Source organism: Petaurus breviceps, unplaced genomic scaffold (genome assembly GCF_028583685.1).
Source record: "Petaurus breviceps papuanus isolate PSGF00001 unplaced genomic scaffold, PetGlider_PUasm1.0 91133, whole genome shotgun sequence".
Classification (NCBI taxonomy): Eukaryota; Metazoa; Chordata; class Mammalia; order Diprotodontia; family Petauridae; genus Petaurus; species Petaurus breviceps.
This window is the reverse complement of record NW_027187419.1, coordinates 4,314,564-4,386,652: the sequence shown is the minus strand read 5'-3', so window position 1 is coordinate 4,386,652 and position 72,089 is coordinate 4,314,564. Positions and strand designations below refer to the sequence as shown.

The window sequence follows — 72,089 nt, the reverse complement described above, 5'->3', positions numbered from 1 at the left end:
AATCCGGGATGAATCTAAGGAAGATTGTGCATCGAAATAAATCAGCATGCTGGATGTGGAGTCAGAGGATCTAGGTTTGTACCTTGGTTTTGCCACTTATTACATGGATGACTTTAGACAAGTTAAATTTAGGAGTCAGTTTCCTCATCTGTAGGAGAAAGGTATTGGTTTAGATGACCTCAAAGGGCCTTTCTAACTCTTAATTTAGGATCCTATGATCCTGTGGTAAGGAGCCAATTGAAATCAGAGAGCATGGATGTATGATAGACTTGAGTTTGCAGTTTCATATTTCCTTCCGTCAGAATTTATATACTTGAGCAAAAGATCTGTTGGTGCTCCATAGTAGAGAAATTGGGTGTAAGAAGTAACCCCAGAGTGGAGATCAGCAAGGCAGAAGTAGATGACTATGAAGGTGTATGTGCAAACCATTTATATATGTGATTATTAGAAGGTGTAAAAAAACTCTACTGAGGTCATGAGGTAAAATTACAGTATAAAAGAATGAAGTAGGGGCAGCTAGGTGGTGCAGTGAGTAAGAGCACCGGCCCTGGAGTTGGGAGGACCCAGGATCGGTTCTGGCCTCAGATACTTGATACACACACACACACACACACACACACACACACACACACACAAACTGGCGTGTAACATTGAGCAAGTTACTTAACCCCAATTGCTTAAAAAAAAATAATTAAGTAACAATGGGTAGAAATTTTGACAACATAGCAAGTTACAAAGGGAGGGATATAAGATCCAGAGACCTCTCAAGGCCCCAGGCTCTATGACTCTATAAAGAAATCTAGTAGGGATAATCAATCAATCAACATGTGTTTATTTAGCACCTCCAATGTGACAGGTACTGTATAAGCCTCTGGGAATGCAAAGACAAAACTGAAATAACCCCTGCTCTTGAGAAACTGACTTTTTCTCTTTTTTTCTTTTGATTTTTTTTTTTTGAAGGGGAGAGGGTAGAGCAGTTGTGGTTAAGTGACTTGCCCAAGGTCACATGGCTAGTTTTTGTGTTAAGTGTCTGAGGCCAGATTTGAACTCAGGTCCTCCTGACTCTAGGGCCAGTGCTCGATTCACTGTTCCACCTAGCCACCCCAAACTGATTTTTTCTCAGGGAAGCAACATATACATAAAAATATTTACAAAATAAATACAAAGTAAGCCAGTCAAATCAGAATTTGTAGACCTTCCTTAATCATTAATTCAATGATTCTGTGGTCCTTTGAGTTTAGATGGACTGTGCTGAGATGACCATGAAAGCCAGAGCCATTACTGGGGATACTGCTGATTGGGACAATCATTAGCTTGTATTTAAGTACTGATTAGGAGCTTTAACTTGAACCCCAAAATTACTTTCCTTAAATTAATATAAAAAACAGGTAGATAGTTGTTGTTGAGTAGTTTCAGTCCTGTCCAACTCTTCTTGACCCCATTTGGGGTTTTCTTAGCAAATAGTGCAGTGGTTTGCATTTTTCTTCTTTAGATTATTTTACAGATGAGAAAACTGAGGCAAACTGGGTTAAGTGACTTGCCAAGGGTCACACAGCTAGTAAGTGTCTGAAGCCAGATTTGATCTCCAGAAGATGATTCTTCCTGATTGCAGACCCAGTTCTCTATTCACTGTGCCATCTAGCTGCCTCTCTAATTCAGTACCCTTCTTTTTCTGAAGAGAGTAAAGTGGCCAGGGTCTGGCCGTAACCTCTGGCTTTCCCTCTTGGCTGGAATCAGTGTCTCCCTTAGAGAAGGGTAGGGAAGAGATGCTAAATGTCTGTCTTCTTGCCTCCCTATGATCCTTCTCTACATAGGCCCAATGTGCACATACTTAATCAACATGGGCAAACACAAAACAAAACTCACACACCACCCTTCACATATATCATCATTTGTTCAACCATTTCTTTTTCAGTTTAGTTCTTTGTGAAGTTTTTATGCCCTTCTAGATGACAGTCAGGATTAAAAAAAAAGCTTCAATAGGCTAAAATGTGGAAATTTAATAGAGATAAATCTAAAGTCATATTTGGATTCACCAGTCAATCAACAGTCAATTAAATACCTGTTACATGGTGACCACTGTGCTAATCACCAAGGATACAAAGAAAGCCAATAAATAGTCCCTGATCTTAAGGAGCTCACAGTCTGAGATTAATTTTTCATGAATAAGGTGGACTAGATAGGAGTTTGTTTAGAAAAGATCTGGGTGGTTTTATAGAACACACATACACACACATACATATATGTCTTGACAACTCCCAATAAGATCCAAAGCCTGAACTAATCAATCAGACTGCTTTTCTTTGCTCTAAAAATGCCCTTTTCTATACCAAAGACCAGATGAGGCTAAATAGTGGGACTTCTTTTATCTTTTCTAGAGGATTGTACTGTGGGGGGGAGACTTGGGTATCCTGGGATCCTGACAGTACTTTGTCAATTGTCTTGTCAATCTGTATTTACAACTAAGAAACTTCCTCTCTCATGGTATGGATAAAAAAACATATGGAGACCAAAAATTTGAGGGACACAGATATCCTGGAATTGTCCTAAAATATATAAAAGAACTTTGTCATTCTTGTATCAGGCAGTCAGAACTTAGGTTATGACTCCTTGTATGTAAAGCTTGCTAGCTTTGTCTAGTTTTAATGATATTTAATAATATTTAATAACATAAATGTATATCACCCAGCCTGTTTGTCTCCTTTAACCAAACTTTCAGGTCAACAGTTAATATGTATTTATACATAATATGTATATATGTGTGTATGTATGTTTGTGTACGTATACACACATTCCATACATTCTAAATTCAATATGACTCAACAGTATGATATGACAGAATAACCACAACCAAAATCGAATGCGATGTTACGCTTCACTGAGAGTATCCATGAAGGTGATTGTCTTGCTATTCTCTGGCCTGGTCAGACCATATCTAGAGTGTTGAGCTCAATGTTACAAAAGCTCTTAGTAACTAGCAAAGATTCCACAGGAGATGGTAACCAGAATAGTAAAGGGCTTCAATACTGTGTCACATAAGGCTTGTTTGAAGGAAATGGGGATGTTTGGTCTGGAAAAGAGAAGATTCAGGGGAAATATGCTGGTCTTCATCAAGTATTTGAAGGATGGCTATATGAAGAGAGCCACTAGGTGGTTCAGTGGATGGAAAACTATGCCTGGAGTGAGGAAGACCTGAGTTCAAATCCAGTCTCAAGTAATAGCTGTGTGACCTTAGGCAAGTCACTTAACCCTGTTTGCCTCAATTTCTTCATCTATAAAATGACCTGGAGAAGGAAAAGGCAAATCACTCCGGTATTTTTTGCCAAGAAAACCCCAAATGATGTCACAAAAAGTCAGATATGACTGAAATGACTGACCAACAACACAAGAAGAGGGATTAGATATCTTCTGCTTATTCTCAGATCCCAAAACTAGGAGCATTGGGTAGAAATTAGGGGAGACAAATGTCAAGTTGATTTATGAAAACAAACAAAAAAACCCCAAACCAACCCCAATTTCCTAAGGTGCAGTCAGCTACATTGGGAGAATTCCCCCTCCCTGGAGGTCTTGCAGCCTAGACTGCACACTTGTACGTTAGGTATGTTGTGGAGGAGATTCTTGGTTAGCTTCAAGTTTGACTAATCAGCCTCTGAGATCTCTTTTGAGCTCTTAGAGCTCAAAATTATTTTGTATATACTTTGTATTTTCTTATCATGTGCACATTGTCATCTGCTGAAAACAGAAAACTCTGGAAGGGCTGTTTTATTTTTGTCTTAAATTCTCATCACTAAGTACTGCATATTATCTGGCATATAGTAGGTGCTTAATAAGTGTTTATTGATTGATTGGCACATACTATAGATTTAAATTGCATCTTGAATGAAGGGATAAATAGATACAAGAAATTGAAAAATAATACTTATTTGGAAAAAAAAAACTAATTCCAGGTCCACTGAATCAACAAAGTCAATAAATTTTATTCCTAGGTCCAGGAGAAAGACTGTGATTCTTTTCCCTTCCAAGTGAATATACAAATTTTTTTGGTAGTTGCTTTTTGGAGGGAGGAAGGCAGGGCAATTGGGGTTAAATGACTTGTCCAAGTCACATGGCTAGTAAGTGTTAAGTGTCAGAGGCCACATTTGAACTCAGGTCCTCCTGACTCCAGGGCCGGTGCTCTATTCACTGCACCACCTAGCCACCCTACAAAAAATTTTAAACCACTCCTTTGTCCAGAAATAGAAGTTTATTTATTAAATAGCTAAAACAAAATAACCTTCAGTTAAACATCATACTTTTTACTAATGCTGTAGAAGATCTTTGTAGGATAAAATGGGAATAATTTGGTACAACCATGTACCTTTCTTCACTAATTATCAAGTTTTTGTATTCTGGGCTACTTTATTTTTTACACCCTCTGCTTACTTTGCTCTTAGTAGATTCCTGCATAACTTCTCTTCATCTTTGTGTTTCTTTGTTTTTTCCTCCCTAACTATTTTTTTTCCTCCTAACTATTCTGGAAACTTCTAAACTAAGCTATCTGAAGCAGGGATTATTCGTTTTTGTCTTTGTATCTGTAGCACTTAACACTGTGATCATCAGGCACATTTTGGAATTGAATCAAATTCAAATACCTTGAACTGGTCAAGCCTTTTCAACTTTCCTCTCTAATGGGGGTAATCTGTTTCTCTCCAGCTTTCTCCTCAAGTGTTCTGTACATAAAATGCATACATTCAGCATCCCACCACTGTGAACATCAATACTCCATGTGTATCTTCTCCCAGTCTCTTTGGAAGAAAAACAAAACAAACAGCTCTTGGAGTCAGTAGACTTCTTCATTCCCATCTGCTTTCTCAGGCTGGAGCTGTTGACTTTATCATCAATAGTTCATTGGTTAAAGTCGGTTACCTGCTTTTGAAGTTCCTATAGATATGGTGTCAAATAGGAGGAAAAGGTTTCTTAAAGAGATGGAAGACCTTAGTGCTATTGAACAGAAAATCAAATAGAATTTTCACTGATTTTTCTCCCCCTGTTTTCTTTAGCAATAACTTCTTTACAGTTTCTGGTTTCTTTCGTAGCAAAAATGTCAATAGGGGTATGAACTTATTAGCTGTGGGACAGGGATCAAGAGTATGAATACATCAATAAATGTTTGTGGATTTGTTGAAAGCTCTCTGTTTCCGTATTTTGGACCATCCAATATCACCTCTGTGGTGGTAGAAGAGGCGGGACTAGTGCCATTTTATATTTTTATCTACTTTATGGTCACTGGGTGGCTAGCCACTGGTGTTGAGTTTCTGTGCTTAGTGAGGCTAGCTCTTAGGTGACAGCTGCACAATTTGGGTTCATACTCAAAAAGGGAATGGTAAGAGAGAAAACTTAAAAGGCAGGGTGGTATCAGTCTGTGGAGGGTTTTCAGTGTCATGCTGAGGACTTTGAATTTTATTTGGCATCCATGGGGAGTCGTTATTGGGGATTGAACAAAGGAAGGACATGATCAGATGTATGTTCAAGGAGAATAAATGCGGCCTAATTGTGAATAATAATAACAATAGTGATGATAATAACAACTCTAACTTATGTGGAAGAGTATAATTTATGTGAAAGGCAGTATAGCAAAATAGACAGAGAACCAGCCTCCAATCTCGAAGCCAGGAAGATTCAGGTTCAGGCTGTGCCTCTGACAGATACTGACCAGGTGGCCACAGGCAAATCACATCACCTCTCAGTGTCCCAGGCAACTCGCTAAGACTGTAGGATGAATGGATGGTGCTGACCTGGGGGAGGAGTGGGATGGTGTACATACATGGGGATTGTCACTCATGTGTTCTTTATACCAATGAAGTGACAGGCCCATTTCCTATCCCTTTTATAGTTTATAAACCACTTTCCTCTAATAACCTTGTGAGTTAGTACAGAAGTTAAACAATTTTTACAATAACTTTATAGGCGTATGGAATAAAAAGAGCCAGAGATAACCATCAATCTTTGAACTTGGTACTAAAAGATAAGCAGTTGCATGACAGAAGTGGTAAAGTTAAAAGGGTTAGCAGGTTTGGAGAAAAGAAAATTAGCTCAATTTTGGGTATATTAAATTTGATGTGCTGATGATGTCCTACAGATAACTGGAGATTGCAGAATCACAACACAAACTTAGGACTCAAAGGGACCTTAGACATCATTTAATCAGAACCCTTCAGAAGCTGCATGGCACAGTGGGTAGATAGAGTGCTGGGCCTGGAGTCGGGAAGACTCATTTTCCTGAGTTCAAATTTGGCCTCAGATATTTACTAGATGTATGACCCTGGGCAAGTCACTTGACCCTGTTTGTCTCAGTTTCCTCACCTGTAAAATGAGCTGGAGAAGAAAATGACAAGCCACTCCACTGTCTTTGCCAAGAAAACTCCAAATGGGGTCATGGAGATAACACAACTGAAACAACTAAACAACAACACCAAATAATTCATCTTCGTGATGAGATAATTGAGGATCAGAGTGTTTAAGTGACTTGCTTTTGGTCATGTAGCCAGTGAGTGACAAAAATGGGGTCTGAACTCAGGTCCTCTGATTCATCCAGCATTCTTTTCACCCAGAGGTGTATAAAGTCTTGAGAGTTTAAGAGGGTATAGTTGAAGGAGTAGTAATGAATGAGGTTGCTCAGAGAGAAGAAAAAGAGATCAGAGGATGGAGGTTTTGGAAACACCAACATTTAAGTGTTGGGCAAAGGAAGAGGAGTCAGTGAAGGGGATAGAGGATTGCTTAGAGAGGAAGAAGGAGAACCAGGAAGTTATAGCATCTCAGAAGTTATGGAAGGAGTAAGTCTACAGAAAGGGGGAGTAGACAGCAATGACAAATGCCGTGGAAAGGTTACAAAAGGCCATAGGATTTATTGATAAAGAGGTAATTTGCATCTTTCAGAAAGCAGTTTCAGTAAAGTTGTAGCTTGGAAGGGGTTGAAGAAAAACTATATGATGAGAAGGTGGAAGTTCCAGGTTTGGACAGCTTTTGCTAGAGCTGGTCATAAAAAGGAAGGAAGAGATGGGATGGTAGTTAGATAGGTGAAAAAGGTAAATTGTTAAAAAAAAAAAGGATTGGGAAGATATGAGCAGGCTTATAGGCAGTTGGTAAGGAACACGTGGAGAGGGAGAGATTGAAGTTATATGAGAAAGAATGGACACTTGCTGGAGTAAGATCTTGGACTGATCAGGATTGGATGAGATCAAGGGCTTTAGAAGAGGTATATTGACCTTGATAAGGTATAACATCTTTTCCTCTGAGACGGGAGGGAAGGAAAGAATGGGTGAAGATATTGAGATGTCTTGAGGGATAGAAAGAGGAAATTAAGATAATTCTTAGCAGATGCACACAATCTCCTCCATGAAGTAAGAAACAAGGCATGTCCTCTAAGCATCAAGTTTAGGGATGGAGGTAGTGACTTGAGAAAAGCCAAACACATTTGGAACAATTGATATAGGGAATGAGTTATCCCAAGGGACTAAATCTCTAATGGTGATATTCCTGGCAATATAACAAGCTGCTAAGGTAAATGTTTGGATGATACTGTATAAGGTCAATGCTAAGCATGTAGACCTTCACTGATGAATAGGGGCTCATACGTTGGCTTTATTGTTGTGCCTTTTTTTTAAGTGTGATTTTTACATGGCACTGGTGGGGTATATTGTTTTCTTCTGGCAGAACACATCTCTACTTTATAATGAAAGTTAATTGAATTCATTTAGCAGGAATATTCTTATAAAAAACTTTCTATTGAGAGAAGGATATAACTAACTATAGAAGAGTTTTGTGCCCTGCTTCACTTATTAAAATAAATGCTTTCGAATCACCTCAATTAAGTAAATATTTTATTAGATGTCTACCACATACAGAACACTGTACCAGATACTGAGATACAAAGATTAGGTGGAACGAGAATTAAGAGACCTCAGAAATTCTTTGAAGGAGAGAGTTTTTAATTTTTTGTACTTTTATCCCCAGAGCCTGGCTCATAGTACTTGCGTAATATATTCTTGGTGATCTATAACCTTGAAAGTTTCATTTTACAGATTCAAAAGCTGAAGCCCCAAAAGTCTAAGTGACTTGTTCCAGATCACACATTGACCTAGTGGCAGAGGCAGTACTAGACCTTAGGTCTCCTGACTCCCTGTTCAGTGCTTGGCCTATCAGGCAATGGGCTCTCAAGATTTGGGATTGATACATTGGGATCAGTGCTTTTGAAGCTACTGTGTTTCATTGACAGACCCAACCGTGCTGCTGAAAGAGAATTGTGAGTCTGGGATGAAGCCTTAACTTCCAGGTGGATATGTCTGCAGAAGAATGTGAAATCTGATATCTTGTCATTTGAATAAGTTCCAAACTGGGAAACAAGTAAATTCTTGTTTCAAGTAAAAGTTCATTTACATCATGGGAGATTCCACGACTAGAGAATGGATGGAATTCTTCATAAAGAACATCAGAAGTGAGTTTCAGTTTTGAGCTGGTCTTGGGGATATCTTTTTTTTTTTTTTTTTAGCAATTGTGGTTAAGTGACTTGCTCAAGGTTACACAGCCAGTTATTTCTGGGTGTTGTGCTAAGTATCAGAGTTTGGATTAGATCCCAGGTCATCCTGACTCTGGGGCCAGTGCTCTTACTCACTGAGCCACCTAGCTGCCCCTGGGGGATATCTTTCAAAGACTGCTTCTCCAGTTTTATTTTTGTTGTTGTTTTGTTTTGTTTTTTGTTGGAGGGGGATGGGATAGAGAGGATGAGATGAGTTGTAGAGAAAGGACAGGGAAGGGACACAGGCACTTCCTTTTCTCCCTCCTCCCTAGAATGTTCCTTAATCAAAAAACTTTAAACATTTTTTTCCTAGGGTGTAATTACCATTCCTTTGAGTCTTAACATTTCACTGCCAGAAAGAGAGCCAATGGAGGTTAAGTTGCTTGGCTTCATCCTTCACGGAGAACTTACACTTTATTATTCACACAGTGAATGCATTTAAATTAAAAATTCATGCCAAGGGCCTTGTAGTTGTGCTGGAGGGGAATATCAAAGAGTTTCTGCTTCAGTTCCCTGTCTTCTGACAGGTGACTGGGTTTGTAAACATTCCAGGAGAATGGTTCTCCATTCCTTTAAAAAAAGAAATGGTTTCCAGGAATGGAGGTGCTAGTCTCTGCTCTGGCAACCTATTCTTGTGGATAGTTTCTGTTCACACAGATGATTCTCACTTCACTATTCACACAGTGTATTCCTATTTAGAATATTTGAATTGGAGAACTCAGAGAAACCATAGAAATGAGAACTTTAGTCCAACTCCTTAATTTTACACTTGAGAAAGTGAGGCAAGGGGAAGTTCAACCATTTGCTCAATAACTAGAACCCTTCCTTAGAGATGGAAAGGACATGGAAGATCTGCTTCAACCCTTCCCTTATAGTTTCCTGACTCCCAAGTTCAGATCTCTAATTGAACTGTTATAATAGTTGGGGTGGCAGCTAGGTGGCGCCATAGTGCAGAGTGCCAGGCTTGGAGTCAGGAAGACTCATCTTCCTGAATTCAAATTTGGCCTCATACACTTAATAGCTGTGTGACCCTGGGCAAGTCACTTAACCCTTTTTGCCTCAGTTTCTTCATCTGTAAAATGATCTGGAGAAGGAAATGGCAAACCACTCTAGTATCATCTTATATTGAGCAACATAAATCCTCCTTTCTTGTAACTTTAACCCATTGCTTCAAGGGCCCAGTCATCGAGGGCTAAGTAGAATGAATCTAATTCCTTTTCAAAATGGAAGCTCTTCAAGAACTTGAAAACAGCTATCATATTTACTTTTCTACATGCTAAACTTGCACTATTTCTTTTAAGAGATTTTCATATAGTTTACTTTAAATATTATCGCCATCCTGCTTGCTCATTTCTGAATACTCTCCAATTTGTCAATGTCCTTTCTAAAATATGGCAGCCAGAATGGAAGAGAGACCACACCATAGATATGGTTTGACAAGTGCAGAACACAATGGAAAGGTAATCTCTCTTGTTCTTGAGTTATACCTCTTGTAATTGCAGTATAACATTACATTAGGCTCTTGTTTTTGTGAGGTTTTTTTTTGAGCTCCTATGTCTCATTGTTGACTCCACAGAGATTCATAATGAGTGACGTACTCACATTAGGGAAATCTTTCAGAGGTCCTAACCATACAGTCCACCTTCTCCTAACCCCAGAAACCCACGTGGATCGACAAAGTTTCCTAAAAGCAGCTATTTTATAATTACCTGCATTTCACCTACAGTCCCATAATTCAGTTCAGCTATTACTGATGCATCATTGTCTTCTACAAAACATTGATTTATCTCTCATTTATCCTTCTCTCCTGGTCAGGGTAAAGTGATTGCTTACTCTCCAGCTTGTGATTGGGCTATGATCTCTGAGCCCTATTGAAATCAATGTGCGTAGTAGTGGTCATCTTATTGAGAGGTTAGTGGTCAATGCAGAGGGACACCTATACTATGTTTTGGGAAGCAAAAGAAGAGATCTCCTTACTAGTGACCCAGGAAGCATAAATGAACTTCTCTTTGAAATCTGTTTGAGTATATTCTCATAAGGTCTATATTACTCATAAAGTGCTCTCATTTCTGATGAGTCTTATTTAACAAGACCTTTCCTGAATAAGTAAATTCATCCTCACTGAGAGGATGTCTCCAGAAGGAAGCTGATACAGCTATCATAGTCAGGATATAGATTCTACCAACCCCTAGTTAAAGACCTGGTACCTGGGGGGAATCCTTTCCTTCTCTTTGCTAAAGGAGGTAACTACAACTAAAGTAGAAGCCTTGAGTGGGCCTTGGGTAAGAAGGAGTTTCTGCTTGGTGACCCTATACCAACCTTTTGATACAGAGGATATATTGGGCTCCTATATCCAATGGGAGCCCAACCACCACCTCAGATTCACTAGGTTCTTAACCCTCTGCATGCCAAATCAGATCGGATAATCTCATGCCTCATCAGCACCTGCTTGGGAGAGATATTCTACCCTTCCTACCCTCTTGGGTGATGCTTTATATCTTATTTCCTAACCAAGAAGGAATAGATTTATAGAATTACCTGAAATCCTTGAACACATTTAATTCTTGGGTCTTTTCCCTCAGGTAGAGAGCTCCACATTACCTCAATCCCAAAGGTAAGAAACATGACAGGAGATCTTTCTTGCCAACTGTCCTACTTTAAAAAAAAAAGATAAATTTTGTTTTAACACAGTTGGAAAAAAACACACATGTCAACAAACCAAAAAATGAAGTGTACTTTCCAGTAAACAAAACAGCACGAGAATATTTATGACTTATAGTAAATGGAAGCCTGGTTTTTGCAATATACTTTTTGCTAAAAAGAATGGAATACTGTGTGCATTAATTTTAACAGCAGTAGTACCAGCTTTCTCCATCGTATTTAAATTGAGTTTTGTTGCCATACAATGTTGGCCTCATTTACAAAGGTGTAGTAAGTTCTTTCAGAGTCTTTTCTTCTCCTTTTCTTGACAAGCTTTATATGACAAATCAGAGATACTCACTTCATTTCTGATGGGCCTTATTTAATGAGATCTTACCTGAAAGCTTTTACCTGGAAGGTGCCTTTAAGCCTTGTTGAGTTAGTAGTAAGAGGCAGCATGAGGAGGCATAGATTCTGATGGCTCTGGGACCTTCACAGTTGGGGAGAGCGTGGAGTTCTGTGCCCCTAATTGTTTTGGTCCAAGATGGTCTTTGTCCCCAGCTGCTTCACTGGCTTATCACTGAACTGAATATTAAAATCTATTTCTTTAGCCCAGTCTGCAGAAGCCAAATACCTTGATAAATGATCCTTTTCCTCACTAGATCTCCATCAGCACTGCATCTTCTAATCCTGAGACTGCCCAGAACAACAACAAATTGTTCTAGGCAGTTAGCAACTAGATATCAGTAACCACCACCCTATATACCTTATATATATATATATGAAATATAACATATTTCATATGTTTATAAATTATTTATGAGAATGAGCTACACATGTATTGAGGGAATCATTGATATCCAAAAGAGAGCTAGGCAGTACAGGATAAACCACTTGGGCCTGGAGTCTAGAAGATCTGAGTTCAAATTTGGCCTCAGGAACCTACTGTACCTATGTGACCCTAGGAAAGCCACTTAACCTCTGTCTATCTCAGTTTCCTCATTTGTAAAATGGGGATAATAATAAAACCTAGGTTGTGAGGGTCAAATGAGACAGTGCCTGGCACACAGTCAAGTGAGTAACAGAAGCTTGCTACCTCTCCTCCCCCTTCTTTATGATAATACAAGAAAGGAATAGATAAATCTTTGAAAATGAGATTGTATAACAGTCCACATCTTTGTAATTTCATAAATGGCAGAGAAGTACAAAGTATATGAGATCCCATGGTGTTTAGGATTCATAATTACAAAAAGGATTTGATGCAGAAGAGCAAAATCATGCCTTAAAAACTATTTTGAATATAATGTCTCCCTTGTGTAAGTTATGATCATAGAAGATTCACGGATAGGTATAATAGCAAGATAACTTTATTCAGTGGCCCACTCTGACCTACGTCAAGCAAGAAGAAAAATGGGGGAATGTGTCACTCAAGTATTTTTCACTGCATAGAGAATGCCCGAGGCAAAATCCAAATGGAAGGATTCCCTGGAGACAGGGAGGTCCTCCAGATGCTTTTGTTGATGACATTGTGTTCATTACATCAAACTGTGTAAATGCCAGGTGTCACTGGGAATTAAATGTAGCTTAGCTATTGCTCTTTCATCAGTTAACATTTATTAAGTGCTCACTGTGTGTCAGGCACTGTACTACGCACCGGGGTTAGGAAAGAAGGCAAAAGACAGCCCCTGCTCTCAAGGAACTTATAATCTAGTGGAGGAGACAACATGCAAACAAATATATAAAAAGCAAGCTATATATATGACAAATTGGAAATTATTAACAGAGGGAAGGTGCTAGAATTAAGAGGGGTTGGGGAAGACTTCCTGTAGAAAGTGGGATTTTAGTTGGAACTTAAAGGAAGACAGGGAGGTCAGTAGTCAGAACAGAAGAGGTAGAGCATTGCAGGCATGAGGGACAACCAGAGAAAATGCCCAGAGCCAAGAGATAGAGTGCCTTGTTCATGGAACAGCCAGAAAGCCAACATCACTGCATTGAAGAGTACAAGTCAGGAGTAAGGGATAAGAGGAAAGGAAAGGCAGGAGGGAACTAAGTTATGAAGGTGTTTGAATGCCAAACAAAAGATTTTGTATTTGATTTTGCAGGTGATAGGGAATTTATTGAGTAGAGGGTGAAATGATTGGATCTGGATTTTAGGAAAAGAATTTAGTGTCTGAATGGAGGATGGATTGGAGATGGGAGAGATTTAAAGCAGGCAGACCCACTAGTAAGTTATTGCAGTAATCAGTTGTGAGGTAATGAGGGCCTACACCAGAGTAGGGGCAGTGTCAGAGGACAGAAGGGGGCATATTCAAGAGATATTGCAAAAGTGAAGTCAAGGGGCGGCTAGATGGTGCAGTGAATAGAGCACTGGTCCTGGAGTCAGGAGGACCTTGAGTTCAAATCCTGCCCCAGACACTTACACACACAAAACCTAGCTGTGTGATCTTGGGCAAGTCATTTTACCCCAATTGTCCTCCAAAAAAAAAAAAGGCAAAAAAAAAGTGATGTCAAGAGGCCTTGGCAACAGTTTGTATATGAGAGCTGAGAGATAGTGAGGCATCTAGGATGACTGTCAGGTTGTGAGTCTGAGGAACAGGGAAGATGTTGTTGCCCCCTACAGTAACAGGGGAGGTAGGATGTGGGGAGGGTTTAGGGGGAAACATAATGAGTTCTGTTTGGAGCCTGTTGAGTTTAAGATATCTATTGGACATACAGTTTGAAGTGTCTGAAAGGCAGTTGGAGATCTGAGTTGGAGGTCAGCAGAGAGACTGGGGAAGAAAAGGTAGATTTGAGAATCACCAGCAAAAGATGGTAATTAAATCCATGGGAGCTGATGAAATCACCAAGTGAGGTGGGAGATAGTGGGAGGTGAGAAGAAGACCCAGGACAGAATCCTGTGGGACACCTATGGTTAGAGGGTGTGATCTGGAGAAGGATCCAGCAAAGAAGACAAAGAAAGAGTGGTCATTTAGGTAGGAAGAGACCAGGAGAGAGTGGTGTACTGAAAACCTAGAGAGAAGAAAGTATCATGGAGAAGAGAGTGATTGCCAGCCAGTGCTAAAGGCTGCAGAGAAGTGAAAGAGAATGAGGATTGAGAACAGACCACTGGATTTGGCAACTAAGAAGTCATTAGTAACTTTGGAGAGGGCAGTTTCAGTGGAAGGATAAGATCATAACCCAGATTGCAAGGGGCGAAGAATAGCAAAAGGAGAGAAAGTGTAGGCACCTATTGTGGATCACCGTTTCAAGGAGTTTAGCTACTCTTTGGGAAGAAGAGATAGAATGATAGTCATTAGGGATGGAAGGGTCAAGTGAGGGTTTTCTCAGGATAAGGAGGAGACATAGGCATGTGGGAAATGAGCCAGTGGAGAGATGGAGAGACTGAAAATAAGTGGAAGAGTGGGGAATGATTGAGGGGGCACTGGGTGGCACTAAGGAAGTGACCTTATCTTCACTGCCTCTCCTCTCTTCTCTTCCCCACCACATCTCCCATCCCTGAGGCCCTTCTGCCTCAGTTTAAGCAACCACACTCATTATATTTTTGCCCAAACTTTCCCTTTCCAATTACTCTTGAGAATCCTCTCAGTCTTCCAGGGCTACAATCTATGTGCCCTCTTTAATTCCTCTCTCTTCTCTGGTGTCGAGTCCTATTGATTCTACCTTTGTAGCATCGGTTGTACATGTTTCCTTTTTTCCTCTGAAACTCCTACCACCTTGGTCATTCCACTTCTGAACTACTGACCAACCTGCTAGTTGGTCTTTCTGCCATGACTCCCTATTCCAGTTCATTCTACACTCAACTGACAAATTGATTTTCCTAAAGTTCAGGTCTAACCATGTCACCCTACCAATAAACTCCAATGGCTTCTTATTACTTCAAGGATCAAATATAACTCCTTATTCTATATGTATTTTACTGACATTTCCCCATGCCTGCAATTTCCTCCCTTCTCATCTCTGCCAACTGGCTTTCCTGACTTTTCCTTCAAGTAACAGTTAAAAATTTACCTTCTGCAAGAAGCCTTTTCCAACATCCCTTAACGCCAGTGCCCTTTAGTGATTATCTCCAATTTATCTTGTACACATCTTGTTTGTATCTAGTTGTCTGCATGTTGTCTCCATCATTAGACTGAGCTCCTTGAGAGCAGGGACTTTTATTTTTGTCCCCAGAACAGTATCAGACATATAGTAGGCACTTACTAATTGCTTCTTGACTTGACTCCAAGATAACAATGAGACCATTTTCTAGCATGGGGTAAAATGGCTCTGTGTTGCATGTTGATTGTCTTTCTCTGCTATCTTAGATAGTCTGTAACACACAAATTGTTAATATTTAAAAATCACATGTAGGTCTGAAACCCCCAGGTCAGCACTGAAATCTAATACCAGGATAAAGTTTAGTCCCCTGACTTATTTTTTCATTCTGTTTACCCTAGCTATAGTTACAGGCTTCCTCCATTTGTCCTCCTTCCTTCACAGCCATGCAATTATTATACAGAAACACCAAACAATAATTCATGATAGATTTTAGATTTTTCTAGTAGCAAAAGATCAGGATAAAGAAGCAGTTTAAATAAGATGCATAAAAATATCTGTTAGGAAATGGAAACAGGAAAGAAAATTTGAAGAAAGTAAAACCTTTGTTTTCAGAGCTTTTCTTAGCAATTAAAGTAATGATGGAAGCTTTGTTTTACTTAGTGTGGGCTGTGCCATTATTCTCCTGTGTTTTCTTTACAGGCAGATGACCTGGCTGTGTTCACTGTCATCTCTCCTTTGTTTGTCTCATCTTCTGATCACAGACTGTGTGTGCCTTTTTCAGAACTACCTAGCAAGACTGACCCCTGTCTTCTAGACTATGGTATTTATTTAGGTATCTAGGTATGATATTTATCACCATAGCTGAAGGTCTCTCACTGGACTAAGAGATCCTTATCCCTCTGAACTGCCAATCTCAGAATGACACATTCTAAGCCCATGTTCCACCTGGAATATAACAGAACCTCCTAAATGAGACCTTCAACCTCTTAAAAGAGCTCAGCTTAGCAATCTTCATGAAAAAAAGATGAAGTAGATGAAAAATTTCAATTGTCCTGACTACACTACACAGTTGGATGGATTGCCCATTGAAGCAGTTCGTTTGCACATATACTTTGAACAAATACTTCACATGCTCACGAATTAAGTGCAGAGTTGAATAAGAAGAAGAGAGATAGATTGCTTTTGGGAAATGATACATGATTTCCAGTAATCCCAAGGTTCTCCTAGAAGTAAAATCTCATCTTTTTTAACACCAATATTCATCCAGTAAAGTTACATGGCTGTGAATACTGGAACACTGTGTTCAAAGGATCAAAATTATTGGTGACCCAAAGTACAATGGAGAGATGTAGGATGGGTGTATGCAGCCTGTAGCAAGTTACCAGTGAAAACTTGCATGCAAGAGGTGCTATAGAAGATATCTTGAAGTGATGTATGATCAGGAAGAGATGAGCTGGTTATTGAGAAGGGATACTTACCAGGTGGACTGCCTGAATACTACTTTGAAGAAATTCTCCATTATGTTCATTAGATCTTCTATGGAGGATATTCCTAAAATACAGTGCCCACTATGTCATTCCCCTACTAAAAAAAATCTTCACTGGCTCCCTATTGTCTCAAATATAAATATAAAATCTTCAGAGAGGTTTTTAAAGCCCTCTGCCACTTGGTCTCCACTAACTCCTTTAATCCCGTTTCATATTGTTACCTTTCATGCGATCACCATTCTGGTCAAAATAATATGCTAATTGTTTTGCATACACAACATTCTATAACTTGCCTCTGGCCTTTGCATCGTCCATCTCCAGGTATATTTGGAATATGTTCACTCTTCTTCTTTTTTTTTTCTTTTGCTTTTTGGAGGGGGAAGGTAGGCAATTGGGGTTAAGTGACTTGCCCAAGGTCACACAGCTAGTTTTGTGTTAAGTGTTTGAGGCCAGATTTGAACTCAGGTCCTCCTGACTCTAGGGCCAGTACTCTATTTACTGCACCACCTAGCCACCCCTACTCTTCTTTACCTCTTAGAATGTTTATCTTCCTTCAAAGCACCGCTCAGGCAGCAACTCTTTCCTGAGGCCTTTCCTAGTTAGCCCTGTTTCTTGAAAGTAATTTATATTACTCTGAATGTACTTTGCACTTACTCCTCTGTACATATATTGCATCCCTCCCAATAGTCTGTAAATCCAATAGGTACAGGGGCTATTTGTTTCTTAATATCTAACATAGTAGCTTGCACAGAGTAGTCGCTTGTACATAATAGTTGCAACAAATAAAAAATGTTTATTGAATTGAATTGAACAAATATCTATTTAGTGCCTGGTATATACAGAGTACTATTTTATGTACTCATAGATGTATAAGGCCTACATGAGACACAATCCCTTCCATTACAGAGCTTACAGCTTTATAAAAGGGTTATCGTATGGACAGATAATTACAATACAGAATAATTATATTTTACGTGAATCAAGGAATTAGATTATAAAGTGTCATGAGAGGTCTGAAGTAGTTGGGAACTACTAGTTTGGGGAGATCAAAGAAGGTTTATTGGAAGAGATGACATTTTTTCTGGGATTAAAAAGATGGAAAGGAATTCAATGAATGAAGAGGAAGAGAGTGAGTATTCCAAATATAAGGGAACAGTGTGAGTAAAGTCACTGTTTGGCTAGAATATGGATTTTCTGAGAGGTGAAATAAAAGTCTGCAAAAGTTGGAAGATTCTGAATGATAGGTAGACATTTGAAATTGACTTGATAGGCTGTAGCGGCAAGCACCCCAAGCGTCCTCAGGGTTTGCAGCTACCACAGGTTCTTGGATCTGCTTTGTTAAAGGAAAGCAACTCAAAATGGGTTAACAAGCTTACTTTAATCAGTCAGACATATATCGTTTACCTTGTTCAGGAGAAAAGGTCAGCACCCTGAACCTCAAAGTATACAGGCATAATTATCAAGACAGAAACATCAAGTAGACAGATTTCCAAACTGTCCAACCATTACATCCATACCCAGTCAACATCTGGGTTTCCACATTCTGGGTTTTTCAAAGCCGGGGGACTCTCAACAACGGCTTCCCAGAATTCAGATCAAATCACAGAACACTTCTCAAAGTGAGTCCCAAAACAAAGTTACACATCAGGGCTTATATAGCCTTCTCCTGGCTCAGAGAATGTAACAACCTTATTGACTCACTGGCCAATCAAGAATTGAAAAACAAGCCTCCCCCACCCAAGGTTTCAGGTGCACATTAGCCTAGGGGCAGGGAAGATCTTTAAAATTTACATTCTTATTACATAGGCAACAGAATAATTGAAGGTATTTGAGCAAAAGAATAACATGACCAAATCTATGCAAAAGAAATATTATTCTGGCCATCCTAGGAGTGATGAATTGGGTGGGTAGAGGGAAGGGCAGATACTGGAGCTCTGGTTACCTGAAAGCAGCTCTTGCAATCGTTAAGTTAGGTAGACTTGTGTTTGGGCAGTACCAGTGGAAATAGAGAGGAAGGGACAGATTCAAGAGATGTTTTGGAGATGAAATTTACTCAGCTATCTAATTCATATGAGAAGTAAAGGAGAGCAAAGAGTTAAATATAACCCAAGGTGATGAATGTAGCAAATGGATTTGCTATCTATAATGGCTCAGTACCATGTTGGATAATCTAGGTGATAAAAAGAAATAAAAGATCTGATACTTGTCTACAGTGAGTTTATAATCTATTTAAGGAAACAGGAATTACTTTATGATATATTTTGGTAATATAAGACAGTCTGTGGTTAGGTATCAGAATGAATTATACAAACAGTAAATCATATATAATACCATACACATGCAAAAAGAGGATTCTATATAAAACTGAATCTCCACTTCATACTGCTTGCTTTTTAAAGCAAGTATGTGATGAATTTTAGATGTAACTTTCAAAATTGTCATGTTGGTTTGCGTTTTTTTTTTCTGAACTTCTATTCTGTGCATTAAAACAATATTATAATGGCTGCCCTTTTTTGGGGGGGCGGGGAGAAGACATCACTATCTTCAACTTCTCCCTTCTTTCAACTCTGCCCAAACTAAAAAACTGAAAAAAAAAATAATCCATCACAACAAATAAGCATAATCAAGCAAAAATGAATCCATGTGCCATGTTTAAAACGACATGGCTCTTTTTTCAATTTGAGTCCTTGTTAGTTGATTGAAAGTATATTTCATCATAGATACTTTGGAGATGGGCTTGGTCATTGATTGCATTGTTGAGAGTTCTTGTCTTTGAAAGTTCTTTTTCTTTATTATATCTATATCTGGCTATTTCTGCATCTATCTAATCGATATCTTTTCCTGGTTCTGTTCACTTTATCAATTTATACTACCTGTGATTTGCTGAAATTGTCTCTTTCATCAATTCTTAACAATGTAATAACAAAAACTCCTTTGACATGTATCTATAATTAATGTTTCCAAAAACAATAATGGCATAGCACTTCCTAACTATTGAGTACCCAGGTAGGTGGGAGCTGCTATTGACAACTATGTCTCTGTCCCAACTCTTCAATTTTCCTTTCACTGTCATTGGATTCAGGGAGATTCTAATCTTGAATACTCTCAAGGATTAGATTTAGAGGCTTCCTCACCCTGGAGCCTAGCCCCATGTGTGAAGGCATGATCTCTGCCCTGACTCATCAAATCACTTGGGAAAAATAATGGCTTCTTAGTCCTCCCTAATAATTGAGTGCTATTTTAGACAAGCGATTTTACTGCCAAGAGACAAGAGCATGCTATGAGCATTGTGTTATCTGAATGTGTGTATTGTCTTTCATAATTTTGGGATTAGGCAAAAGAACTGGTGCTGAGTGTAAATTCATCCAGGAGATCATCAGATATTGATCATCTCAGGAACCCATTCTTTTGCTAACTCAACCCTTTCTTCCCTGGTATTGAGAGAGAGAGAATAAGGTGATGCTGTTGTCTGTCATCACAGGGTCCTTGAATATGGAAATCTTAGTCATCTAGTACTTTCTCTATCCTGTAGTTAGAAAACTCCTTCATCTTCTACTCTGTATGATTCAGGGTCAGGTCTGTCATTGTGAAAACTCCCTTCATATGCCACCATTCCTATTTTTAAAAAATCCTCTTTCTAGATCCATTGTCCCTCATCTCCTAGTGCCCTACCTCTTCCATTGTGCCTGCTGGACCATGAGTCAGGAAGACCTTAGTTTAGATCTTATCTGCCCTCACACACATTAGCTATTTGAACCTGGAAAAGTCATTTAACCTATATCTGCCTTAGTTTTCTCATTTGTAAGATGGGGATAATAAATGTACCTATCTACCAAGGTTATTGTGAAGATGAAATGAGATAAATATAAAATGCTTGAAAAACCTTAAAGTGCTATTTAAAAGTTATCATCATCATCATCAATCCCCACCAACAACAAACTTACCTTCACCTCATATTTCTTCCCCTCACACTTTTTCTCTTTTCTTATAGTCATGGAAATGTGGCTCTTTTTGTAGGAAATGGCACCCCCAGGAACACTCTCCAGCACTAAGAGTTCCCTGTCCCGTGCCACCTGAAACGCTGGAGTAGGCATATTCCTTGCTCCTTGCTGTCTCGCTCTGACAGCCCCAGCTCCAGTCCCACCCCCCCAACATAGGAAGTTGTTCAAACAGATCTAATTCCCATGGTGTTTCAAGTGGCATAGCACAAAGTTCCCATTGCTAGAGCATGTGTAGCTAACCTTTTTCAATTTGTTTATGTCAACCACGTGTCAGCGCTCTAATGTAAAAACAGGACACTGTATCAAATCTAGCCAATATCATGCCTGGAGATCACATCTTGAGGAAATACCCCTCTATAGAATATAATTTCTTTGAGGACAAGGATTGTTTCATTTTTGTCTTTGTTGACCCTGGCACACAGTAGGCAGTTAATAAATTCTTGTAGATTGCTTGTTTGTTTGAAATAAATGGCACCCTTTGAATTGTTAACAAGATTCTTCAGTGTCCACCAGAGCTAGACTGCCCCCATGTGGACATATCTTGATTACACTTTACCAGAATTTTGTGAACACAAGACCTTTTGTTCTTGGATGGAATCCCTTTGATTTTTAGAATCTCAGACTTCCTTTGAAGGTTAGCTCCTGTGCTACCAGGAAACCTTTCTTGATCCCCTTAGTTGTTAATGCTGGGTCATTTACCCTTCTTTTCAAATTATTATGTATGTACCTCTCTGTTTAAATTATGTACTCTCTAGAAGAATGTAAGCTCCAGGGTGGATTGTTTTTTATTCTTTCTTTATAGCCTAGAATGGTTCTTTGAGTAGTAGATGATTATTAAATGCTTGTTCTCTTGGATTGTTAATAATGACTTCATGACATCTATATATTGGTTTCTTTTTGAAAACAGGGATATATATTGAATTGATAAACTGATGATGGTGAGAAAGCAGAAAGGCAAAAGAGAATTAGATGATGTCTTAATAATATCAGTAGCAAGGGAAGAAAAGACAAAATAAATGGTGAGATGAGGCTAAAATTGTTTATTTCTGCATCAACCCTTTTGTGAACAACAACTGAAGGCGGCTGATGTTGGCATTAGTAGGCTGGCAGAGTTCTGCTAGCTAGAGATCAATACACTGGAACAAGTGGGCAAGCAGCATTACATCTTATAACATAAGGTTGGAAAGCCCCAGGAAGAAACAGAAAATGCTTTTACAGACAAATATTCAAGGCCTTGCAATAGAGGGAGCCTGGAGATACTGCAAAAGAGAGGCAAGGTAGGAAGGTGCCTCAAGCTTCAAAGAGCAAAGAAAGTAGAAAAATAATACCAAGAGCCAGATGGGAATTTTAATGAATCAGGAGATGGAGAGCAGAAGAGTATGACTTGAAGAAGTAATGGAAGGACCACTGAACATTTGGAGCCCTACCACAGAGAGTAGAGACAGGCTCTCTGAAGAAGCAGCTTCTTGGGCTACAAAAAATGTTGATATGGGAACGCAGGTGCCACCAGGGAAGAGATCATAGGATCAACACTTAGACCTGAAAGGGATCTCAACAGTCATCTAATACAATTTCCCAGTTTTACAGATAAGAAAACTGAGTGACAGCAGTTAAGTGACATCCAAAGTCTCACAAGTAGTATGTGAGTAGAACCAAAATTTGAACCTAGGTTCTCAGACTTTACATCCAGAACTTCTCTGTTTTACCATTCATTAACGGCCCAGAGGGAGAAGACCCAAATGGTGTGACTGGTGATTTCCAGAGGAGAGGAATGAAGGTAGCCAGAGAAATCTGGTCCTATTAACTGATTACCACTATCTACTTCTGATCGTTCTTATGGGAACAAATGGTACCACCAGAAAGAACCTAGAATACACTTCTAGGGATTATGAAGTCAAAGGCAAAAATCTAAAGAGCTTAGGGGAACAGGTGGGATTTTGATCACTGTCACCAGTGAAAGGTAGATACTTCGGAAGAGAATGGCAGATCTGACAGAGTGAGCAGTTGGTCAAGAAGATGGTATCTGACATTAAGATTTGGACTTCTTGACAATAGCTTAAAAGGTAAGAATGATGAACTTTTCGTTAGGGAAAGATTTTTTTCCCCACAGTTAACTATTTCCCTTTTAATTTTAGCTGCACTGTATTTGTGCAAAACCTTTTTAATTTTAGGTAATCAAATTGTCTGTTTTATTTTCTGTGATCCTCTCTCTGTTTTGTTTGGTTTTGAGCTCTTCCTCTATCCATAGATCTAAAATGTATTTTTTTTTCCCAGTTTCTCTAATTTTTTTTAAAATGATGTTGTCTTTTATGTCTAGGTAATATATCATTTGGAGATTGGATAGGTCATTGTCTTGTATGATGTGAGCTGTTGGTCAAAACCTAATTTCTGCCAGACTGCTTTCCTGTTTTAATAGTGGTTTTAGAAAAAATAGCAAGTCCTTTTTCACATAGTTGAGGTCTTTGGGTTTTCTGAACACTGGGCTGCTAGGTTCATTTGCTTTGGTATATTATGTAGCTAATCTGTTCCACTGATCGACTCTATTTTTAAGTTATTAACATGATTGTTAATTAACATTGATGATTACTGATTTATAGTATAGTTTGATATCTACTATGATAAGCCTCCTTCCTTTCCACTTTTTTCATTTGAAATGATTAGATTGATTCTGTGTCTATTTTTAATTGATCCCATTTGCAATTAATCAGTTTTGTCCTGCAACCAAGTCATGGTTCTTTGTCTCTGGACTTAGTTCAGAATCTCAGCTGTTCTATAATAAGTTAAATTTAGAAGTCCAGTTCTCCTGGTAATCACTGTTCTATTATTGCCTCAAGAAAACCTGTTATTCTTGGAGGAAGTGGACGACACCAGGGAGTCTGGTACCCCACCAAGTTATCCTTCAAGGATGTCTGGTTTGTTATACCAAGAAGTCTGTCCCACTATCTCTAGTAGTAGATTCAGGTAGACTCAAACAATGGACATTTCTTAGTCACTGGAGGGAAGGAAGGGATTGTTGCTAGCCCTTCATTCCCAATTTTCAACCAATCATATTGTCCCCTACACCTCAGCTCTATAATGAATAATTTCACTGTTCATGATGTAGAGCTCTTGTAACCAATCATAACTTGTTCCCTGCCTATGAAGTTCTGCTCTGTGTTCTGTACTCTCTGAGACTATAAATGAGAGTTGTACCCTTCATTTGGGGTTTTAGCTTTGCTGAGGTTCCTATTTATTGGTAAATTTGGATTTAATAAATTGATAATGCTTGGAACTTTGTGTCTCAATTTACCCTATTTTGATAACGACCCATTATTTCCTTGTAGGTCCTTGAGCTTTTGTTCTACAAGATGAATTTCATTATTTTTTTCTAGTTTTATGAAGTAATCTTTTGTTTAGTATGGTAATAAAGAAATTCTTTTAGGGAATAGTGTCCTTTTTATTGGATTGACTTGGTCCACCCATGAGCAATTAATATTTCCTCAGTTACTTAGGACTGCATTTCCATGAGGAGTGTTTTGTTTTTATATTCATACAATTCCCATGTGTCTCTTGGCAAGTAGACTTCCAATATATAGATATGCTGATGATTTATGTGGTTTTATTTTATATCCTGAAACTTTGCTGAAGTTGTTCAGGTTTCACTTAAGTTTTTAGGGGGTCCTCTAGGATTTTCTAAGCAAATTATCATAATATTTGCAAAAAGTAATAATTTTATTTCTTTTTTGCTTATGTTTATTTCAATTTCTTTTTCTTCTTTTATTCCTATAGCTAGCATTTCTAGCCCTATATGTAGCAGTAGCACTGATATCCTTGCTTTATTTTTGATATGATTGGAAAGACCCCCTATTTTATCTCCATTACATATAATGCTGATTCTTGGGTTTAGTTAGATATTATTTATTATAGTAAAGAAAGATCCATTTATTCCTATGTTTTCTAATTTTGAAAAAAACTCTAATGGTTATCATGTCATGTCAAAAGCTTTTCCCACCTCTATTGCTATTATCATATGTTTTTTGTTATTCTCATTATTGGTGTTGTCTATTATGTTTATGATTTTCCTAGTATTAAACCAACACTGTATTCCTGGTATAAATTTGACCTGGTCATAGTGCATAATCTTTGTGATATGTAGGCATACCCTCTTTGTAATATTTTATTCAAAATTTTTGCCCATCAGTGTTCATTAGAGGTATTGGTCTATAGTTTTCTTTCTCTGTTTTGACCATCCCTGTTTAGCATCAAGAGAATATTTGTACCAAAGAAGGAAATTAGTTAGATTGCTTTAAAAAAAAACATTTTTGTACCTAGTTGATATGAATTGTATTTAGTTCTTCTTTAAATGATTGATAGAATGTTTGAATGATTGATCAAATTCACTTGGAAATCCATCTGGTCCAGTTTTTTTCCTGTGGGAGCTCATTTATAGCTTATTTCAGCTCATCCTTTTGTGACTGGGTTGTTTAAATCCTCTATGTCTTGTTCTGTTAATCTGGATGTTTTGTATTTTTATATTTGATTTTCTAAAGAAGGAAGAAGGAGAAATCTTCAAACATTTGACTCCAATGCCTTACACTATTCTAGAACTTGTCTTCAATGCCATGGTTTATGAGCATTCTTAACTCAAGGCAATTGTGATATAGAAGGAAGAGCACACTGGATTGGAATGGAGTGAACCTGGGATCTTATTTCATCTCTGCTAATTGAGGGAACTTACATAAATGGTGTACTCTCTCTCTGACCTCAGGTTTGTTGTTTGGTGTTTTTCTTTTTGGAGGGGGTAGGCAGGGTAATTGGGGTGAAGTGACTTGCCCAAGGTCACATGGTTAGTAAGTGTTAAGTGCCCGAGTCTGGATTTGGACTCAGCTCCTCCTGACTCCAGAGCCAGTACTCTATTCACTGCGCTACCTAGCCATTGCTGGTTTTTTTAATTTATATGGTGAAGGAGTAGGACCACATGATCTTAGCCTCTTCTGGCCTGGAAAAAACCCTGAAATTTATACACATTGTTAACAACAGTGATATTTCTTTTTGTAGGGAAACCAGAAATTTTGTTGCTTGAAGATATGCATGATAAAGTAGGTATTTAGAATAAATGATAGAAGGCAAAATGGCTGGTGGCATTACTGACTTGACTTAGCCCTTATGTTCTTGACCATAAGTTACTTTACATGCAAACTGGGAGCATTATGGAGGATGAGGAGATGTTTATTGTTCCAATCCCACACAGCACCTTTGTGGTTTTGTTGGAGGAACTCTGAAAAGTAGATACTAATTGACAATCAAGGGTTTGACAGGAGTTAAAAGGCAATTTCTAACCCCAAATTAGATAATGGGATGGAACCAGGGGTTTTAAGAGAAACAAGAAGAAAGTCAGTCAAAAAGATAAGCTTATTTGTAGGACAGTGGAATCCCAATGAACACTTTGCCTAGAGACCAATGGAGTGGTCCAGAAGAGAAGATATGATGCCCAGTAGGCATTGGAGATATGATACCCAACAGAGGGAAGCACAATGACATCACCATGGGACTGCAGTGATGACTATATGGCAGGGAAGGTGGGAATTAACCCTGTTCATACATATATTCAAGGGCACATGGTCTCTATGAATGTAGTAAAGCCACATGCATTCTCATGTTTGGCCATCTTGTGTGTTTCCCCCTTGTGAATCCCCTTTGTGTGTGTTCCCTTGTCAAGAATGTGTTTGAGTACTTACCCACATTCGTGGTATTGTTTCTTGTGGGAAAATATACTTCATCCTGAGGGATAAATATTCCCGAGGGAATCTTTTTCTTGTTACTTAATTTGATACATTTTTTGATTCAATGTGTTCTGTGTGGATAGCTTAGTAAAAGTAAACACATTACTGGAGACTTTTAAGGTATGGTTTTTAGTTTTTGGCTCAGTTAGGAACCTTTATAAAATATGGCACACAAAACAGAATACATTACTCCAGATGTGATATAACCTGGTATGACCAGAGGCCAGACCTCTCTTCACCTCTTTAGTTCTAGACCTATGCTTTTCTTAATGAAGTTTAACATTTTATTAACTTTTTTGACTTTCATCACATTGTTGGGGCAGCCAGATGGCTCAATGGATAAAGCACAATGGCCTGGAGACAGGAAGAGCTGAGTTCAAATTTGGCCTCACACATTTACTAGCTGTATGACCTTGAGTAATTTACTTAATCTCTGTTTGCCTTAATTCATCAGAGAAGGAAATGGCAAACCACTCCAGTATCTTTGCCAGGAAAGCCCCATGAAAATTATAGTCCACAGGGTCACAAAAAATCTAACACAACTGAACTACTGAACAACAAATCGAGTTCTCAACCCAATAAAAGTCCCACATTTTTTTTTCAGATGAACATCTGTCTAGTTACAACTTCCTATCCTATCTTTGTGAAGTTCATTTTTAAACAACTTTACATTTTTACCTATTAAATTTCATCTTATTAGATCTGGCTCAATGTACTAGCATGTCAAAATCTTCCAGAGTAAATTTCTAAAGCCTGTCATTCTTTCACACAGAGTTCACCCAAAACTTTCAGAATCCCATGGAAAAGTCTTTATTTCAAAAATGAACTTTTAAGTTGGAAAAGAAAAGCAGATAAACTGTTTTATAGTTCAAAAAGAAGAGTTAAGCAGCATGATAAAAAAAAAAAACAATTACTGTGATTTATTATTCATAAGGAATCAGGTGATAACTGATCTCAAGTCCAGGTGGAAGGAAGGATGTGACACAGGCAGTTTTCTAGGACTAAGACACTGACGGAAGAATCTGTGAAGCTCCAATTGTTCTTCTTTTCATGGTGAATTCGGGCCACTCACAGGTATGATGTGATGGAGGACTTTTTCTGTGAGTTCTAAGAGTTTTAAAATGAGGAGGCAATCAGTTTCTCCTATCTATTTCCATTTCAACATTTGATGGCAACAGCTTTTCTGAATGAATGATTGATTATATGGCAGATCAGCATCTGCACTAGGGAAGATGAAAACATGAAAATCCATACACAAGACTTAGGTGTCCAAATGAAATTTATTAGAAAATATTTTTTTATTGTCAGCTAAAGTTTTGACTGTTTTGGCAAAGCTCTTCACCTTTCTCATTACCTTCATTTGGCTGCCCACCAGCATTTTGATATATTGTCTGAGTACTTAAAGGGACACTCAAGATAGAGTCCAACAAGGGAAACTGCCATCAGATTATCATCTTCTTTGAACTGTAAACTGCCTCTAATGTAATCTAAGATTGCAATAGGTTTTCTCTTTGACTGTCATATTGCATGGTTGACACATATTGAGCTTAGAGTTCATTAGAATCCCTAGATTTTTCAAGATGAACTAGTTCTATGATTTGCATATGGTGTGCTATATTTCATTGGGTTTCAATGTGAACATGTCCTGAACCTCCCCATCTCCCTGCATCACTGGAGCCCTTCAGTGAATGCCTTGTGCCCTGAAACATTGTGTAGCACAGAGAGATGCATCTGAGATTATGCAAAATTGGAGAGCAGCTAGACCAGTTCATCCCACACAAATCCCTCACATCTCCCATGTGAACCAGTGCAGCCCACAGTTGCCATCCTTAACCCTTGGGACAGATATTGCAGAGAATACCAATAGCAAATGAAAAATTAGTTAGGACAAAGGAAGATATATAGAGGGACCTTTATAGGGACCAAGATTTCTTCTCCAGACCTGAAGCCAGAGGCATCTGGAAGAGTGACCGACTTCAACAATGGCACCTACCTTGTCAGCTTCACTTTATTCTGGGTGGGGAGATTCTCTGTGTCTCATGCTCATGTATTCCAGTGAAAGGGCATATGACTTCTAGAAAGCAGGATACAGAAGCTATGATAAGTTAATTTTCCATATCCAATTTGTCAATGGTTCATCTTGTATCTTCACTGAATATGGTCTAGTTCTAAACACAAGTGCTCAACTGTACCAGTAAACTGGACCCCAGAGATCATGAAACCTTCTACCATGTGAAAACTCCATAATGATTCTTGTGACACCCTCATAGGAAGAGCTGGAATAGAAAAAATTTCTTAATAGCAAGGGGAAAAACCATTCACTCAAAGTGAATAGGCTTTTAATTATATAGTAAAGTCCAGATTTAGGTCTGAGTCTATGGGTGTCAAATGATTCCATGTGACAATTTTTTTCCTAGCTGAGCCATCATATCATATGATAGTTTTGCAGAATTTCAGATCTGAAAGAGACCTCAGAGACCATCTAATTCAACCCATACTTGAATAGGAATCCTTTCTATGATATCCCCAGCTAGTCTACTTAGCCTTCACTGGACCTCTTCCAGTAAGGGAGAACCAACCACTGTCAGATGAATCCTCTTTCACTTTGAGATAACTTTAAATGTTAGAAAATTACTCTTTATGTTCTAGCTTTTAAATTAGAAGAGAAAAGCAGATACAGTGCTTCCTAGTTTAAAAAAAAGCAGTTTTAAGCAGCATAATAAAAAACAATTATGATTTATTATTCATAAAGAAACAAGTAATTGCAAATTCCACCCACTATTCTTGGTTCTAACATATCAGGCCAAACAATATAATTTTAATACCTCTTTCACATTTAAGTTCTTTGAAATTAAAGACAGTTATCATCCCCTCATTCCTCTTGCCCCAATGTGGTTTGACTGTGGCATATTATAGTGGCGCTAACAATATCCTCCATTATGGATAAATGTGTCAAACCACATTGAGAGCAACAATTCTGTACACCTTATTTTTGGAAGGACATTGACATTATGCAATAGAGGATGACCTGTATAATGAGAGGGCTAAAGACCATGCAATTTGATGCTCAGGTCAAGGAAGAGGGGATATTTCACCTAAATGATAAAACATGAGGGCTGGGGTGGGACAAGAGGAATGAGATAATTGGTAACAAAACAAAACAAAACAAATCTAGGGTGCAGTCCTTTCAGTCAAGTTTTGCATAAGACAGTGAAGTAGGAGAACCTAGATGATTCCAGAGATAGTCCAAAGTAATAAACTAATCACATTAGTTTTTTTTTTCCTGCTATATCACCCTTTTTATACATATTTTTCTCATAGCCATTGGTGAACGAGGCAAAAGAGATTCCCTTAAAATCATAGGAAGGGGCCCATTGGATTAGTGAAAGGTGGCAGCTCGGATTGGAGACCTCATTCTTTTTAAGAACTGCAACCTTGTTTATGAAGGATGCTAACACCTCAGGGACTCAGACTCATTTCCATTTAATAAAAGAGGCTTCTTGTGCCCTAGTCATATAGTTAGAGTGACCATTTTTCATTGCCCAATTCAAAATGGACAATTCTGGACAAAGGGTGATAGTTGTAGGACCTTGTGTTATCCATTCAGTAGCAAATAGGACCCAGTAGCAAGTGTGTAACTGTTTTTCAAAAGTGGCAAAGCAAACGGCCATTTTGTGGCATTTGTGACTCCAAAAGTCTAGTAGTCATTTGGCCAGGTCATCCCTGAGTGCTGCACACAGTATGGTCTTTATGGACAGAAAGCTCTGAAAACATGGACCCCATAGAGTACTAAGTGCACAGGGAGAGAGCCTGCTGTATGTCCTGGTTTAGATTTTCCAAGGCTGCAATTTGTTCTGAGCTCCACTCAAGAGATAGATACTTAAGAAGTGACTCCATAAAAGTGAGGCTGTCAGAAAACCTAGGAGAGAAATGTGGGTTCTCCAAAACCCAAAAGATCCAATAGCCCCTGGACTTTTTAGATTGTGGGAAAGAAAGTGTCACTCTTACTTTGGACTATCTCTGGAATCATCTCGGTTCTCCCGCTTCACTGTATTATGCAAAACTTGACTGAAAGTACTGCACCCTAGATTTGTTTTGTTTTGTTTTGTTACCAATTATCTCTTAATTGCCACAATGGTTGATCTTTTCTGATTCCTAATCCTTCTCAATCTATTTGCTGTATTTGAGACTATTCTGAAAGCACAGGTCTGATCAAGTCACCCCCTTACTCAGTAAACTCTAGCAGATTTCTCTTACTTCCATGATCAAATATGAAATCCTCTGTTTATTGTTCAAATCCCTTAATATGCTCCCTCCTCTCCCCCCTTCTCCTGACAACTTTTTAGTCTTGTTACATGTCCCTGTGATACAGTGACACTGGCCTCCTTCCTGTTCCTTGAATAAGACATTCAATCTCCCCAGCTCCCAACTCACTGACTGTTCCTGGAATGCTTTCTCTTTGTCACTTGTCTTTTCTCAAGTCCTAGCTGACCTTCTAGGAAACTTTTCCTTAATTATGGTGCCTTCCTTCTATCGACCTCACTTAAATTCATTTCACTTACAAGTCAAGACATTGTCTTTGTGATGTCATTGATCCTCTTCAAGAATGAAGGAAGAACAGCCAACCAAATCATTCCTCAGAACTTAACAGTTCTTGGCACATACTAAATGATTGCTGACTATTGCTTGACCACATACTCTCTCCTCTTCAGGTTTTCGTGACACTGCTCTGTCACCATCTACCTGTCTGACCATTCGTTCTCAATCACCTTTGCTGTCTCATCATCACATCGTGTTCCTTAGCTGTGGTTAAGGTTCTATCCTTCTCCTTTTAATGGTCTCTCTCCCACTGTCTTTCTGCCTCTCTCCTTTGCTTGTCTGTCTCTTTTTCTAACCTGATTAGCTCCCATGGGTTTAACCATCATCTCTATTCAGATGACTCTCAGATCTATATATCTAATGACAGTTTCTCCCTGAGCTTCAGTTCCCCATCACCAATTGCCCTTTGGATATTTCAAACTGGATGTCCTAGAGACATCTCAAACTCAATATATCTAAAACTGAACTCATTATCTTCCTTTCCCCAAAACTCTGTCAAATTTCCCTATTTTTGTCAAAGGCACCAGCATCTTTCTAGTGTCTCAGGTTTGTAATTTCAACGTTATCTTGGACTCCCCCCTCCTCCCACCCTGCATATCCAATAAGTTGCCAAATGTTGTCCTTTCTACTGTCATAGTCTTTCAATTCACTTCCTTCTCTCCACTCACTCAAGTACTACCTTAGTTCAGACCTTCATCACCTTTCACATTGATTATTACAAGAATCTCCTAATTGCTCTCTCTGCCTCAAGTCTCTCCCCACTCTAGTCTATCTTACATACTGCTATGGAAGTCATTTCCTTAGGCATGAATCTAATCCTGTGATTTCTCTATTCAGCCAACTCCAGTGGTTTCCTATTGCCTCTAGGATAAAATAACAACTCTTCTGTTTAGCTTTTCAAGTTCTACACAACCTGGCAATCTATCTGTCCAGCATCATTGGACACTATTTCCCCTTTCACACTCTACAATCCAACCAAAGTGGCTTCTGTGTTCTTCACACAGAACACTCCCAACTCCTTTCTTTGTGCCTTTTCAAAATGGCCACCCCCCAAGTCTGGAATGCATTCTCTCCTTACCCCCACCAAACAGAATCCCTCTTTTCCTTTAAGATGCAGCTCAGGAACCATCCTCTACATGAAGTCTTTCCTGATCACTATAACCACTGGCACTTTCCCTCCCAAATAACTTCGCATTTGTATCTATTTATATCCCTTATATTTATTCACTTTATGTATACCGTGCATATAGACATACATACATACTTCTTGTCTCCCACTTTAGAGTGTAAATTCCTTGTAAATAGGGATTTTTTTCTTTCTTCATACTTGCAATGATAGTGCCTAGCACAGGGTTTTTGAATGCTTGTTGATTGATTTCTCACCCTTTCCCCTCTATATGGATCTCACACCCATGCCATCATGGCAGCCTCATTTGACCAGGTCAGCACAATGCCATCAGTTTGGTGTAGATATCAGTGCCCTTAGGAAGGGGTACCCCATTCAATGCTGTGCTCTCCAGATGGTGCCAGGATGGGGAAGAATTCAGGTGCCTGGGTGAATGATGGTGAGGGGTATAGTGAATTCTTTTCCAATGAAAGTGATCCACTTCTGACTAGTTTCAGTCCTGGGAGAGATAACAAGCAAAGTAGATAACTCCATATCACTCACTTGGGGTCTGTGTCACATGCTCCACCCCACTGATGAGGGCAGAAATGGCTACAGAGATGTATGACAACTTAGTTTGTCTCTCTGTAATCCATTGTAAGTTATTCATCATCCTCATTAGTGACACAGAGTTTTTATAAGGGGAGTTGTTATTGTAAATTACCTTCAGCAGCTATAAGTGCAGTGGATAGAATGCTGGGCCCAGATACAGGAAGACCTGAGTTCAAATCCAGTCTCAGGCACCTACTAGCTATGTGACCCTGGGCAAGTAACTTAACATGTTTGCCTCAATTTCCTCAATTGTAAAATGAGGATAATAACAGCATTTACCTCACAGGGTTCTTGTGAAGATCAAATGAGATGATATTTTTAGTGTTTAGCATAGTGCCTAGCACATAGAAGGCACTATATAAATACTTATTTTCTTCACCTCTCCCTTCCTCTTTTATCTACATCACTAGGAAGGAAATATCTTTTACCTAGTAAGTCTGAGACATGATATTATTTGATATTAAGCCATATAAGATGGCTTGGACCTCCCAGGGTTACCATTTGCCTCTACCCAAAATAACTATACAGAAACACATAGGGTTAGCAAGAATATGGTGACACATAGGGCACTGTGTCATCTGTCAAGTCTGAGGGGAGGTTCATGGTCTGGCCTTTCATATTCCCTTGGGCAATAGGGAAGTCATGTCAGTGACTCAAATGTTAGCCATTTGGACCTATCAAGTCTCAGGGATAGCTTCCCTGCCTTTTAGGAAAAAACAATAACTAGCTGACCTAATGTGTCAAGGCTTTAGATGACCAGAAGACCCTGTCAATGATTTAAACCTTAGATCACTGGACCAATAAAGTCACTGGAACCACTTCCCTATCTTTTCAAGAAAAAAAATGAACCTAGTTTACTTGGCAGGGGTCTTGGTAGATATTGCTCTTAAACTATATGCAGCTAAGACATTTTGAGAGGCATTGACAAAACTTATAAACTGCACAATTATATAAAAGACATGAAAATTTCATCTGATGCAGAAAAGGGCAGGATAAATGCATTGATACTAAAGGAAAAAACAATGAAGCCAAAGAAGAAGCTCAGAAAATACTATGTCCTCCTTCAACACTGTCTTGTGTGAACAGGAGGCCTTACTCCTTAACAAAGCCCACCCCTTCCCTTACAAAAGTGATCTCAATCTATTCCTTTTGCTTTTTTTTTTAAAGGGCACAAGGCAGGGCAACTGGGGTTAAGTGACTTGCCCAAGGTCACACTGCTAGTAAGGGTTAAGTGTTAAGTGTCAGAGGCTGGATTTGACCTTCTTCTGACTCCAGGGCTGGTGCTCTATTCATGGCGCCACCTAGCTGCCCCTCTATTCTTTTTCCTACAGCAAATTGCCCCTCTGTCATCCCCACTTTATCACTGATTTAAAATCTTTCCCTGAATTCTGGCTCCTTCCCTACTACCTACAAACATACCTATGAATTCCTTATCCTAAAAAGTCTCATTTGATTAGTGGCCAAACTCCTTGCAAAGACTATAGATAATACATGCCTCCATGCCATATACTCTCATTGTCTTCTTAATTACATACAGTCCAGCTTCTGTGCTCATCATTCCACCAAAACTCTTCCCTTCAAAATTACCAATGATTTTTAAATGGCCAACTCCAATGGCCTTTTCTCAATTCTCATTCTTCTTGACCTCTTTGCAACCTATGACACTATTGGTCGACCTTTCCTCTTTTCCTTGACACTCTCTTTTTTCTATTGGAAAGTCACTCTCTCCTGTTTCTCCTCCCTCCTATCTGAACACACCTCAGTTTCCTTCACTGGCTTCTTCTCCAGGTCACATCCTCTAGCTGTAGATGTCCCATAGGATTCTGTCATGGCTCCTCTTCTCTTCTTCCTTTTTACTACTTCACTTGCTGATCTCATTAGCTTGCATGGCTTTAATTACCATCTCTATGCTGATGATTCCTAAATCTACCAGTTCTGCCCTAATCTCCCTGTCAGCCTCCAATATTGCATCTCCAACTGCTTTTCAGAAATATCAGACTGAATATGCCATAGACATCTTAGACACAACATATTCAAAACTTCCCTCATTATCTTTCTCCTAAACCCCCTCCCCCTTCTACTTTTCCTATTACTATAGAGGGCAATACCATCATCCCATTCCCTAGAGCTTGCAATCTTGGTACCATCCTCAACAATTTGCTATATCTCTCTCCCTCCTCCCACATCTAATCTGTTTCCAAGGTCTATTAATTTCATTTTTGCAACATCTCTCAAATATGCCCCCTTTTTTCTCCTCTGCCACTGCCATCACCCTGGTGAGGCCCTCTTTATGTCATGCCTAGACTATTGCAATAGCCTGCTCAAGTCTCCCCTGCTTCCAGTGATTCTCCATTTAGCCACTAAAGTAATTTTCTGTGTCACTCTCCCACTTAGTAAATTCCAGTGGCTCCCTCTCCCTATTACTTATGGGATCAAATACAAAATCTTTTCTGGCATTCAAAGCCCTTGTTAATCTACCCCTTCCTACCATCTTCCCTTCTCCTCTAAGCACACACACCCCTTTCCAGTTTTTTTATACCTTATGCTGCACCATGTACCCTTTGATCCAGTGACACTGGCCTCCTGGCAGTTCCATGAACAAGATGCTTTATCTCTAGGCTCTGGGCTTTTTTTCTGGCTGTCCTCCATGCCTGGGGCACTCTCCCTCTTCATTTCCATCCACTGTTCCCTGGCTTTCTTCAAGCTCCAGTTTAAATCCTAGAGGTAGCCTTTTTAAAACCCCTCTTAATTCTAGATTTGTAGAATTTCTCATTTATCCTGTATATAACTTGTTCGTACATGTGTTTACTTCTTGTCTCTCTCATTAGATTGTGAGCTCTTTGAGGGCAAGGACTCTCTTTTTTTCTCTTTTTGTACTTAGCAGAGTGCCTGGCACTACTACATATAGTAGATGCTTAATAATAACTTGAAAAATATTTTTGAAACATTGCACACAAAAAATTATGGATAAAAAGGATTGGCCTAAGAGGCTGAAATTCATAATTATCAATGCCCCTAAGCATAACATAAAAGGATAAAATGCCATTATTTTATTTTAAGAACTTATTCACAAAACTGCCCAGATATCTTAAAACCAAATGATTCTCTTTAAATAGAGAAAAAAATGCACAGAACTTCAACAAAGGGAATTTTAAAATTCAACTCACCTAGTCACATCACCTTCAAACTTCTAAACTGAAATGATTTTTAAAAAATCCTTCAAACTCTCTGAAAAATAAAGAAAACAGATATCAAAAAACACAAATCAGGCTCTTACCCAATATCTTCACAAAACCCAAGAAAGACAGAAGACAATGGAATAGAGCATGTATAAATTTTAAAAACATGGGCTCACATCCTATAATCGTTTATCTAGCTGACCTAAGTATTCTGTTTGAAGATTAAAGATAGACATTTAAAAACCAAGACGACATCAAAGAATTCACTGAGAAAAAGTCAACAACCACAAAGATCCTTTCAAAAGGAGCTGGAGTTATGCCCGAGAGAGATAAGCTCTTAACACTTAGCACAACAATGGGTGCCTGAAATCAGGAAATAGTCATATCTGAAATCTTACTGTAAGAGGCACATGCCACCAAAAAGAGGCAGAAAAAAGTAAAGGATTGATTCAAATATCGAATGTTATAGTAAGATTTTTTAAAAAGAGATGCATAGAGGGGAGAGTTAAAAAATATCTAAGTGCACAATGGAAAAGGTGTTTGAGATTAATAGAGGAAAGAGAACAGGTAACAACAACAAAAAAGGGTAGAGAGGGAGAGGGAGTTGGTAATTCCAAAGGAAAAAAAACCCCTATCTTTGTCAAATATAGGGTAAATCCTTAGCAAAAATAACAGAATTTTCCATGTAAAATAGAGGATCTTTAGCTTTACCAAGTCCAGGGGTGGAGGGAGGGGATTATTAAGTACCGACTATGTGAGAGGCACTCTGTTAAGCTATTTACAGATATTATCTCATTTGATCCTTATAACAACCTTGTGAGGTAGATGCTATTATCATCTCCACTTTACAATTGAGGAAACTGAGGCAGACATATGTTAAGTGACTTGCTCAGGGTCAAATGTCTGAGGTTGGATTTGAACTTAGATCTTCCTAACTTCAGGCTCAGTGTTTTTTTTTTTGTACCACCTATGGAGATTTAGTTACATAAGCATTGATAATGAAATAAAACATTTTATATTCCATTTTAACTACATACATTAAAAAAAAAATAAACACAACTTATGCTTGTTCAATTGAATTGAACTGATTTATTAGGCATAAAGCTGGGTGGAATACTTACCAAAGGTGTATGTCACTGTTACAAAGGAGGTTCATAGAAGAGTCCAAATGGAACTGTAATTCTTTACTGATGGAGAAGTTCTCCAGAAATCCTTCTTTGTGGAAGGCATTGTTGTAATTGTTGCATAAAACATCAGAATGTTATTGAGTCTCCTAAACACTAGGATCACTCATAAGAGTTAATCCTAATTATTCACACAGGCCAAAACAACAAGAATACAAAGGATGTCTGTTGTCCAGACTATAATATACAGTTGGATGGGCAACCCATAGAGCTTATCCATCAGTAGACATATTGTGGTCAGACATTATAGAGGGTCAATGAGCTTATCCATCAGTAGACATATTGTGGTCAGACATTGTAGAGGGTCAATGGAACTGGAATAGGAAAGTGGGATGGATTTCTTCTTGTAACTGTGTAGTGCTTTTAATGACCCAAAGCAATTTCTCCAAATAATTTTAAATAATTTATTTTAAAATAATAACTGCTGGGTCAATATTTTAAAATAATAATATTCTCATGACTATATTATATGGCTTTGAGTCACAGAATATCAGATTCTACAGAATTAGAGTTGTCACTCAAAGAAAATGGAGAAGTGCATGGTGGGTGTTAGTAGTGTGCAAGTTCTTATCAGTGAGGAGTTTATCAGTAAAAATTGTGTAAAGGCTAATAAGTTGCATGGTGAGAAAAGGGGTCGATAAGCCCAAAAGATCCCAGCTATTTGGGCAAAAACTCACTATTTAAGAAGAAATGTTGGGAAAGCTGGAAAGCAGTTGGGTAGAAATTAGGCATAGACCAACATCTCACACTTTATATCAAGATAAACTCAGAAAGGATACATTATTTACACTTAAAAGGTGATGTCAGAGCATGGAAGAAATTATCTGTCAGATCTATGGGTGCCGTGGACTTCTCAGTATCCAGCACTTAGCATGATTTGGAGATGTGAATAAGAAATGACCAGGCCATGTGGGGTAGTTGAAGGAAGAATGATGAACTCTATTTAATGATTCTTAGGACAAGGTTTTTATAGAGCAATGAGACAAAGGAAGGGGACTCAAGTATTCTTATCATTATCTTAGTCTGTCATATCCTGGAAGTAGCACAGAATAGATAATTTGATAAGGATTTGTTATCTGGGAGACTAAAGTCTTAGGGTAAGACCTTTGATCTAGGCCTCAGGTACCTGCTAATGCAACCGCAGTCATAAATGGATACGATTGAGAGCAAACTTCAAAGCCAAAGCTGCAATCCTCAAAAGACATCACGTTTAGAGCTGACCACCCAAAGATACCTGAGTGCTGAATCAAATATTTGGGCTCTCAATAACGAAAATCTTGGGGTATGGTCTATAGATCTCAGAACTCAAGTAACATCCTTATAAGTGTAACCCATAACAAAGAACTCAGGAGCTAACTTGATGAAAAGTCGCGTCTCAAAGAGATTCTTGTTTTAAAGTCCACTATTAGGATTTAATATCTGAGTTCTGAACCAGGCTTCTTTGGCTCCCCACAATAGGGGAAGAGTTTATGACCAAGCAAGAGACAGAGAGGTTCAGAGGAAGTAAAATGGATAGTTTTGATTACATAAAATGAAAAAGTTTTTGCACAAGCAAAACCAAGGCCACTGAAATTAGAAGAAAAGTAGGAAACTGGGGGAAAAAATTGCAATAAATTTTTCTTATTTAGGTCTTATTTCTCAAATATACTCTTTGACCCAACAATAGTGCTACTAGGTCCATAAACTAAAGAGACTGTAGCAGCAAGCACCCTAGAATACTCAGGGTGGCTGCCAACACAGGTTCTTAGATCTGCTTTTCTAAAGGAAAGCAACTCAAAATGGTTTAACAATCTTGCTTTAATCAAACATATGTCATTTACCTAGTTCAGGGGAAAAAAGTCAGTACCCTGAACTTCAGAGAATACAAACAAGTTACAAGCAGACAACAAATACAGAGTAACATCAGCAGACAGGCTTCCAACTGTCTGACCATTACATCCATACCTAGTCAGCTACCAGAGAGAGAGAGGCACCAACATCTGGGTTTTCAAAGCTGGGGGAACTCAAAAGCTGCCCAGAGTCTTGTCTGGTCAAATCATATAATTCTCAAAGTGAGCCCCAAAACAAAATCTCACATCAGGGTTATAGCCTTCTCCTGGCTCAGAGAATGTCACAACCCTCTTGACCCATTGCCCAATCAAAAAGCAAGCAGGTGTGGGCATTCCTGAAAAATAAGCCTCCAAGTTACCACATTCAGCCTATTGGTGGAAGAGTATATTTTCAAATCAAGGAAGGTTCTTAGAGTCACTTAAGCCTATCAAAGGGCCTAGGGGCAGGGAAGATCTTAAATTCCCCTTCCCATAACAGAAATAAAAGAAAAAGGAGAAGGACTCTTATATAAAATAATATTTATAGTAGATCTTTTTGTGGTGGCAAAGAATTGGGAATTAAAGGGATACTCATCAACTGAGAAATGACTGAACAAGCTATAGCATATGAATGTGATGGAATACTATTGTGCTATAAGAAAGGATGAAGGGGATAATTTCAGAAAAACCTGGGAAGACTTGGACAAACTGATGCAAAGTGAAGTGAGTAGAACCAGGATAACAATTCACAGAGTAAGAGAAATATTGTAAAGATGATCAACTCTGAAAGATTTAGTAACTGATCAATACAATGTCCCACTACAATATCAATGGATTCATGATGAAAAATTCATCTACCTCCATAAAGAGAACTGATGGATTCAGAGTTGCATATTGAAGGTCCTTCCTTCCCTTCCTTTTTTTCTTAACATGGTTAGTGCAGAAATTGGTTTTGCATGATCATATTTGTAATGAGGTTTCTATTTCTTGCCTTCTTTTTTTAAAGCAATCGAGGTTAAATAACTTTCTCAAGGTTACACAGCCAGTTATTTCTGGGTGTGGTGCTGAGTATCTGAGCCCAGATTTGATCCAGGTCATCCCAACACTGGAGCCAGTGCTCTTACTCACTGAGCCACCTGGCTGCCCCTAAGCAATTGGGGTTAAGTAACTTGCTTAAGGTTACACGGCCAGGTGTTTCTGGGTGGGTGCTAAGTGTCTGAGCCCGGGATTCGATCTCCAGGTCTTCTCAATGCTCCTACTCGCTGTGCTACCTGGCCGCCCCTATTTCTTGCCTTCTTAATAAGTGTCAGAGAAGATAGGGGTTTGGAACTGAAGATAGAATTTTAAAAAATGAAGTTGGCTTGAATATATAGTAAGAATGAGGGATAACTGATGGACAGTCTGTGTGCTTCATGGCTATCTACTCAAGTTTAAGAAAGATAGTAAATTGAGTATACCTCCTGTGAAAAATTGGTAGGAAGATATGGGCAAAAGTCACAGAGAACTGAATAAATTAAGGATAGGTTGTCATCTGCATGATTGCAGGAAATACCTGTATTGATGACATCACAGATCCATCAAAGAATGAAAGCAACTTGTAAATATCCAGACTCCAGAATTTCTAATGAACTGTTTAGGGTACAACATATAGTCACCATTGGATATATAGCCAAGGACATAAATAATTTGCAAAGGAGGAGGAATTGCCAATTATAAACCATCTAAAATTACTCAAATTCTCTAATAATAGTGAAAGTAATGTGAATCAAATGTTAAATCCGTCTAATTGACAAAACAAATTCAAGGTGAAAAAAATGTTTCAGGAGATGTGGATAAGCAGGTATGCTATTACACCTTAGGCAGGATTACAAATTAGTGCGATCTCTGTGGAGAACAATCTGGCACCACATGGAACAAGAGATATTTGGTAATTCCTGCTGTGTTGGCTTCCTCTGTTCTGTTTCCCCCTGTTTTCTTTGAGATAAAAGACTTTGGAGAAATACTGAGGCTCTATATTTCTAAATGTTAACACTGAAACTAGAAAAGTTATTTCTAAAGCTATAGAGACCTATCCTTGGACCTCGGCCAGCATCTTCAGAAGCTCTCCTTCTAGGCTTCTTTCTTGTGACTTTTAATCCTTTAACTAGTATAATAATAAAAAAATCCATCACTGAAAAAATCCCCAAGAAAAACTTGTCTAGTCTAAACCTCAGATGACAAATGTGAAGTCTGTTTCTGGGCCTGTGTTTTCCTGCACTGTAGGACCTGCCAGAACTTGTGATCTTTTGAATTAGCTTTCAGGAATCCGAGCATCTTAATAATATAATTAAAAACACAAAAGACCCACCTATACTAAAATATTAATAGCTGATTTATCATAACAAAAAATTCAGATCAACCAATACATCCAATGATTGGGGAATGGCTAAATAAATTGGAGTCTATTAATGTAAAGGAATATAACTATGCAATTTAAAATGACAAAATAGCATTTAAGAAGCATGCTAAAACCTCTGGGGAATAATCTAAAGTGAACTGTTTGCTGACCAGCTGGACCTCTTCTGAGTGAGTGGCTGGAGTGGAGGTCTGACTAAAAGAGAGCCATACTCTGGGGATAGTTGACCAGAAGAATTGGGAAAAAGGGTGACTGCCCACATAAAAGTAGGGGCTGTTCAAGAGAGAATAGCTAGTTTACTGCTAACCTGAGCATTTTCAACCCCAAATCTTGTTAAAACTAAACTTGTTAAATTTACAGTTTATCCCTGTTGCAAAATAAATTATTCTCCAGCCACTTTCCTCTACTCTTTGCATGTCTCTCCATTTCAGGTGTGTTTCTTGTAAACAACATATTGTAGGATTCTGGTTTTTGATCCATTTTGCTATCCATTTTCATTTTATGGGAGAGTTCATCACATTCACATTTACAATTCTGATTATTACCTGTGTATTTCTCTCCATTCTATTCTTCCTCCTTTTTGTCCTCTCCTGTCATCATTTCACTCCTCACCAGTGTTTTGCTTCTGTCTACTGCCTCCCCTGCTCTGCCTTCCTTTCTGTCAGATAGAAAAATCCCCTGAAGCAAACAACTCCTTGAAGAATACAATTGGTCAAATGGAAAAGAACATAAAAAGCTAATGAGCAAAACAACTCCTTAAATGTAAGAATTGGGCAAGTGGAAGCTAATGACTCTATGAGATATCTACCATCTCCCTTGATCTGCCTTCCTTTCTATTAGTCCCCACACCTTTTATTTAATCTTTTTGCTGCCTACTTCCCTGTCAGGTAAGATAGATTTCTATATTAGACTGATTGTGTGTAATCCCTTTTTGAGCCAATGCTGATGAGAGTAAGCTTTAAGTGATGCCTAGTCATTCACCCTCCCAGCTTCCACTCTACTGTAATAGGTCTTCTGCCCCTCTTCATGTGAAATACTTTATCCTATTCCATGTCTCCCTTCTTTCTGTACCCATTGTACTCTTTCTCATCCCTTAATTTTTTTAATGTCATTCCTTCAAATTCGCCTTATACCCATATCCTCTATGTATATTCCTTTTAGCTGTACTATTAGTAATACAGTTCTTAAGAATGACAAGTACCATCTTCTCATATAGAAATATAAATAGTTGAGCTCTATTGAAGCCTTTAGGTTTTCTTTCCCCTTTTAACCTTTTTTCTTGGGTCTTGATATTAGAGATCAATTTTTTTTTAAATTCTGGTCTTCTCCTTATGAAAGCTTGAAATCCTTCTATTTCATGGAATGATTATTTTTTCCCTTAATGTATTCTGATTAATTTTGATGGGTAAGTAATTCTTGGTTGTAGTACTAGCTCTTTTGCCTTCTGGAATATCATATTCCATAACCTTTGATTCTTTAATGTTGTACCTGCCAAGCACCATGTAATCCTGATTGTGGCTCCCTGATATTTGGATTGTTTCTTTCTGGTCACTTGTAGTACTTTTTTCCTTGATCTGATAGTTCTGAAATTTGGCTATGATATTCCTTGGGTTTTTTATTTTGGGATCTCTTTGCTGAGGTGATTGATAGATTCTTTCAATGCCTATTTTGCCCTTTGGTTATAGGGCAGTTTTCCTTGATAATTTCTTGAAAGATGCTGTCCAGGTTCTCATTTTGATTATGGCTTTCAGGTAGTCCTGTGATACTGATATCTCTCCTGGATTTATTTTCCAGGTCAGTTGTTTTTTCCCATGGGGCATTTTACATTTTCTTTCATTTTTTTATTCTTTTGAATTTGATTCTTGATTTCTCATAGGGTCATTACCTTCCACATGCCCAATTCTAACTATTAAGGAGTTGTTTTCCTCAATTAATTTTTGTACTTTCTTTTCCATTTGGCCAATTGTACTCTTTAAGAAATTGTTTTCTTCAGAGGATTTTTCTATCTCCTTTCCCATTTGACCAGTTCTACTTTTTAAGCAGTTTTCCAAGCTGTTGACTTTTGTTTTTCATAATGCTCTTGTATTACTCTTATTTATTTACCCATTTTTCCTTCGACCTCTCATATTATTTTTAAGGTTTCTTTTTTTTGAGTTCTTCCATGAGTTCTTTCTGGGCTTGAGACCATTTCCCATTTTTCTTGGTGTTTTGCCAGTAGGTGTTTGGACATTGTTGCCCTATTCTGAGTTTGTGTCTTGGTCTTCCCTGTCAACATAATAACTTTTGATGGCCAGTTTCTTTTTCTTTCTTTTTTTTTTTTGGTTTTTTTTCTTTTTTTTTTTTTTTTTTGGCCTTCCCTTCCCCACTTTAAAAAAAAAATATGAGTTCTGCACCTGGGTTGGGAGGGGCACTGTCTCAGGCTTCTTGTGCCAGCAGGTATAGGTCATGACTGTTTACCTGGTGCTATGCTGATGCTGTCCTGAGGCCCCCAGGGGACACTTGTGTCTGATACTATGCTGAGGGTTGAGGGTGTGGTAGCTGGCACTGCTGGAGGCCATAGGGTTCTGGCAGTTTACCTGGTAGTGAGCTGGGGTCCTAGTGGTGTCTGGTGTGTGCTGAGGCCTAGTGCAGTATTTCTGCATTTCCCTGGGGCCACATACATGGAGGTCTGGCCTATGGAGGATGCCTGTTTCTCTGGGGCTACACTGAAGCATGTGGTGGTTCTTGGAGCTGGAGTCTGCCTGTTCCCCTGGTTATGCTAAGGCATGTGGGGAGTCCTAGAGTTGGCATTTGCCTGCTTCACTGCACTGGGGCTCAGGATCTCCCACTGGTTTGCTGAAGTGGGGCTTGTGCTCCCCTTTTATCCTAGTGACTTGGACCTTTCTTGCTGATCTTCCAAGTTTCTTGGGATAATATTGTTTAACTCCATCTTTTTGCTGGTTCTGCTATTCCAGGATTTGTTTTGGGGTGCTATGTTATAGTTGTTTGGAGGAAAATATGGGAGAATTACAGTAATTTACTGCTTACTTCACCATCTTGGCTCCAGAAGTCTTGTTCTTTGACTTTTCCATTATTAAGGATTAAATTATGTAGTCTACAATTAATTTTTATTCATTTCTTATAAATCCTCTATTTCATTAAATATCCAATTCTCCTCTTGTAGGATAATGCTTAGCTTTTCTGGATAAAGTATTCTTGGTTGGCAGCCTATGCCTTTTATTTTGGAACATTATATTCCAAATTCTTCATTTCTTTAAAGTAGTATCTACTAAACCTGCCAAATCTTATATAATTTTTCACTGTGGCTTGTTAGTACTTGAGTTTTTCTTTATGACTGCATCTAGTACTTTTTCTTTGATCTATTATTTTGGTTATAATGTTCCTAGAAGTTTTCATTTTTGCATTTGTTTCAATAGGAAAGAACAGTAATTCTTTCCATTTCTCTTGGTCCCTTGGTTCTAAGAAATCTGGTCAGATTTTTTAATATGATATCTAGGTTCTTTTTTGGCCATGACTTTCAGGTTGGTGAGTAATTCTCAAATTATCTCTTCTTGATTAGTTTTCCAGATTGATTGTTTATTATATGAAACATCCACTGTGTCCTTTTGTTCAGTCTTTTGCTTTGTTTTTAACATTTTTTGTTGTCTCATGGAGTCATTGACTTCTATTTGTTCCTTTCTAATTTTCAAAAAGCCTGTTGCTTGGGTAAGGTTTTCTGTCTCTTGTGCTAAGATGTTAGTTCTCTTTCTAAGCCTTTCCCCTATAGCCTTCACTTTTTTTCCCCATTTTTTTTCCTCTAGCACTCTCACTTCATTTATAAAATCACAGCTCTTGTTTATGTTGCTGCTTTTGGCCCATCACACAGCCTTAGGCTGTAATTGCTCTTCTGCAGGTCCCCATGAAAAGCTTTATCACTCCTAGGTACAGTCGCTGTCTCAGATTGCACTGGATCTAAGGCCCAGCTCTGGGCTATGAACAACAGGAACTCATCATAGTTGGCACCTGTTCCTGCTCCCTGAACAGTGTTAGGCCTTTCTGTGCTGGATCCATGACCCTTTTTTGCCCTAATGCAAAACTTAAGGATTTCATTCATTTTTCTCTGTCAGGCTCCACCCAGCCCCTCCCTCCATCCTTACTCTGTTACCAGCTTCAGCAGATCTTTCTGTTTGTGCCCTTGGGCGAACTTGGGCTGGGAAAATAACTCACTGTGATTTTTTTCCTTTGGATTTCCTGGTCATGGCTCAGTTGGTACATGTAGAGAACTTTCAGGAGTCCCCTGGCTCCACTAATTAAATATTCCCCTGCCCTATACAGTTATCTGCAAGGTTACAGGGCAGATAAGCAAGAGGGCGTGTAATCTTTTTTTTGTTTATGCCTCACATATGGTCCTAGGATATTACCCTAATAAATAACTAACCTTAAGCAAGGGTAAATAGTAAACAAGACTAAGGGAAGGTCCTTGTACATTGTCTGCATTCCTTTGGGTCACCTAGAGGGAGGGTCCTTGTACATTGTCTGTCTACATTCTCTTGGGGGGCATAAAAACTCTGTGGACTCCTTGCTTCTTTGGCTATGTATGAAATGGTCCTGTAGTAAACAGACTATTGATTACACCCCTGTCTCATTATTCTCACTGCTCACTAGCCCACCAACTGCACTGGCTGAAGTAGATACATTTTGTAGATCTTTGTGGAGTAATTGTGAGAGTGAACTGGGTTGTACTGGTTTCCTCCAGAGATGGGATTTGAATCCTGACTCTAGTCAGTGCCCTATATACAGCACCATTCTTCCTTTCGAGATGAATGGAGGCATAATGTTGTAATAGAAAGTACAGTGCACTTGAATCAGAGGACCTGGTCTCAAAGTCTGGCCCTGATGCTTACTAGCTGTGGAGTTTCTTACCCCCTTTCACCTTCAGTTTCTGCTTCCATTTAGAAGGCAGGTCAGGGATTGTTGATTGGAGACATTTGAACAATTCCAGCCCCTCCCCCCCCCAAAGAAACTATAGAACATAAGGGGCAAGTAATAGAAATAATGAGGTATTTAGATTTCACCTTTTGATTTGTTCTGCACACCATATCTTGTAAACCTAGTGAAATTTTATAGGCTCACAACCCAAATGAATTGTTTGAAGATTTATAAAGGGAATGAAATTAAGAGTGGTTTATTCATAGATTGTAAAGCAAGAATAAAGAAGTGTTTATACTTGGGTGCTCCTTTATGAAGTATGAAGAAATTCTGCCATCCATGTGATGGAATTCTAAGTTACTGTCTGGCTAAAGGATTAGCCATACTGATGATAGCCTTTGAAAAGTCAGCCAGATTTTTAACAGTCTCTAAGAACTCAGTTATTAAACAGTCCCTGAATTAAAGTGACCTCACAATACTTGCAGAATCTACCTCACAGGACAGTTGTGAAGTTCAGATGAGATAATGTATGTAAAGTGATTTGATAGCCTTAAAATCCTACATAAATGACAGTTATTATTTAGTGATGATGGAAAATAAATCAACACATCTTTATGGTTAAGGTAAGGTTCTCCTTTTTAACTACATGCCCAAATGACTGATTACATGATCATCATCTCTATGTCTCTCCTTCCCTCTCTTCTCTATTTTCTCCCTCCTCTCTCTCTCCCTCCCTCTCTCCTTTTCTCTTTTCTCTCTCTTCTTTCTTTCCCCTTCTCTCTGTCTCCATCTTTCTCCCCTTCTCTTTTTTCCTCACTCTTTTTTCCATTTCTCCTTTCTCTCCTTCTGTCCTCTGTTCCTTGCCTCTTTCCTCTTCCTCCTCTGTTTTCTTCCCTCTGTCTCCCTTCCTCTCTTCCCCCGCTTTCTTCTCTCCTCTTTCCCCTGGCTCCCTTTTTCTCTCCCTTTCTCTTCTCTCCTTTTCTCTCTCTCCCCTAATCCATCACTTCCCTTCTCTCTTTATATCTGAAAGCTTTATTTTTAATTTCTCTCTTACACACACAAGCAAGTCATCCATGATGTCTGGATGTAAGCATAAATCAGGCAATAAGAAGTGTAGAAGATGAAACAAAAAGAACTGGAAGAAGCAGGCAATTTAGCCTTCATTGTTTCAAATGAGATGTGTCCCTGTCAGTTGCTGGTGATGCAGGAAAGTTGCTGCCAGATGCACTCTGACATAGTGCTAATACTTCCTTCATTCAAAGATAGTCATGGACCATAAGCATTAGCAAATGAAGACTTTTAGAAATGAGAAAATTTGAAAACCTTATCCTAAACTCTAAGCAGACAGTTTTTTGTAGAAAGTTCAACTTCTGATTCATGCTTTATTACAGATTCAGAATTTTGCCCTAATCTGACCATAGATTCTACCTGAAAAACTGCAAAAATAAAATGAATTGGCTCATATAAAATGTATACAGGGAAAGGGGTATACTTAGGAAAAACCTGGTAAGTTCTTCTGGAGTCCCTCTTATGCATTCTTAAAAAAACTGTTAATCCCTTCACAGAATTTCAGAGTTCAGGGGCCGTGACAAGTGATCATCTAGCTTCTTCTGGAAGACCTCCAGTGAGGGGTGGGAGGCTCACTATCTTCAAGGCAGCTTATTCTAATGGGATAATATTTGTGAAGCACTTAGCACAGTGTTTGGCATATAGTATGTATTTAAGAAATGCTTAATTAACACTTCTCTCCCATTCTACTTTAGGAGAGCTTGAATTGTGAGGAAGATCATATATACATACATATATACATATACACACACACATATAAAATCCTAAATCTGCTTTTTTTTTATCCAACTTCTCTCCATTACTCCTAGTCACATTCTCTGGGACCAAACACAGCAAATCTAATCCATCTTCCACATGACAATCCTTCAGATAATTGAAACAGTTATCAGGTCTCCCCCTCCCCCACTTCCCTAAGTCTTTTTTTCTCCAAACGAAACATCTCCCTAGTTCCTTCAAGCAATTATCACATAACATGGATTCAAGATATTATGCCATCCTGTTAGTCATCCTCTGGACACTCACTAGCTTTTCTTTCTTCTTTTGAGACAATCAGGGTTAAGTTTCTTGCCCAAAGAAAGTAAGTGTCTGAGGCTGGAGTTGAACACAGGTCCTCCTGACACCAGGGATGGTGCTCTATTGACTTTGCCACCTAACTGCCCCTCATTAGCTTTTCAATGTGCTCCCTAAACCCAGAACTCAACGAATACTCCAGATGTGGCCCGAGGAAGGTAAAGAAGAGAGGTGTGCATGTGTTCTTTTTCCTGGAAACTACACCTCTCTTTGTATAGTTCAAGACCTTGTCAGTTTCTTTTGCTGCCACCTCATATTGAGGTTGTAGTCCAATAAATCTATAGGCCCTTTCAATATGAACTTCTCATTTATTTAACTATTTCATGCCCACCTTATATTTGGAGAACCGAACCAAGGGAAAACTATTTTAAGCATCTTCAAAATAGAACTATCAAAATGGTGCTTCCTTCCTACCCCTTCTCCCCTCCACCCCCCCCCCATCCAGAAGTAGATGATATTTTCTTTACTGCCATAGCTACCAAGAGTTGTGGAAATAGTAGCTAATCTGACCTTTCCTTTTCTCAATATCTTTGTCTTTTCCACCCTTCCTTGCTCCCAATACTATAATAAAACAGCAAATACAATATCTATGACTTCTCAAGGGAAGAGGGGTGGATGGTGTTGGATAGTTAAAAAAAATGTCCTTTATGTGTGTAATGTTAATGGGATTTAAAATCTTCCCCACCCATTAACAGGCCTCCAGTGGAGTCCATTAAGGAAAGCTAGTTTAGGGGAGCTTACTTGCTTGTAGGAAGACTTTAACACCTTTTGCTAATTTCTAATTAGGCACTGAGGAGGGTTGTGATGCCTTCTGACTCTGAGAAGTGTATATACTCTAAATTGCCCTTTTGCTTTGGGGGCCCCTTATGAGAAGGAACTTGTGATTCCCTGGTGGAGATTCTGAGTGGCTGTTATATCCACAGTTCCCAGATGTAAAGGCTCTCTTGATGTAGGGGTTTATGTAAAGTGTATAGTTAATTCTGGCAGTCAGAGCCCTGTCTGTTCATCTTTATTTCTCTGCTTGTATTTTCTCTGAGTTTAGGGTGCTGATTTTCCCCTAAACTAGTGAATGTAATTAAAAAAGATTGTTGACCCCTTGAACTTTGTTTCCTAGTAAAGCATATCTAAGAACCTGTGCTAGCAGCCATCCTGGGGATGCCAGTGTGGTTGCTGCTACATGTTCATGTACTTTTACATCTCCACCCCCATTCCTTCCAAATTAGTTTTTGGGAACAGGAACTGACCATTGTACCCTAGTAATCACCCCTTAGGTATAGTCTTATTGGAAGACATTCCCTGACTGGAAGGCTCTGTAAGACAAATAAACACAGCACACAGGAGGGCTGCTAGCACAGGTTTACTCTTGATCCAGTCAGATAGGAAAGACAACAAGAAGGGGTTCATAATCTTATGTTATTCTAGTCTCCTTTTCTCAGAAGAGGATTGCTGATAATGGGATGACAAACTCCTGGAGCATTCCCTAATCACCCTTCTCTCAGGTGCTGGTGAGAAGGGGGCAACTACTCCTATGTCTTGATGGGGTCAATGGAGACAGGCACAACTAGTGCATTCCCTAAATCCCCTCAAGCCTCAATGGGGGCCAGCTGAGGCACACACAGCATTTGTGCATTCAATCCTAAGGTTCCCCATTCACTGACCACCTGCTTTATAGGGGCAACAGACAAAGAAGGCATATTGCCAGCAATAACTGCACAAGTTTACATCACCCCATCCCTGTATCTCACTGTGCAGTTGCAGTGGATATTTATATTATTTGTCATTATATAATGCTACGCAAGCATGGTGGAGATGTTTTGAGCCATAACTGTGGGAACTAATATCTAACACCTGGGAACAAGAGATTGTTATGGCTGTGGATCCTGGGAAACTGAACCTTAAGAAATAATAACAAAAATCCCCTCTACACACATTAAAATCCACCTTACTTACACTAAAATTCACCTTACTTACAGGCTCTCAGAGAACTCTGAGCTTCCTTTATCTGCATAACCAGAAAGTCTGGTTTGGGGACCATTATATTAAAGCCAATACAAAATGGTAAAGTCATTTGACAGCCTCCCTGATTCTTAGCCCTCAGTTCCTCTTCTTGATGCTGGCCCTAGAAGTCTCCAGGAATGTTTTTCTCTGTTAATTGTTAATAGTTTATATTTCTGTAGTGCTTTAAATTTTACCTTTCATAACTTTGCTATCAGATAGAGAGGGATTTGACTTGCTCAAATTTTCATAGCAGCAGGGATTTGAATCATGTCTCCTGATATCAAATCCATAGCTCTTCCTACTTGGCCATACTGCTCTTCTCTGAGTGAGGACTGAAAAAAAACAAACTGCATAGCAGAATTTTCCCTGATACAGGAAATTACTAACCCAGTAATTCTTGAAATTTTTTTTTTATTTTGAGACTGAATCTCTCTGTCTTTTCCTGCCTGGAAGCACCATAGTCCCTCATATTCCAATCCCACTACTGATCTGCATGGAAGCTTTGACCACCTCTGCTTCTAGCCTGAGTACGGGAAGAAGAGTAAGTACTCTGAAATAATGCTCATTGCTACTCCACGCTTGTCTCATAAAGAAGAAGCTAAGTTTTTTTTTTTTTTTTAAAGAGCTGCAAACATGATGTTTGTCAAGGAAGTCCTGAGGTAATTCAGCTGGCATGCTTGGGGAGTGGTGAGTACCAAGTATGTGTTGGGAGATAAGGGTAAGGCTAATTTTCTCAGACTTGGGGGAGATTGGGCTAGAAATAATGGAATACACCTTTCCACCCAATTCTGTTAATATGGGTCATTTCCACCACAGATTCCCTCACCTTTCCCTCCTGTTCTCCAACCATCCAGAGCTTTTAAACAAAGACTATTCACTCCTACTAAACACTCATTTCTACTTCTATGGGAACCAGGCATGAAAAAGGGAAGGCAATTCTGGGCCAGAATAGATTGTTTTTAGTTTGCTTATGCCTTTCTCTCTGTATCTCTCCTCTTGTAAAGTACTACATTTTCCTGGGTACAGGGAGATAAGAAAGTATAAAACAGAATTCAAACTATCATTAAATTAGATGTGATATGGTAGAAAGAGGACCAGCCTGGGATTCAGGAGACCCTAGTTTTAGTAATGACTTTGAAGTGATGTACTTTGCAATGTCGGGCAAATCCTTTCCCTTCTCTAGGCTTCAGGAATCCTTGTGGGAGACAAAAAATGTACCATCAACTGACACTCTTCTACTCCCCTATAAGCATTGAGCATTCCCTTTGCATGATCCAAGCAGCTCTGGGTTCCTTCAGTGGTGCATCCCCTGGCCATCTTTACTTTCATCTATCCCATCACCTCTGAGAGAGGGTGAGGCGGAGAGAGCCATGATGCTATGCTCCATGATGGCCAAGACAGCCCCACCATTCCAGGCCTCTCTAGGCTGCTGACTTTTTCCTGTGGGGCCCATCCTTGGGGTATAAAAAATCCTGATGATGCTCTGAAATCTTAAGTACTCAACTCCCTACTCCTGAATACACAAATACATATATACCCTATATATGTGCACAAACACAAACACACACACACACATATACCATACAAACTGTTGCTGGGGAAGAATTATTGTCACAAATCTGCTGATTTCTTTCTGCTGCCAATAGGATAAACAGTAGACTAAACTGTGGTGCTATTGATGTGATGCAGTTGGTGAGAAGTTAGTATGATAGAAATGAGCAGAAACTACATCCTAGACCTAATAAGGGAAGAGAGAAGGAAGAGCCCATAGCTTTGATATATTTTCTTGCTGTCTGATAAGACCAGAGGCAGCCTGGAAGTGTGGGAGTGTGAAGAGGCAGCCCATCTTAGGTTGGCTTTCAACTGCCCCCCAAATCTCCTGCACAGAGCTTCCTGATGTCTGAAATTCCCTTATTTGGTCTTTATTTAAGAGTAGGAGTGTAGAAAAAATAATTCAATTCAATAAATATTTATTGAACACCTGTTGTTTATAAGGCACTGAAAGAAGCAAAGACAAAACGAAAATAGTCTTTGCCCTCAAGAAGTAACATTCAATTGTGGTACCAATGAAAAAGCACTTTATTTAGGACTGGAGGACCTGTGTTCAAGTCTGGACTCTGTCTGGATTGGAAAGAAAAACTCCCTAAAAATTTAAGCTCTATGAAAGCAGATTGGGATGCCTTAAATGCCCCACCTTTGGAGGTCCAGCAGAGTCTGGACGACCACTTGTTAGGAATATTGTACAGGGGACTCCTATACAAGCATTTGTTGGATTGGATGAACTCAGGTTTCTGTGAACTCTATGATTCTGGGAGGTTGTAGGGTAGATGTAGAGGTTGGCATAAAACAGAGGTGTGCTGATGCCAGATCCTACAAGGGGCTGATTGAATTTTTAGTACGAGCATTTACACCTTGAAAATGGGCAAATGATACAAATCAGGGTTTAATTTATTGTATTTTTGATTTCTTTTTTTAAAAATTCTTTAATTTATTAATTTGTTTGTTTCCTTTTAGTTTATAGGATTCAATTCCACAATTCCTTGAATTTCACATTTTGTCCCCCTCCCTGCCCTCCTCCCCCCATGGCATCTTATAATCAAGTATAGGATCTGTAAATACTTTCACATTATACAATGGTCAGGTTATAAGGATGGATTGTACCAGCTGGAATGAAAAATGGTAAAGAGGACATAAAATCAAATAAGAGAACGAAAAAGATCAGGTATTTTGTTTCCACCTGGATATAAATTTAGTTCTTTCTAGTTCTTTCTCTGGATGCATGTTTTTCTCTCCATCATGCGTCTTTTGGGATTGACTTATATCCCTGCATTGTTGAGAAGAGTTCAGTCTATCAAAGTTGGTCGTCACACATACGTTGTGTCTGTAATTGTGTACAAATTCCTCCTGGTTCTACTCTTCTCACTCAGCATCAGCTCTTTTAAGCCTCTCCAGGTAAATATGAAGACCACCTGCTCCCCGTTTCTTATAGCGCAATAGTATTCCATAATATGCATATACCACAGCTTGTTCAGCCATTCCCCAATTGATGGACACCTCCTTAATTTCCAATTCTTTGCCACAACAAAAAGAGCTGCTATAAACATTTTTGATTTCTAGCCCTAAGAAAGGGGTAGAGAAAATGAATGTCACTAATACAAATTAAACTTAAAAGTATGTCATAGGTTTTTTTTTTGCCTTTTTTTTTGGAGGACAATTGGGATTAAGTGACTTGCCCAAGGTCACATGGCTAGTTTTTGTGTTAAGTGTCTGAGGTCAGATTTGAACTCAGCTCCTCCTGACTCCAGGGCCGGTGCTCTATTTACTGTGCCACCTAGCCGCCCCCATGGATAGTTTTTTTAAAAAAAGAAAGCCAGTTAAACACTTATCAGCACATCATTGGCATAATAAGTGGCTACCTACATGGCAAAGATAACGAGATCTCCTCATCCTCTCCCCTTGCCCCTCTCATTCCCTCCCCTCCCCTCCCCTCCCCTTCCCTCCCCTTCCCTTCCCTTCCCTTCCCTTCCCTTCCCATGTAGCTATAAGACCAAAGTAACAGCAGACTCTAGTCAAGGGCAGCATGATTTCCCTCCTGTCTTCATCATACTCTTTTCTTCTCTAGCTATCCCTTCCCCACACGCCTTCTCAGAACACGTTGCTACATAATCTCCCAACTCTCTCAAGAGTGCAAATACACTTAAATTCCATAGGAAGATTAGGTCCCAGGTTTAGGAGGCTTTGCTAAATAATGCTAAATAGATGATGACTTTGCTGAATGCTAATCATATCTATTGGCTGATTTTAATGAGGTGAGCACTGGTTAGGGCTAGTAAGCTATAGTAATAGGAGTAGCCACCTAAAGGTCACCACAGGCAGCAGCTGCACTCTAGGAGCTCGGCTAGTGAATATGTGTGCCATTTGTGTGATAGACCAGAATGGTAGCATTTTCCAAGATATATTCGGGTCATTTATGGATTTTCAGGAATCTACTGGAGAAATGCTACATCTGAAACTCAACTTGCATGCTGTCGTTTTATAGGAATCCAATTTGGATTTGGAAATTTGGCATTTTTTCCTTTTGTTTCAGAATGTAATTAGAAAACTAGTTTTCCTTTAAGATTCCTACCAGTTTTTTTGAGTTAACTTTTGTTTGGTTAAGTATTTAAGTATTAATATATGGTGCATTACTGCACCATTGTGAGCATGGAAAATAATATGCAGAATAGGGATGTGATGTCCTTATACTGATCCGGTGCCTAGCATTTTGCCTAGAGTACATCATAGGAGCTCATGCTTGTTCTTTTTTCTTTTAAAGCAGACAGACTGTTTACCTTAGAGAGACAAGAGGCTAGATGGCTTGTCTGAGATCTTTATATAGACTACAAATTTATAGGATACAACTCGCCTATTGACCTAGAAACCCTGAGTAACCAAATCCAAGTGATTAATAGGTTTTGGGAAATCCCATATTTCTTTGGATATTTTCTTAATTTTTAAAAATTTCTTTTAAAGTTTGTCTGCTTGACCAGACTGAGTGGTAGCTCTGTAGTTAGAGGACCTAGGTTCAAATAATATCCCTAGCAATCACTGTGTAACTGTGGGTTCACCACTGAGTTTCCTTATTAGTAAGAGGTAGAGGTTGGACCAGATGGCCTTTGAGGTACCCTCCAATTCCAGATCCATGATCTCACAAATAGATTCTGATGGTATATGCAGTTGCTCACACCTATTATTCCCTTTATTATAGAAGGTAGGGAAATGCATTTTTTCATCTCTTTAAGGAGTCTGCTGGTAGTACATAACATAAACCTATAAGTTAGTATAGGGAAAAGGTCTGGATCTGTGATTTCATTGGTATAGGAAATTTCTGAGTGAAAAAACTCTATTTATCAATGCAGGTTGGCACTTAAAGAAATTATACTCTTAATGAATTGGCTAAAGCTCTGAGAATATAAGTAAATTGCCTAGGGTCACATAGTCAGATGTATCAGAGGTGAGATTTGAATCTAGATCTTCCTGGTTCTGAGACCAACTCTCAACAGCTATATCATGACTTTCTCTACAAATATATAAATATTTGCCCATATTTCCATCTCTATTTCTATCTGTCTCTATCATCTACATAGGTATATTACTATATATTTATACATACATATGGATCTACATACATACATACATACACATATACATATGTACATATGGTTATTTGAAAAAGAGAACACTAAGAATATTTAAGGAAACCTCTGCCTCTCCAGCACACTTTTCTCACATTTTATTCTTCCTGGCTAATTCAAATAGTTATTCTCAACCTCCTTTTTTCATTCAAAGCTTTGATTGCTAAGTCATAAAATCTTAGAGTCAAAGCTGGAAGGGCTATCATGTAGTCCAATCCCCCTACTTCACAGATGATGAAATTGAGACCTAGAGATATTAGATAACTTGCACAAAGTCACAAAGACAAGCATCAGAGCCATAACTTGAACCCAATTCCTCCTTGTCCCCTCCTTCTCAACTAAAAGATCTTGGAAGACCTCTAATGCTATCCCCATATATATATATATATGTATATATACATACATATATGTATACACACACATATATAGTTTTTTTGTGTGGGTGTTAAGTGCCTGAGGCTGGAACCAAGCTCGGGTCCTCCTGACTCTGGCGCTTTACTCACTGCACCACCTAGTCATCCCCCATCCCCTTATCTTACAGATAATAAAGGAGTTGAGACTCAGAGAGTAAATTATTTGCCCAAGGTCCCATGGATAACTAGTAGAAAAAGTGCAACCATAACCCACACCTTCTACTCTTAGTCCAAGATAGCAGAATGTCTATACCACAACGTCTTTTCAGGAAGTTTGCTGCTAATACTCATCAACATCCAATTTACACCTTTCCTCACTTCTTGCCCCTTCTCTCCTCCAGCGCCACACATAAACACTCCAGGCAGCTGTTCATCATCCTCAAGATGATCCCTGAGTTAGACACCCCCCCCCCATTTAGATGTTGTCACTGGGTAATTTACCTACAGTGAGACTCTGCTCTTAATTGCCCAACTCACATGTGCATTAGCAGGTTGGGTTCTCAGAGAAAGACTACATTTCTCTATCTAGGGGTTCTAGGGGTATCCCTGGGGGTTAGGGATGATTCTTGAATGCTATTGGCTTGAGCCACCATTATGTCATCTTCTAACCAAAATCAATTGCCAATGGTTAGAATCCAGTATCATCTGACAAATTAACATTGATTAGCTACATGTAAAAGAATACTTACTGAGAAGGTATAGCAAGAACAGAAGAGCAAACATTTCTTTCCAAAGCTTGGGAAGCACACACTCCCTGTACCACCTAGATCCTTGAGGACAGGTGAGTTCAAACTTAAAGCAATTTCTGCATCACATTTATTCCAAGTTCATTGCTACATTTAGCATAGCTGATGGATAAATCACCATAGCTCCCTCCTGGCTACCTTTTATCTATGCCAGATCAAACAGGTTGCTCTGGATCATGCTCCTCACAGTCTTGGCTGATTTAAAAATCTGGCATGGATTTTTGGTGGCTCATCATTCCATCCTTTCAAAGCTTCAAAGCTCAGAGGGATGTAGGTGTTTTCAATATTCTTTCACCTAAATAAATCCAGTGAGGAACAAATACAAAGAGATAAAGAACAGAAGCCTGTATTCACAGATCACATATAATCCACCAAGTGGGGAGAGTCTGAGGCCTTTCCTCATCCAGAGGCTAACAGCATGTTTTTCTTACTTGAACACACCCAGACTGAAAAGATCTGTTTCTATCCTTTGAGTGATCCGCTTCTTTCTCCCAATTAGCTTTCCTTGCCAGTCTCAGCTCATTCGGAACTTTTAGCACTCTGATTCTATCTTAAAAGCACCGTGCTAGATATATGGATAGATAATGCATTTATTCATCACTTCTCATATTACAAATGCTGTGCTACATGCTGGGAATACAAATACTAGAATGAAAGTTAGTTTCTACTATCAAAGAGTTTACATTCTAATGGGAGAAGAATATATGAAGCAAGTTGGAAAGGAGAGTTGGGTGGAGCTGGTAAGGCTGCTGGTGAGGATATAAAAAAGTTGATAGAGTAAGGAGTGAAACCAGGAAGTAAGCATGGATGTCCTGGGTACCTCTTGAAATGGTTTTGATAACTACTATTTTGCAGTATGTTTGAGACCTGGTACTTCTAGGCCCCCTTCCTAACCAGTTTTTTTTTCATTATTTCCCTTGAGATTATCAACATTTTATTTCTTTACAGATGAATTTCATATTACTTTTTCTAGTTCTATAAAATAATAATTTTCTAATTTGGTATGGCATTGAATAAATTAATTTATGCATTATTGTAATTTTGGTTATATTGGCTTGGCCTATCCATGAACTATTAAAATTTCCCTAATTATTTAGATCCATCTTTGTTTATATAAAGAGTGCTTTGTAGGCATATTTGTATAGTTCCTGAAGGTAAGGTTTTTAACTTTGCAGAGAAAGTAAGTCATATGAAACAGTAACCCTTGTCTACTTGGCAAGCTCATAATACTATAGAAGTTTATCTCACTACCTCCAAGGATACACATCACCCTGGAGCAGGGTCCTTTGGGTTTTCTATATGCCCTCGACCATGAGGTGAGAGAAAGAAGGGGGATAGAGACAGCTTTCAGGAGGAGGTCAAGTGCAGAGCCAGCAGAAGTGGGTGGAAATAGACATGGTCAGAGAGAATTAGTTTTACCATCTCCCTGGAAGGGAGGATAGAAAAACTATTCCTCAGTCAATCTTCCTCTCCCAGTGGCATCTGCTGGGTTATGATGGGTTCTTATCTATCTTTGCTCTGAACCCTTGAAAATCTGCTGTTAACAAACCTAGGGTTAATGTCAGACTATGTCTGCATTTCTTCTCTTTCTCCATCACAAAATCTAAGAGTATGCAGTCAATTATCCCCATCATTCCCATCATTTCTACTTCTGCAACCAGTTCCTTCCTTTCAGTGAGAATAAGGTCTAGTATGTTTCCTCTGGTTGGTTCCTCCACTTTTTGAATGATGAAATTATCATTAAGACAAGTCAATAAGTTGTTAGTTGCTATGCCTTTGACAGAAAGAGAGATCTAACAGATGGCTGTATAATTGAAATCTTCCATCATCACTATATCAGGCCTCTGTTTCAGGCTTATGATCCATTTCCTAGACTTCTCATCTATTTCCTTGTTCTGTCCAGGTGTTCTATAATATGCTCTGATGACAAAATTGCTTCTGTTTCTCTTTCCTTTGATCTTTACCCAGATGCCCTCCAACATACTTTCCCCATAGGGTTACTGGATTCCTTTACCTAAGTATACCTTCTTAAATTACAGTGACAGCCCTCTCTACCTTCTACATATTCTGTTTCTTTTGAATAAGGTGACCCACTCAGATTCATATTTAACTCTGAGTTTAATCAAACTAAGTCTCAATGGTAACTAAGAAGCTAAATTTACATTCTTGAATTAACACCTCAGTTTCCTCTTTGCTTGTTACTTAAACTCTCAGTATCTCAATGCACACATATGAAGCCATGAGTTTGACTATTTGTACCTGTCTTGACTGCTTTGTCTTATGAATTACTATTTTAATTCTTTCATTACAGTTACTGTCTATTATTGCTAGCTTGGAATTGCTTTCTCCCTCACTAATCCTTTTATTTTAAAGCTATTCTGATTATATGTGCATGACCCAATGTAGTCTTTATGAGGTATAATCCATCTTTAATCAGTAGATTGATGTTATCCTTACATTTTATGATGAGGTGAAGAAATACAAAGCTCATTCTCAGACACCACCTTCTAAGCTAATGTTTACTTCTGAAATAAATTTTTTTCTTCTGCAATTTCTCTCTTTCTCTCTCCCTTGGCTTCAAAGGATAGTAGTCATAAAAAAAAAACCCACCACCAATTCTGCTATTGTCTTTGGCTTCTTGTCCATGACTTCATTGCCTTTCACAATGTTTTCTAGACTCCCTAACAGGTTGCTTTTTGTCAAAGTGTGTATGTCCCTTACTCATTCATACACCTGCACCATGCTCTTGGAGTTGGCCTTTTAAAGGAGAGCAAAGACAGACATATAAAGCACCTAAGCTGAGAGACAGAGAAGAGGAACTTTACAGATATATGGATTTGGCCTACTAGAGAGGAAACCTTAACATATGTGTGCCCCCTCTGAAGAACCCTACATACCCAGAGATGGCAGCCTATAGAGGGAGTGGTGAAGAGGTGAGGAATGTCTGAGCTAAGACGGGAGCTTCAGGTATACAAACTGGCCCAATTCCTGGACTGAACTTGCTTTATCCATTGAAAAAAATTATAGAAAAAGCATGACTTGGTAGAAAGGGACAGAACCATGACTGGAAGAGCAACTTGTACCTTGCTCTTCATTGGTACTATGAGTTATATAGAAATTCAGCTCAGGTCCAAGCGGAGCAGTTTACCCTCCTGAATGTATTTCTCTAGAGGGAAGAAGGAGGAGCCTAAGTCCAGAACTTTGGTACTATGGCATAGATTACAAAACAATTAGAACCAAAAGAAATAAAACGTCAGCTGTACTATAATATCATTACTGAAATAATAGCCTGAAAAGTTGCTAAGTAGTAAAAAGGGAAGAATATAATTTGAGAACTTAAAAAGAAAATTTTCAAGATTCCTTAGACTTTTAATTAGGGATAATAGAGAGCAACAGAGGGCACATCTTATGATTGTACTAGGTGAACTTAAATAAAAAGCTCATGGTTATAGAGTAAAGTTTGAAAATTTATGCTAGGGACCTTGGTGGCAACTCAGACCAGTAAAATGATGGACTCTGACCCAGGAAATGTGATGATATTATAGCAAAAATTTACCAGTGTTTGTAAATATATATAAAGAAGCTGAATGAGGGTGGATTAAAGAGGAGCCTTTAATTGCCATCCATTTCTGCCATCCAATGACAATCCTGGTAGCTATTGTCTACAGATTCCTTTCCTTCCTCGATGCGTTTAGTACATGACCTTACATTTTTTTTCCTCCTCCCCAACTCCTGCCTTCATGTTAAGGAACTTCAACATGATTTTTCCTGGTAGTTTTTTTTTTTTTTTTAGTTTACATCATTCATTTCCACAAGATTTTGAGTTATAAATTTTCACCCCATTTTTCCCCTACCCAGTACCCCACAACAACGATCCCACTGAATATCCCCTCCCCCAATCTGCTCTCTCCTATATCTTCCCCTATCCCCCCTCCAACTTTACAGTAGGGCATGGTGGATCTCTATGCCCCAATGCCTGTATATCTTATTTCCAAGTTACATGTAAAATAATAATAATAATATATATTTTAAACATTTGATTTTAAACCTTTGAATTTCAGATTCTCTCCCTACCTCCCTCGTCACCCACCTTTACTGGGAAAATAAGCAATTCAATATAGGTTGTATATGTGTAGCTATGTAAAACATTTCCATAGTGTATATATTGTGAAAGACTGACTATATTTTTCTCCATCCTATCCCACCCCCCACTTGTTCTATTCTCTACTTTGATTCTCTCCCTTTTCAAAAGTGGGTGCTTCCAACTTTCCTCCCTACCAAGCCTGCCCTCCCTTCCATCACCCCCCCTCTCATTCTCTTCCACCCTACTCTCCTGTAGGGTGAGATACCCTATTTAGTGTGTATGTCATTACCTCCCTAAGCCAAATTCATCGAGAATAAGGTTGACTCATTCCTTTTTGCCTTCCTGTTCTTCCCCTCCATTGTAAGTTTTCCCTTGCCTCTTCTATATGAGATAATTTACCACATTCTGTCTCTCCCCGTCTCCTCTCATTATATTCCTCTCTCACCTCTTAATTTCACTTTTTAAGTGTCATCCCTTCCCATTCAACTGGTCCTGTGCCCTCTGTCTATGTATACCTGTACACATATATACACATACTCACATATGTATTCATATGCCCATATACCCTTATATATATATATATATATATATATATATATATATATATTTCTATTCCCTTCAACTATTCTCATACTGAGAAAAGTTTCATAAGTTGCAATTATCTTTTTTCAATAAAAACGATAATTGGTTTGTGGCTGACCTGAGGCTAAAACCTCAGGCTCCTGAGTGGCTGGGCTTGGCTCCCAGAGCACTGCACTAGCCACTTGCTGCCGGCCTGCTGGGCTGTCCTCAGAGGGAGGTTAGCTTTTCTGTGTCATGTTGTGGGTTCTGTAGCTCCAAAGTTTGTTCAGTCACCTTTTACATGAATTGGAGGAGGTGGAAGCTGGAGCCCTGTGGAAGTCCTGTTTCTACTCCGCCATCTTGATTCCCCCCCCCCCCCCAACATGATTCTTAATCACCTGAGCCACTCAGTCCTCAACCTACTCATTTCCCATGACTTACTCTTACACCCCACCTTACCAACATGCAAAGATAGTTATACCTTCAATCTTGTTATCACTCACAAATTGCCACCTTTATGTATAAGAATTATGAAATCTCCTTCTCTTACCATAATCTTGGCTTTCTATCTCTCCTTCTGCCTTCCCTTACTAAATTCTATTCTTAATTCACACGGTGATCTCTACTCCCTAACTCCTCAGTCCTTTCTTAAGTTATCTTCCCTGCACTAGCCACTCTTTTCTTTTCCCATAATGATCCTTTGTTCACTTAGTACAGTGATCTCTTCTCTTGAGCCTCTGGTCCCCCCTTATTGCCATTTGTACCCTGTCAAGCTTCAGTCTTGAATCATCCCCATCATCTGCTGCATTCACTCCTAAATACATGCTGTTGAATGAAGATAAGAGAAAATCACACAACCACTCTGACTAGAGCCATTACAAATTTATACTATACAACCTCAGCTGGGACCTCACTGCTGCTAGGCAATGTTTCTACACCTTTCTTATCACTATCTCACTTAACACACCGACTCTTCCAAACCTTTTCATCTTTTCTCAAACCTTCCATGGCTCCCCCTACCCCCTATCTCTTCAGCTGTGAATCTTGCTTCATATTTTACAGAAAAAATTGAGGCCATTCTCCATGAACTGCCTCTTCTTCCCTCTTTGTCATTTCATTTTCCTCAGGTGCTGCTGTGTCTAGCATAGTAGGGTCCTAGAAATGAAACCTAGAAGGGGACAGGAAGGCATGTGGGAAAGAAAGAGATGAACACACGAACTTAGGTTAGCACAGCCTGGGCAACTTGAGAGGTGAGCCTCTGCACCAAGCCCCTCCAACAGACTGTATTTTATTGAGGTTATTGATGACATAACAACAATCCAAAGTTGTAGAGATCAGAGCAACACTCCAAGGTTATACAAAACATAAGCAGAGATAATGAAAAATGTGTAAAGATTATATGGGTACAAAATGTTTAACTTTATGGGCCTTTGTGCTGTCTTCATGATAAAGTGTCTTATAGGGCAACAACCAGCAACGGCCTGAGCAGACTTCAGGAGGGTGAATCACCAGCAGTTGTGGCAGTTTTTAGACTTTCCAACCCATAAAGGGCAAAAAGAAGGTAAAAGGTCAGTCCTGAACTCTGTTGGAAAGGAAGGGCATGGTCTGGCCCCTGCCCTCAGGGTGAGAGGTGGCAGAGGCACTGAGGCTGCCGCTGCAGCTTCTGCTACATAGCTTCCTCAGGAGCTCCTAGCCTCCAGATCTTAGGGGGACCAAATGACCATTCAAAAGGCAATTGCTCTTGCTTTGACCTGCTTGGAACTGGGTCGCTCTCTTGGGCGGTGGTCCTGGGGTGAGAAACGCCACTTTGTCCGTGTGGTGTCTGTAGAGAGGGCGCCCTCCTCAGACCTCTGACAACATTTGTGATAGTGTCTTATAGAATTTGGTCAAGAAATTTTCCCTCTCCAGATGCATTCCCATTGACACATACTTGACTGCACGGTCATGCCTCTGCTTTTGCTGTTTATGAGCTTAGTGGGGTCAAGCAATGGTCATCTGGTTTCCTGCATCTCCCCCTTTCTTCTGAAAATTGTGAAGAAGCATGGATAGGGTAATTTGGGGTTGCATATCATGAAGAACAGCTCTAATTTTTAATGCTGTTAAGCCAGCTCTCTGCAGTAGATGTAGTTAACAGTGTCAAGTTTTGATTTTTCCAAATTCTCAATTTCTTTATGTAATTTAAGGAGATTAAGAGTGTTGTTATATTTTCCCCAGGTTCCTAAAATATAAGCTTGGACCTGAGGCCAAGTATATGTGTTGCTATTATATTTCAATGGAGTGATACAATAATGTGATACATTATAATGACAAGGTCGAGATATATAGGTTAGGAGCAGTTTTTGGGAGGCCTGCTGCTTCTTCCACCATTTGCACTGTCTTCTTGACTTGACCCCAGGTCATTGGGGTTGCCTCTTGAGTTCTTAATTGTTTACTGATCTGGTGGTCCCCATCCATGGTATAGTTTGATGTTTCTCAGTGGTACCCATTCTGTTTCGGCACCTGTGGATACACAAACATATCCTTGACCCCATGAAATTCTACGGGATCTTCCCATGGTCCTCCTTCCATAGGCTTCCACCAGGCTAAGGAGTGAGCTGATAAAGCTATATCATTGGCAAAGTGTCTGCATTGGAGTAATTTCCTGATCATCACAAATGAAAAAATTTAAAGTTAAAAGTATCAATTTGAGTAGTTTATTAGGACTGGCTGGCAATTTCCCATAGCAGCATTCACATTCCCCCTTTTGTTTCAAAATTTGAGCTTTGAGATGCTGATGGGCATGTTCAACAATTTCTTGGCCATGGGGATTATAGGGGATGCCAGTTTTATGAGTAATTAACCATAAAGAACAAAATTCAGAAAAAGCTTTACTTGTATAACTAGGGCCATTGTCAGTTTTAATAGTAGAGGGAATACCTAGGACCACAAAGGCTTCCACACAATGAGATCTAACATTAAAAGAGGATTCTCCTGGATAGGCAGAGGCCCATATAGCTCGAGAGTAAGTACCAATAGAACCATGGACATATTTATATCTACCTAGAGATGGGACATGAGTCACATCTGAATGGAATAAAAGTGAAAACTTCTCAGGTAACATTGCAGAAATCTGAACAGACTTGTAATAAAGTACCCAAGATTTAGTAACCTGGACTGGGAGCCTGGAACCCTTGCCTTACTTCCCTGGTCATAGACTGAAGTTTTTGCTAAGCTTAGCTAATGCGTAGAAGGGGAAAGCACAGATTGTGCAAATTTAACCACAGGCCTGAATGTCCCAGACTTGTTTCCACTGAACACCATCTGACCTGTACAAATATAAAATTGGAAATCTTGTTGCAGAACTCCGGGCAGGTCACCATGTCCTAAAATCCCCACAAGTCATAAAATATTGTCTGCTTTCATATCTATATTGATATTGTTAGAACATTTATCTTCTGCTTTCATATCTAAGTTGATACTGATGACATATTTTGTCTGTCTTCATGTCTGCTAGACATGTACCTTCTGCTTTATGATTTTACTGACATTTCACCTGCAAACACCAGCAGATTTTTGTGGTTAAGATTGTGCACCTCAGTTCCTAATTAATGGGAACAGGACAGAACAAGGGAGGGGGGGAAAGGGGTGGTCTTTTGGGTATATAACCAAGCTATATATATATATATATATATATATATATATATGTATATATAAAACCATTTTGTATTTTGCCTCTTACTAGACTGCCTCTGGTAGCAAGACTGCCTTTCTTGTAAGAAGAAATAATTAAATAAATCCTTCCTGTCTCTACTTGGAGATATCTCTGGTTATTTTTATTTGGGCAAGGGTTGTCTTTGTCCCACACACATCCATTTACCATATTTGATTAACTTTAAGACCCCAAGGATTTACTCCCAATGTAAAGGGAGAAGGGGGAAAAGGGCCACAAGAAGTACATTCTTTTACTAATTCTTGAGCTATTTGTCTGGGTAGAGCAAATTGCTGATGGAGCATTTTGGCTGGTTGGTGTAAAAGGGAATGAGAGAGTCTTGCTTCCTTGAGAACAAGAGAAATAAGGTTATCAGCTTGTTGATTGCCTAATGTTAATGGGCCTGGTAGACTGATGTGAGACCTTATGTGAGTAATAAAGAATGGAGAGGTGAGGTTACAAGTGGTTACAACTTTTGAGTTGATAAAAATAAATCAGATACGATACTGGCTTGATTTCTGCAGTTTAGGGCTTCCGCTAACATGGTTTGTTTGTAGGAGGCAGTGCCTACATCCTGGCAGGCTTTTATATAATCAGTGATCCTCCCTACTGCCTTTACAGGGGCTAGAGCCTTACAAAATGTTGGCATTTTCATAAGCAAGTTGTTTAATGAGAATGTCTGCAGCCTCATGATGGGCTATCTGCCTTTTCACTGTTCTGGTTAAGCAGTCAATAAACCGAGAGTAAGGTTTGGTAGGACCTTGTAAACAAGCAGCGAATGAGTTTGTGGGACTCTCTTTTTCTGGTAATGATTGCCAGGATCGTCTGGCAGCTAGACCAATTTGCTCCAAAGCTCTTTGTTCTTACTGTAACTGGTGCTGTAAGTCAGAATAGGCTCTGGTTCCTGTCAATTGTTCATATTCATTAGAAATGAAAGCATTACTAGGAGGAGGAAAAGGAGGGGCTGTGAAAGATCTCTGCTGTGTAGTTAAGGGAGCTTCCCCCTCTGGGACCCTCAGTAGTTCGAATGCATATTTTATTAAACCCTATTTAGATAGCCCAGAAGAGGAAACAGGCTTGTTCTTACGATGTGTATTTTTCATACTTCCTCCTATACAATCCCATTTTTCTGGGTCTCTGGTCCCTTCCTCTGGGAACCCTGGATTATGCTTTATAATTTCTGCTACCATTTCTTCTATTTTACCTTCCTGAACATTAGCTCTGGATTGCTGCACTAGACATCTCAGTAAAATGACATAGCTATTATGGGCACAATTTTTTTTGTCCCATAATGAGTTCCTGGTCTACTCATGGTTGGGACCCTGGAAGAGATTGGCTGCCAATTCCTGCTGCCACCAAATTCATCCCTTCAGGTCCCCGTTCAGGCTCCAGTTGCTGTGTCCAGCGCAGCGGGGTCTTGGAAGTGAAACCTAGAAGGGGACGGGAGGGCATGTGGGAAAGAAAGAAGGGAGCACACGAACTTAGGTTAGCACAGCCTGGGCACCTCGAAAGGTGAGCCACTGCACCAAGCCCCTCCAACAGGCTGTATTTTATTGAGGTTATTGATGTCAAGACAATAATCCAAAGTTGTACAGATTAGAGCAACACTCCAAGGTTATACACAACTTAAGCAGAGGTAATGAAAAACATGTAAAAATTATATGGGTACATAATGTTTAACTTTATGGGCCTTTGTGCTGTTTTCATATAAAGTGAATAGATTATATTATAGAAATTGGTCCAGAAATATACCCTGCTCAGCTGCATTCTCTTAGAAACATAATTGACTCCATGGTCATGCCTCTATTATTGCAGAGGACATGTTTCCTCACATACAACTTTTTCTGTTTATGAGTTTAGTGGGGTCAGACAATGGTCATCTGGTTTCCCGTAAGGTGCCTTCTACCTTTCTTTCCTCCTACATCCTTATCTCACATGCTAAAGTGGTTTTACTCCATAACAATGCTAATCCCTCAACTTTCTCTCTTCTGTTATCCCCACTCTATCACTTATCTTCAGTATTTCCTTGTCTACCTACAAACATGCCCACTGCTCTCTCATTTAAAAAATGCCTTTGACTTTTCACTTTCACTTGAATGTTTAAGGATCTGCTCTATCATTGCCACTAAAAATTGAATCCACAAGTCTACAGGCTCCTAAGAACAAAGACTAATGATCAGGAAGCATCTCAGATAAATTAGAAACTTCTCCCCTACATTCCAATTGTCTGGGAGAGTGAAAACTTCTCTGGCAGTTTTGTATTAACTTCCCTCTTCCTCCTCCATTGCCACTGTCAATCAGCAGCTAGCCCTTTTGGGAGTCTTTCAACCCCCACCTTCAGTCTTTTGTTTGCTTTCCCACCTCTGTGGGCCCCTCCACCCCGACAGTGGGAGTCAGGGATAGTCAGAGCTCACTCCCCCAACCAATGGGAGTGAGGGACAATGGGGGAAATATTGAAAAAACCCTGCTGTGTTAGGGTTTAAAAACTTTGCCAAACATTGTGTGCCTCTTCCTCATGCCTGTTCTTATCCTAAGAGATTTCCATGTTCTTGATTAAATTTTGGATGAGATTTTTCATCCCAAACAGAAGGGAGATGCATTCTTTTTTTTTTTCTTTTTGGAGGGCAATTGGGGTTAAGTGACTTGCCCAAAGTCACAGGGCTAGTAAGTGTGTCAAGTGTCTGATGTTGAATTTGAACTCAGGTCCTCCTGACTCCAGGGTCGCTGATCTATTCACTGTGCCACCTAGGGGACCCTGGAGATGCATTCATAAGAACAGGAACAGAAGGGAAGACAGGAGTTAAAGTGAGACAAAAGGTCCAGTCAGTTGATAAGAGGGACAGTCATGAGAACTACATGCATATAGTCCAAAAGGTAAGCAATATCTTTTTTTCTTTTCCTCACCTTTTTATTTTTTAGTTTACATGCTTCATTTCCACAAGATTTGAGTTACAAATTTTCTCCCCAGTTTTCCCTACCTACCACCCCAAAACAATGATCCCACTGAATATCCCCTCCCACAATCTGCTTTTTCCCATATCTTCCCCCATACCCCCTTTGACTTTCCAGTAGGGCATGGTGGATCTCTATGCCCCACTGCCTGTATATCTCATTTCCCAGTTACATGTAAAATAATAATAATAATAATATGTGTATATATATATGTATATATATGTGTATATATATTCATGTGTGTATATATATATATATATATATATATACACACACACACATTTAAACATTTGATTTTAAAACTTTGGATTCCAGATTCTTTCCCTTCCTCCCTTGTCACTCACCCTCGCTGGGAAGATAAGCAATTCAATATCGGTTGTACATGTGTAGCTATGCAAAACATTTCCATAGTGGATATATTGTGAAAGACTGACTATATTTCCCTTCATCCTATCCCACGCCCCACTTGTTCTATTCTCTACTTTGATTCTCTCATTTTTCAAAAGTGGGTGCTTCCAATTTTCCTCCCCCCCAGCCTGCCCTCCCTTCCATTATCCTCTCTCTCTTCCCCTTCCCCTCTACTCTCCTGTAGGGTGAGATACCCTATTTAGTGTGTATGTCATTCCCTCCCTAAGCCAAACTCAATGAGAATAAGGTTGACTCATTTCCTTTTGCCTTCCTGTACTTCCCCTCCCTTGTAACAATTTTCCCTTGTCTCTTCTATATGAGATAATTTACCCCATTCAGTCTCTCCCCATCTCCTCTCATTATATTCCTCTCTCACCTCTTAATTTCACCTTTTAAGTATCATCCCTTCCTATTAAATTGGTCCTTTGCCCTCTGTGTATGTATACCTGTAGACATATATACACACACATATGTATTCATATGCCCATATACCCTCCTATATAGAAATATATATATATATATATACATATATATGTATATACATTTCTATTCCCTTCAACTATTCTCATGCTGAGAAAAGTTTCATAAGTTACAATTATCATTTTTCCATGTAGGAATATAAGTAATTCAACTTTGATTAGTTCCTTATGATTTCTTTTTCCTGTTTACCTTCTCACACTTCCCTTGCTTCCTGTATCTGAATGTCCAGTTTTCTATTCAACTCTGTTTTTTTTTCATCAAGAATGCTTGAAAGTCCTCTATTCCACTGAATGACCATATTTCCCCCTGAAACATGATACTCAGTTTTGCTGGGTAGGTGATTCTTGGTTTTAATCCCACCTCGTTTGCCCTCTGGAATATCATATTCCAAGCTCTTCGGTCCCTCAATGTAGAAGCTTCCAGATCCTGAGTTATCCTGATTGTCTTTCCACAATATTCAAATTGTTTCTTCCTGGCTGCTTGTAATATTTTCTCCTTGATCTGGGAAATCCAGAACCTGGCTATAATATTCCTAGGAATTTTTTTTTGGGGATCTTTTTCAGGAGGTGATCAGTGGATTCTTTCAAACTCTATTTTGCCACCTTGTTCTAAAACATCAGGGCAATTTTCCTTGAGAATTTCTTGGAGGATGATTTCTAGGTTCTTTCTTTGATCATGGCTTTTAGGTGTCCAATAATTTTTAAATGATGTCTCCTGGATCTATTTTCCAGGTCAGTGTTTTTTTCCAGTGAGATATTTCACATTGCCTTCTATTTTTTCATTTGTTTGAATCTGTTTAATAGTAACTTGATTTCTCATAAAGTCACCAGCTTCCATTTGCTCCAATCTAATTCTGAAGGAGTGATTCTCTTCAGTGAGCTTTTGAGATTCTTTTTCCATCTGGCAAATTGGGCTTTTTAAGGCATTCTTCTCCTCATTGCCTTTTTGAGCCTCTTTTGCCATTTGAGTCAGTCTGTTTTTTAAGGTGTTATTTTCTTCAGTCAGGTTGTTGACTCTCATTTCATAATTTTCTTGCATCATTCTCATTTCTCTTCCCAATTTTTCTTCCACTTTTCTTATTTGGTTTTCAAAATCCTTCTTAAGGTCCTCTATGGCCTGTAACCAGCTCATATTTTTCTTCGAAGCTTTTGGTGCAGGAGTTCTGACTTTGCTGTCTTCCTCCTGTTCCATGCTTTGATCCGTTTTCTCCCCAAAATAGAAATGTAAAGTTGGATTGCTCTCTTTGCTTTGCTTCCTTTGCTTGCTCATGTTGCCACTCAATTATTTGACTTTTGAGCTTTTTGCCCCAGAGAACTCTGCTACCAGAGGGGGGAGCTTTGTCCCAATCACTGGGGTTTTCTCAGCTGCTGGAGGTATTATTTGTGTGCCCTTTCTGAAGCCTCCACACACTCTGGCAAACTGGTCACTCACCCCAGGACATCCACCCTAGACAGCAATCCAGATCCAAGCAGGTTAAAGCAAGAGGGATTACCCCTCAGACTGGTTGCTTGGTCCCTCTACAATCTGCAGGACAGAAGCTCTGAAGCAGCCATGAGGTGGGTGGCTGCTTGGCCAGGCCACCTCAGCTGCTTCTCGCCCCAGGGGCAAAGGCCCCACTGTACTCCTGAATTCCCAGGTCCCAAAGTCCACACTGCACTGACCTCTCACTTTGTCCTTAGCATCTATGGGTTGATAATTCTGGAAACCGCCACAGCTGCTGGTGATCTGAAGTCCCTCCAGCTGGTGGCTGGTTGTGGCTGACCTGAAGCTAAAACCTCAGGATCCTGAGGGGCTGGGCTTGGCTCCCAGAGCACTGTGCTAGCTGCTTCCTACCAGTCTGCTGGGCTGTCCTCAGCAGGAGGTTAGCTTTTCTGTGTCATTTTGTGTGTTCTGTAGCTTCAAAGTTTGTCTTAAGTCACCTTTTACATGAATTGGAGGAGGTGGAATAGGGAGCCCTGAGGAAGTCCTGTTTCTACCCTGCCATCTTGACTCCCTCCCTCCCCCCATAAGCAATATCTTATGGGTTCTATTGAATTATTAATTTGATAGGTTTTTGTTAACCTGGGGAGATTGGCAACAACTCCCAGCAAAGAGTAAGCGTTCACTCAGAGATAAGGATGACTAAAAGTAAAAGAAGGAGGTGATTCCTTCCTAATTTGTGGGGTCTTTGGACCCTAGGGAAGCCAGCATGGCTCCCAAGACTGAAAGAGGGAGACATTTCCTCTATAATCATTGGGATCTTCTGACCCTAGTTTGTGGGAGGGGGCCAGCAATAGCCCCCAGGCAGGATGATAGGCTGTATTGCCACCTGGCCACAGGCCTAAAGCAGGGACTAGAGCCAGGCAGCAGGCAAGAGGCCCTCTGCTCAGCCATGAAGTTGCCTCAGCAGAGGGAATGGCAGCAGCTTAGGGATGGGGAATGGGGGCTGGCGGAGGCCTTGTGTCACCCCTTCCTCATTGCAGCTGCTGCAGCCCAGGGCAGGGCCGACCTGCAGGAGGGTGATGCCCACTTGGCCCTTGGAAAGGTGCCTGCGGTCAGCCCCAGCGGGCAGGAGGTACAGGCTCCCTCCAAGCCCATGGCCAGCTGTGGTGGGGACTGAGAAGGCAGAGCAGGCTGGAGACCCCAGCTAGATAGTTTTGGGCGGAGCTGAGGAGGCACCACCTAGGAGACAGAATTATCAAGACAAAGGTATTCCTCAGGAAATGTAGAGGGTGGAGGGAGAAAAGCTCTTCCACCTCTGAAAAGGAGTGGGGAAGGGGCAGTTTAGGATTTACACTGGCCCCTCTGGAAGGAATTGAGACAATTAAAAAAAATTTTCTCTCTCTGGGACTGCCAGGGCAGCTCCCTTATCCAGAAGTCCCGGAAGAGGGAAAGGGGGATGGAGAGAGAGGATTCAGTCCTTTTAGTATGTAAACTGTTTCAGGAAAGAAAAAAAAACAGGGAGGCAAACCCGTTAGCTAATCTGGTTAGTTGAAATAGAGCACACCACAAGCTTTCACCTTACCCTCTTGAGGCCAAAGAATAAGGGTGGAGGTGGGGTAGGAGTCTTCACTGAAAGCAGACTTGGTGGGAGACCACACAGCCACATGTCTTCTAAAAGGCCAGGGGTATTGGCCTAAAAATATATCTCTATCTCTATCTCTCTATCTCTATCTCATTTATATGGATATTTAC

General features: G+C 39.3%; 1 long non-coding RNA gene across 1 annotated transcript; it reads right to left on the bottom strand.

The window, feature by feature from the left end:
• Nucleotides 1–26,632: 26,632 nt before the first annotated feature.
• On the bottom strand, nucleotides 26,633–57,029 carry LOC138155057 (uncharacterized). Its single transcript, XR_011166747.1, has 4 exons — nucleotides 56,686–57,029; nucleotides 35,966–36,026; nucleotides 28,476–28,556; nucleotides 26,633–27,589 (listed from the first exon to the last, which is right to left on the bottom strand). It is a non-coding gene; the product is annotated as an uncharacterized lncRNA (long non-coding RNA).
• Between the last annotated feature and the right edge of the window lie 15,060 nt (nucleotides 57,030–72,089).